The sequence below is a fragment of the Calidris pugnax genome, unplaced genomic scaffold (genome assembly GCF_001431845.1).
Source record: "Calidris pugnax isolate Ruff unplaced genomic scaffold, ASM143184v1 scaffold300, whole genome shotgun sequence".
Classification (NCBI taxonomy): domain Eukaryota; kingdom Metazoa; phylum Chordata; class Aves; order Charadriiformes; family Scolopacidae; genus Calidris; species Calidris pugnax.
The window spans coordinates 47,685-112,609 of NW_015091014.1; the positions used below are offsets into that span (position 1 = coordinate 47,685).

The 64,925-nt window shown below is 50.0% G+C and overlaps 5 protein-coding genes across 5 annotated transcripts in view; all 5 read left to right on the forward strand.

Annotated features, from left to right (window-relative positions):
• The first annotated feature begins 12,443 nt into the window (after positions 1–12,443).
• On the forward strand, positions 12,444–17,693 carry LOC106895986 (keratin, type II cytoskeletal 1-like). Its single transcript, XM_014955676.1, has 8 exons — positions 12,444–13,025; positions 14,354–14,571; positions 15,473–15,533; positions 16,096–16,191; positions 16,551–16,715; positions 16,805–16,930; positions 17,223–17,443; positions 17,639–17,693. Exons 1-8 carry the CDS (start codon positions 12,444–12,446, stop codon positions 17,691–17,693), a joined length of 1,524 nt encoding a protein of 507 aa, XP_014811162.1.
• A 747-nt stretch (positions 17,694–18,440) lies between these two features.
• On the forward strand, positions 18,441–22,076 carry LOC106895987 (neurofilament medium polypeptide-like). The gene is made up of 2 exons (XM_014955677.1): positions 18,441–19,994; positions 21,858–22,076. The coding sequence occupies exons 1-2, from the start codon at positions 18,441–18,443 to the stop codon at positions 22,074–22,076; spliced, it is 1,773 nt and encodes a 590-aa protein (XP_014811163.1).
• Positions 22,077–27,391: 5,315 nt separating this feature from the next.
• On the forward strand, positions 27,392–38,226 carry LOC106895988 (keratin, type II cytoskeletal 1-like). Its single transcript, XM_014955678.1, has 10 exons — positions 27,392–27,450; positions 31,421–31,667; positions 32,177–32,388; positions 32,660–32,720; positions 32,839–32,934; positions 33,229–33,393; positions 33,781–33,906; positions 34,614–34,838; positions 35,111–35,284; positions 38,173–38,226. The coding sequence occupies exons 1-10, from the start codon at positions 27,392–27,394 to the stop codon at positions 38,224–38,226; spliced, it is 1,419 nt and encodes a 472-aa protein (XP_014811164.1).
• A 3,237-nt stretch (positions 38,227–41,463) lies between these two features.
• LOC106895989 (keratin, type II cytoskeletal cochleal-like) lies at positions 41,464–46,920 on the forward strand. Its single transcript, XM_014955679.1, has 10 exons — positions 41,464–41,718; positions 41,776–41,922; positions 42,768–42,982; positions 43,338–43,398; positions 44,043–44,138; positions 44,718–44,882; positions 44,970–45,095; positions 45,373–45,593; positions 46,260–46,321; positions 46,442–46,920. Exons 1-10 carry the CDS (start codon positions 41,464–41,466, stop codon positions 46,918–46,920), a joined length of 1,827 nt encoding a protein of 608 aa, XP_014811165.1.
• A 14,252-nt stretch (positions 46,921–61,172) lies between these two features.
• LOC106895990 (keratin, type II cytoskeletal 3-like) overlaps positions 61,173–64,925 on the forward strand; it is a 6,009-nt gene continuing 2,256 nt past the window's right edge. The window contains exons 1-4 of the mRNA XM_014955680.1: positions 61,173–61,727; positions 63,053–63,267; positions 64,418–64,478; positions 64,791–64,886. Of these exons, the coding sequence (XP_014811166.1) occupies positions 61,173–61,727; positions 63,053–63,267; positions 64,418–64,478; positions 64,791–64,886 (927 nt within the window). The remainder of the gene's footprint in view (positions 61,728–63,052; positions 63,268–64,417; positions 64,479–64,790; positions 64,887–64,925) is intronic.

Sequence of the window (64,925 nt, forward strand, 5' to 3'; positions counted from 1 at the left end):
TTGACCACGGTCATTGGGAGATGGCAGTTTGAACGTGGCCATTGGGACACGGTGGTTTGAACGTGGCCACCAGGACGCAGCAGTTGGACTTGGTGGCAACTTGAACCCAGCCGTTAGAATGGGGTGGTTTGAACATGGCCATTGGGACGTGGCAGTTTGTACATGAGAGTTGGGATGTGGCAGTGCGACTGGGGTGGTTTGGCCACTGCTGTTGGGACGTGGCAGTTTGAACGTGGCCATGGGGATGCGTAGTTTGAATGTGGCCATTGGGATGTGGTGGTTTGACCATCGGAGTTGGGATGTGGCAGTGAGCACCAGTCCTCGGTCATCCCAAGAGGACACGCAGCCCACCCATCACCCTGAGGTACCTCAGTCCTGATGGTGCCTAGAGCTCCCACCCAGGCACCCTGGAGGCCTCGATGGGGGAGGCCACCAGTGACAGGTCTTCACAGATGAAGAGTGGTCATCCTCCATGCCTGGTCGGCACAAGGACAAGCAGCACCATCTACATGGCGAGCAGGGCTCTTACACAGGCACCGGCACCTCAAACGAGAGTGGTGGGAAGCCTGAAGATGTTGCGTGGACACAAATTACTCATGGAAAAAAAGCAGCATGAAAGTATGAGACACAGCCCCAAACCTGCTATTATAACTCCAGGTTGCCCAGCCAGGTTAGTCATTAGCCCTCTCTAAATGACGTCCCCTTGCAACCAAATTAACTTGATTAATACCTGGCTGGATTCTTCTCCAGCAGCGGGAGGAGCGAGAGCCGGACCAGTCGGTGAATCAGCCCTGACTGCTCCACAGCGTGAGCATCACCCAGGTGCAGCCCCCGGCGGTTGTTGGAGGAGAGCAGGGAAATGGAGAAGGTCTGGGTTGCAGAGAACAAAACAAATGAGGAAAAAAAAAAAGATAGTTCTCATCTGAACTAGTGTTACTTTCATGCCCCTTTTCTTATTTTCCCACAAATATGCCTTCAGTCGACACACCTGACTTCATCACCTGATGTTTGTGCCAGGCTATAATATGCCTTCTTCTCTTGTTTGAAGAAATGATGGCATTTCTGACTCTAAAATTTATAAGTTGGGTTGGGAGAGGCCAAGAAGTCATCTCTCCTACTTCCTCCTCCCAGTGCAGAGTCCCAGGACAGGTACGGATGGATACGGGATGAAGGCCCACAGAATTCCTGGGGACTTCTTTTGGGAGAAGGGTCAAGATCTGGGATTGTGTTGAAACCCAGGAAGCCAAAGATGCAGCCTTCGCCCTGCAGAAAGCCACAGGCTTTTTTAGAAGCTCCCTGAGTTTTTCCTGGAGAGGGGCCAGGCTACAACACACGGAGGTGCCAGAGTTTATCTGTCCCATCTGCTGTGCTCGGGAAAGAGGGAGGAATGCTAATTGCTCAAGTGCATCACGCTTGAATGAAAGGTCCCAACACCCCGGTGACCAGACTCCTCTTCCTCCCTTCCATGGGGCACTGTGCTGCCTGTGAGCTCTCTTGTAGAGGTAAATCCATATTTGCTGCAACGGGGGCCTGTTTTGCCTAAAATGAGCAAATTTACTTGTGAAACAGCCTCAGTGTGATCAAGCAGTGACAACTCTTTCATGCTTTTTCACAGAATCATATGGGGTTGGAAGGGACCTCTGGAGATCATCTAGTCCAACCCCCTGCCAGAGCAGGGTCACCCAGAGCAGGTTGCACAGGAACGTGTCCAGGTGGGTTTTGAATGTCTCCAGAGAAGGAGACTCCACCACCTCTCTGGGCAGCCTCTTCCAGGGCTCTGCCACCCTCACAGGAAAGAAGTTCCTCCTCATGTTGAGATGGAACTTCGTATGTTCAAGTTTGTGCCCGTTTCCTCTTGTCCTGTCCCTGGGCACCATTAGAAACAGACTGGCCCCATCCTCCTGACTCCCAAACTTTAAGTATTTATAGGCGTTGATCAGATCCCCCCTCAGCCTTCTCTTCTCCAGACTAAACAGACCCAAGTCCCTCAGCCTTTTGGTAGAGCTGTTGGCATTTGGGACCTAGAGGATAAAAAAATACAGAATAAATATGGGTTTTGTTGGTTTGTAAGGTCTGGTTTTCTGCAGAGAAGGCCACGTGCTGCCTGTGCAGGTACGAAACTTGGCCCCAGGAGCCTCCTGTGGGCTCTGCCAAGGTGCTGCCGAGGACCTGCCTGCACTTTCAGATCATTTCTGGCTTCCAAAGACTGGAGTTCAAAGCGAGATGGCAAATGCCTTACTCCTTGTGTTGTGTTAATACGGAGTCTCTCCATCACTCAGTCCAAGTGACGTGGGGTTGTGAGATACAGTCTAGGTTGCTGGTCTGTCCAGGCACCAACTGGTTTGGTGCAAGACCACCGGTGGGTAAATGCCCTCAGAGGACACTGAGGTCCCAGCTGGTGGGACTCAGAGCACCTTCCTTCCTCCCAGCATTGTTGAGGTGGAAAGAAAGGAGAACTCACCCTCAACAAAGCCAAAAGCTCAGGGGATGAACCCTACAGAGCCCTCAGTGGAGCCAAAGGGGAGCTTGGCCAGGTGCTGGAGGAACATCAGGACTTGTGGGGCGTGAAGATAAGCCTGGACATTGAGGCTGCTGTGCGTAGGAAGCTGCTGGAAGGAGAGGAGAGCAGGTAGACATCTGTCACATAAACCTGGCTCAGGGCGTGAGTCGTGCGACGTTCTTTGCATTAGAACATGGGAAGAAATATAATAGGTACAATATTTTATGAGCTTATTGGGGAATGAATCCAGGTGGCACTATGTTGGCTCTAATTAGAGCTGTAATGAGTTTTTAATTGTTACTAATCAAGTTTATTATGGGAGGGCCTCAGAAGCTGCCACGATTGTTTCCCTTGGGTTGGTCACTGGGTAAATATGGAGGAGACTCACCCACTTTGTGGCCGTGCTGGATATGACTGGGAACAGCTGGTCGGCAGGAAGTATTTGGTTTTATGAGTGGCATCGATTTGCTTAAGGGATGGGAACGTTGTCTCCTGAGGGGTGAGCTGTCTCCATCCTTGATGCTGTTATTTATATGACAGGAGTCTCCTGAGAAGCTGGATCCTGAAGGAGGAGATGTCCAGGGCAGTGGAGCTGGGGTGCAGAGAGGTTACAGGAGGTTAAAGGGGGAAATCAGGCTCCCTTGGTCCCTCATCTACACTTCAACCAGCAACCGCAGCACCTCCAGCTCACTCGTCTCCAACTTGACCTGTCTAAGTTCAAAATGAGCTCAAATACTAGAAAACCCACTGACCTTCTCAAGAGAGACTGAAATCAGCATATCACAAAAGTAGCGATGACCACGAGGTATCTGGGCTTGGAAGGACTTTTAAAACCCAATGGTTTTAAAGACCTAAAAGCTTCTGTAAGCAAACCCATGGACAAACACACCTAAAGCTGTGTAGCTACCAAAGAAACTTAGCAGAGGAGCAAAGCGGAGCTCTTCTGTTGGCATTTTCAAGCCGTGCTCCTGGTCTTTTCTTCCTGGTGCTACAAGACCTCCTTATGTGCCTCTTCAGAAACCTCTTTGGCTGCCCTTGCCTTGGATTCATCCTGAGTGAAACTGGTTCCGTGGTCAGACTCTGGGGATGTTGTCTGCCAGCACAGTGAATCTCGCTGCCTGGCTTGTTGGGATCCAAAGAAGCCCGTGTCCTACAGCATCATCAAGGGCTTGACAGGAGAATCAGGGCCCTTCATCTAAGTTAATGTTCACCTCAACTTTGATTGTAGGGATTGTGCCAACAGCCAAGCGCCTTTCATCCCAGTCTTTTCTTCCCATATGATGTCAGCCCCACTTCCCGGGGAGACCTTTTGATGAACTGCAAGTAAATCACGTGCTGCTCCCGTGTTACATGTCTCTGAACAAAACATCTGCCCCCACATGGCCAGGAGACCTGGGTGATTGCACCTCCAGTTCCCTCCTGGCCCCACTTCATCCCGTGCTCTCTCAGTTAAAGCTGGGATGGGTAGAGCAGGATTTGCAGAACTTCTGGCAACCACATCCTGACAGCAACTCTTCCTCCTCTTCTTCCTCACCCCCAGTCTGGTTTGGATGCTGGTGCTTCTCTGCCCTTTACCTTGGTCCCACACTCACCAGCTCTGCCCTAAGAACGGGCTGATGTTCCTTGAGGTTTAAGCTCACGACGCCACAATACACATTTTCTGACCAGCTCTACTGCTGGTGCCCATCAGGTCTACCTGAAAGTCTACATGACATGTCATGGCATGGCATGGGAAGACATGGCATGGCATGACAGCAACTACTCTTAACTACAAGTATGGGCTGAAGCAAGTCTACATAGTGTGGTGTGTCATGGCATGTCAACAGCCACTCTTCAGAAGTGTGGGTTGAAGCAAGTCTGCATCTCCTGTAGCTTAGGGACCAGAGCTTGCTGGGCAGACCTGGTGAAGATGGGGTAGACAGGGCCATGAAATGCCACTAGAGGGCTTGCAGTCCATGTAAGGGACACTGCCCCATTCTCACACACACCTGAACTTGCTCTTGTCCTCCAGGCCGATGACAAATTGACTTTCCCATAAATTATGGGTCAGGCCGAGATGGGAATTTCAGGTTGTGCAGAAAACCACCACCTAAAGGAAGGACTGGCTCCATTCTCAGTGCAGTCATTGCTTACAGGTGACAGCCTGATGAAAGATGAGAGGACAAAGTGGTGTGTTGCGTTTGCCAACATCCACGTTTGTGGCAGATCTGTCTGAGCTGCAGGTTCTCTGCCTTGCCTGGTCTTTAGTGGGTGTGATGCAGGGCCAGACTCGACTGAAACAGGAACTGGTCCTTATCTGAGACTTGAACAACCACTCCATGCTGGTCCTGGAGGTCCTCAGACCAGCTTCCCTTCCTCCTCCCCTACAAAAGCTTCTACAGAACCCTGGTTCTTCAGACCCAAGACTCTCTGAAGGCCCTAGAATAAGTTTGCTGATTTTTTTTGTACCTCCATAGGTGTTTGAAATCTTCTGAAATGAAGGCTGGGCTGGCAGCCAATGAGCCAAGCCCTTCAGCTGGCTTGCCTTGCTTTCTTTTCACCTCTCTGTCAAAGCCCAGTGCCTCCCAGACATATAAAGAGGAAATACCTTGATCCTCTTTTAGAAGGTCTGGTTTTGGGCTGTGGTCTGGTCTGCTTGAAGTAAAGGAGTTGAATGAGAGTAAGGGGAGCTCTGGTGTTGTCACCCCTGCTAGCAGCACAGCCTGCCTGGAACCTTTTGGGCTGAGAAAGAAATGGTTTCTGTGCTTGGCAGTAGAAATGTCTCCAGAAATGGTGGGAATCAAAGTGTTTCCTACGGGTTGGAAGTTCTCAGCCAGGAGGGTGCTTTGGTGCTGAGTGCTCCGAAGTCGGTGGCAAATCTCTTTGGTGAAAAGAGCTTGTTTATTGGAAAATGATGGTGTTAGTTCCCCTCCATCCCATCAGCTGGAACCCAAAAGTCACTCTGAACCCAGACTTCCTGGCACCCTTCCGTCTGGATGTTGACGCCCAAGGTCCAAAAGGTGCAAGTGCTGGAGAAGGAGCAAACCAAGATCCTCAACAAAGCCGTTGCCTCCTTTCTTTTCAAGGCAGGAGTTGCAATTTTCAGAGTGTGGCACTTGTAAAGGCTTCTGGTGGGATTTGGTACTTGGGGGTAGGTAGTTTGATCTTTTTTTCTGGAATATGAGGGAGGAAAGTTGGGCCTTGGTCAGGGGAGTTTGTCTTGTGCTTGGATGCGATGGCTGAGGTTGCTCACACCAGGCTGCCCAAGCACTGGGAAACTCAATGGGCTACTTCAGGCTCTGGGTACCCTTTGGCCATGCTTGGATGGTGGTTTTTACACCAAGGTCTGCAGAAAACTGCTGCTCTGGATAGTTTTTAAAGCAGGGACTGTGCCAAGCACCACTAGAGGGCCCAGGAAATATTTTTAATGCATAAAAGATCAATCTAAATTCCTCTTTATTGCGAAGAGTTAGCAGTTTATCTCCCTGCAGGGTACAGAGCCAGCATCCCTGGGGCTCCAAGGGGGCTCTGGTGACGATGTGTGACTGTCTTTGCTTGTAGAGCACCTCGCACAGACCATTGATGGCCCTTTCTGAGGTTCCCAGTGACAACAAACAACTGTTTTCAAAACTGTTGTATGTTGTTGACCTCTTCTAGCGCAGGAAGAATTGAAAGCAGCATGATTTGGGAAAGACTTGGTGACTCTGCCCCTCTGCTCTACTCTGGGGACACCCCTCTGCAGTGCTGCCTCTGGCTCTGGGGACATCAGGAGGACATGGAGCTGTTGGAGAGGGGCCGGAGGAGGCCATGGAGATGCTGGGAGGGCGGGAGACCCTCTGCTGGAAGGACAGGCTGAGAGAGTTGGGGGGGTCCAGCCTGGAGAAGAGAAGGCTCCGGGGAGACCTTAGAGCCCCTTCCAGTCCCTAAAGGGGCTCCAGGAAAGCTGAGGGGGACTCCTAATCAGGGAGGGGAGTGATGGGACAAAGGGGAAGGGTTTGGCACTGGAAGAGGGGAGATGGAGCTGAGATGTGGGGAAGAACTTCTTTGGTGTGAGGGTGGTGAGAGCCTGGCCCAGGTTGCCCCGAGAAGCTGTGGCTGCCCCATCCCTGGAGGGGTTCAAGGCCAGGTTGGAGGGGGCTTTGGGCAACCTGGTCTGGTGGGAGGTGTCCCTGCCCAGGGTAGGGGAGTGAAACTAGGGCTGAATCTCTTCACCAGCTCTGCAAAGAGCCTAAATGACAGATGAGTCAGAATGCTCATCTTCAGAGTTGGGCATCACATGATGCCTCCATTGGGTGACTCTTCTTCAAGCCCTTTCCCTGCTGACCAGGAGGTCTACTTTGAAAATAATCAAAGTTCTGGTGCTTTTTGTGCTGCTTTACCTTTTCTCCACCTGTTTTGTTGACCTGTGGATGATGTTATTGATGCTGCAGAGCTAATGATAGCAATTGAGGCTCCAATAGCTCAAAAGAGTGATTTACTCAATTGATCACGAAGCCTGACCTTGATTGGACTAATTATCAGCTCTAAGCCAATTGAGAGGCCACCCCAGGTGATACCTAAGTGTGACTGGGTGTGGTGAACCTCCCAGATGTGATGACACTGCCCAGAGAAGGCAGAACTGGGACCCACTTCTTCTGCAGACCTGTAATCACATTGTTTACCAGATTTTGAACATCTGCCAGAATTATTTCCAGCTGTTTCAACTTCCTGTGGGAAGGGGTGTTATTAAAATTGTTCTCAATCATAAACAGTGTCTTTTGATGCTTGCCGCAGCCCTCTGAGCATGTTCTCAACCTCTGCTCTTGACCAAGGGAGCTACAGGGTCCCTTGTTGCCCTTGGAAAGGCTGATTTGTTGAGCATGGAAGGCTTTTCTTGTGTTTTCTTAAATTTTTTTAAACTGGAAGGAACTACTGGGGTGTTTAATGCCTTTGTCTGCTAAAAGAGACCTTGGAAAGAGGGAGGGGGATGGGCTTCAGGTGAGCCCAGCCTCTCCCTCCCTCCCCACAGCTTCAGTGGGTCCAGAGCAGTGAGATGAACCCCACCATGGGTGGTTGGACCAGATGAACCGCGCCACAGTAGGACCAGATGGGGGTTCATCTGCTTGTCCTGGGCTCCTCCTGGAAGTGGTCCCTGAAGTCCCCAACTCTCAGACCATTCCTGGGAGCTCTGGTTGCTGGTGCCAACTACTGAAGTTTCAGCAGCTCCCTTTGCTTATTCCCACTTAGATCTTGATCATGAAGCTGCCCGAATATAGAATCATAGAATCGTTCAGGTTGGAAAAGACTCTTGGGATCATTGAGTCCAACCATCAACCCCACTCTACAAAGTTCTCCCCTACTCCATATCCCCCAGCACTGCATCTAAATGACTCTGAACACATTCAGGGATGGTGACTTGACCACCTCCCTGGGCAGCCTATTCCAGTGACTGACCACGCTTTCTGTGAAGAATTTTTTCCTGATGTCCAGTCTAAATAAATAATTTTTTCCTCATGTCCAATCCAATAATATTATTCCTCTATTTTTATCACAGGTGCCATGTGCCTTGACTATTTTTCTGCTGGGGAGCGGCTGCACAAAGGGAAAAAAAGTCATGTTTTCTCATGACACCGGGTGCATTTAACCTAAAGTTCAACCCAGTTTCCTCTTCATCCTCATTTTTCTTTTTTTTTTCTTTTATTTTTTTCTGCACGCCGTATTTCTCCTCCTCCTGAAACCCTTTGGAGATTCCATCTCTGCCTTGCTCTAGCTCCACACGCCCCAGCTCCGGGGCATCAGCTGCAGGTTTGCTGCGTGTGGAGGAACCAGGACTTGCTCAGCCTCCAGGAGCTGTCAGGGATCAGAGAGCAGGGTGTTTTGCATTGGGTTAGCCAATAAAGTCAAAAAAAAAAGAATAAGCTTCTACCTCATTTCTACCTCATCCGTTCACTGTAGCTGTGAATAATAACAGCAATAGAGAAATTACTTTACTATTTTTACACGTTATGCTAAATTGATACTTTCACATTCTTGCAGGGGAAATAGGAGATTAACAGATATCATAATTATGATTAGTATTTTCTGAATAGACAATTTAATATTATAGGTGGCTATAAGCAAGTTATTGACTTGTTTACCTTCCTGTTAACCCAGAATAATTATCTATTTATTAAAATAGCCATTGGTCATTTTGTTAACGGGTTTTCAAGGCAGAGTGATGCTGTGTTTTGTATCAGAAGAACAGCTGCTGGTCCAGACCTGAGGCTAAAACCAAGCCTTATCGCAGTCCACCCCTTGCCCCACTCCAAGTGTCCCCAACAGGCAAGACCACGGTGGGAAGGGACCTACCCCTGGAAGAAGGGGACCTGTCCCGCTCCAGGTAGAGTTCATCCTGCCTTACCCTGGCTTTCTCACAGTCAAAGGTCTATTCTAAAGCCACTACGCAGGCTCACAGCCAGGTCGAGGAGAGGTTTGTAGCTCCAGGGTTAGCTCTCCTTGCTCCTCACAGGCTTTCCATCACTTCCCACTCCACTTCTTGGTCTCCACCTTATTCTACTTGTTGTCCTTACTCTACTCAAGAAGAATCCTCTCCTATGCAAGCAGAGATGTGCTGTTGCCTCTTCTCATCTGAAACACCATGGTCCACCAGTTGCTTCCTTGTATTATGGAGCAGCTCCTGATAGAGAAGGCAATGACAGGTCCTGCACCAAGTTCCTCTTCATGGAGCTCACCTTGTTTGGAGTGGCCAGGTCTGCCCCCTCACCTCTCGTCCTTGCCCCCACCCTGATCCTCTGCAATTTGACCACAGCATATCCCCAAAATGCTTCCCTTTACCAAAGGTAAAAGGACATTTCCCCCCCCAAAACCTGTTTCCAACCAGCTGGAGGCAGTACCCACTTGTACCAACCCATCAACAAAGCCCTCCCATCTTTGGTAGAATATCAGCAATTCACTTTTTTTCCCCCCTGCCATTACAAGGTTTTTTGAAAATTCTCTTCCTTTTGTTCTCTCCTCAGCATCTCTTCCTGCATGTTGGGAACTGTTTTGCTCTTTCTTTTGAAGGATCAGGGGCAGCAGAAGTTCCCCCAGTGCATCCAAGAGTGACGCCAGGAAAGAGGAAGGTGTCACAGGAAGCTCCCTCCACCTTCATCCACAGGATGCATGGACATCCCTCTGGATGCACTGCCAGGTCTGGAGCCAGCTCGACAGGTTCAGGTGTGGCTTGGTCTGTTGTGCCAAGGCCGAGCCGGTGCCAGCGGCGATCGCAACAGCAGCCCACACGCTCGGGATTATCGCGGCACGTGGAGGTGGGGTGGCTCCTCATCTCATGGAAGGTTTGCAGGAGGCCTTCTCCAGCGGGACGCGGCCACCTCTGATCGCTGCAGTTGGTTCTGCACGAGTTGCCACCCCCTTTGCTCCATGCAGCGGGTTGATGTATGTATTTAGGGCAGCGATTTTTGGATAGACATTTCTGCTGCACAGAGCCGGATCGTTTGGTCTGTGGGTGTTCCCTCCCCTGGGTCATAACGCTTCCTTCCAATATCCATGTGGATGGTCCTGAGTATTGTCTGGCGCAGCGTGCGTTGGAATGAGCCACTCACAATGGAAAGAGAAGGGATGAAGATGAGTTGCACCCAAAGTAGCTGTTCACAAACTCAACAGGCGGGTGAAAACCAGCAATGCCTTAGAAACTCTTCTGTGTGTTGTCAAGTAATTGTCAGTTCATCTCTTTTAGTTCAGACCTCACATGGAAAATCACGGGTCATGTCCATGGAGTCTCATCTCCTCCTGACGTGAAGTCATGCCTTGTCCTCCTAATCCTTACCTGAGCCTAATAACAGCTCCAAGGTCACATGGAAGTTTCAATCTCGGCATTGATTGGACACGGTTTGTCCTACAGAGGATTTTGCAGGGAGTGGATACAGTTCTGGAAGCATCTTTCAGCTTGACCGAAAATATGGGAGCGAAGGAGGACAAGTTACACTGGTTTCTCTTGAGACGCACCAGCAGCTAGAAGATACTGACCCCAATTAAAACCATACAGGAAAGATATTGTGTAAAATCCTTATCTTTTGGTAAACCTTACCCAGACGTGTCAAAGTGGATCTGTGTCCAGATTTCCCCCACTCACATTGAAATCCTGGACATGACACATTTTTAGTGTTCACCATAATTATTCTTTCCAGTGGGACACACAATTCCCAGTCAAAATCAGTTTTGGGTTTTTTTTATATATGAAGGGGAAAATCAGTTAGGAAATTTGGTTTAAATTCTTAGTAAAATGTAGGTAACTGGCAAAGTTTAATTACAAAAAAAAGTAGCTGGAATGGAAGGTCCGGGCCACCAGTTGGCCGTTCCCAGTGTAAGGCTTCAAGAGACCAAGTTTGGTAGGGAAGAGTAGAACTTCTTTCCTAGCTGTCTGGAAAATCTTGTGTCTACTGCTGGAAAAAGCCTTTCATCTGGTCATTGAGTGCCCAAAATCTCTGCTTCTAGATACATCAGCTGGTCTAATAACAGCTCCTGCCTCTCTCCACAAACCTTTCATTTAAGCGAATTATGAGGCACTTTCTCAATGGAGGTTATGAAGCCCCGACCACAAAACCTCTATACAACTGAAGGGCTCCTGGTGTGGCCTCACCCTGCCCCTTTGGAAGGAAGAACATCCCTTTGGGTGAAACCTGTTGCGTGTAGGGGACAAAGGGAAGCTGTTTGCCATGTGGAAATTGTTCCACCACAGCCTTTGGAGAGCATGCACCAGCTCTCAGTTGTCTTCTGGAGATGGTAGTCAAGGCTGAAGGCTCTTAGTGCCATTGTCAGCAGCAGGAATTGACTCCCAAATGCCTTTTCGTGAGTCCATGGCCATCACATCTTGCGCCAGGGTGTGCTCAGGCTGGAGAGGTGGAGTCCTGCAGGGAGACGAGGAGAGGAAAGAGGGATGGACCAGGCAGATGCTCAGTGGGAGAACCTGGGTAGAAAAGCTTGGAGCCCAACTCTGTATTTGACATCTCAGCGTCTAGTGGCCTTTAAAAATGTGACCCACAAACAGGTAGTTTCAGTTCTAACAACCCCCACTTGGGAGAGGAGGAGCAGTCGTAGTGGAAGGGCCAAGAGTCCTGGTATATGGAAGTGATGGGTCTTCTGTCCCCTAAGATGACCGCACCTTAACCTTTAATACTTAAATGTTTGGTTTAATTTATTAACGTTTATCTCAGACTTTTCTCTGTTCCATTTAAGCCTCTGTGTCCATTTATTTAAAGCTAAAATTCATAGAAGGAGATTCATTTTTTTTTCTGTTTTCTAGACACTATTTCAGCTTTATGAAGCAAAGGCAGATAGATTTAATTTTTTATAATGCCATTAGCAAGAAGAGCAGATCACACCACCTTCCCTCTCCCTGAAGAAGCACCCAGTCATGGGCAGATATACTGGGAATGGGGGAAAATGGAGAATGGGGAGCTAAGGGAGCTTCTTTCTGTAGGAGGTTCTCCTGGTGGCACGGTGAAGCAAGGTGAGCCACCCCCAAGTCAATATGAGGACAATATCGAGGCCTTGTGTCTCACCGAATGACATACCAAAAGAGGTGGGGAATTTTGAGAGCACAAACCATGGTAATGTGCACGGATAACTGTGCGAGCTGTAATTAATGATGGAGGGCAGGCTAATGAGATAAGGAGATCTCATCTGAGCAAAGCTCATGAGTCAGGCAGGATTTGGGGACTTTCACAATTACTCCATTGGTGAGTGGTGTTTACTCTGACCTCTCTTCGGGCGGCCATTAATTGCTGCCTGATGAACCAAACCCAATAACAACATTAAGAGACCTGCTAATTACCACGGAATGGAGACTAACTCCTCCAGAAAGTATAAAGGAGAACTTCCATCACCCCCACCAGAGGAGCAGAGGATCCTTCAAGCTCATTTCTCCTCCCGTGTAACAACCTTCCCCACCTGCTCTCTCATCTTTTAACGCTCTGAAAGGGACACCATGAGCCACCGTTTCTTCAGATTTGGGGATGGGAATTTCAGTTCTTCTTCTGCTCACTGTGGCACGCTGGGTGGTGGGAGAAATTTATCCACCTACTGTGAAGACAACAGAGGAGAAGAAAGATACGGTGGTTATGGGTATGGTTATGGCAGCAGGAGCCTCCACAACCTTGGTGGGTTTAGGAATGTTTTTGCTGGTGGAGGCTACGGAGGAGAAGAAAGAGGATATGGAAGGTGCCTGGGATTTGGTGGAAGGAGGTACCTTGACAGGGGCTTTGGTAGGAGAGGATATTTTGTAGGAGCCTTTCAAGGTGGGGAAGCAGGGCTTGGTACCACGTATGGAGGAAGTTCAGGCAGGGAGGCATTTGGAGGAAGCCTTGGTAGAAGTGCCTTTGGTGAACAAGGGGCTGGCCAGGGCTATGGGCAGGCTGGTGTCAGCAGAGGCATCGAGGAGGTCCACGTCAATACCAGCCTGCTGAGGCCAATCCAAGTGCAAGTTGACCCTGAGTTCCAGAGGGTGCGGTCAGATGAGAAAGAGCAGATTAAGGCTCTCAACAACAAATTTGCATCATTCATCGATAAGGTGAGTCCCTGTTCTCTTTACCACTTGTTATCTGGGAAAGGGGGAAATACAAGGGATGCTGCTCTGTTGGTGTGAGACACGGGGACACCTTCACATTGCATCTTCTCCCCCCCCAAAATCACAGCGTTGGCCGGGTTCCCTTATGCTGGTGTTAAAAGTCTTAATAGCTTGCTATAAACACTGCTGCGTGAGTTGCATTTAGCCCTGGGATAAGTATCTCCGAGTCATCTTTTATGGCAGGACAATAGCAAACTGCTGGGATGTCACTAACACATTGACTCACCTCTCTTTTGAGGAGGAAGGTTTCCGTGTGGTTAGAAATGGTCCGAGGGCTGAGAATTCTTGGTGCCAGCAGGAGAAATGGGTGAGGGACTTGGACATCCTTGATGTGTTTCTGTTTCTCAAGTGAAGGAAAATGTTGCATTTCTCCAAATTACAAAACAAGAAGTCAGTTCTTTGCTTGGAGGTCCCAGCCTCTTTTGCGTGGCTAGTGGCCCCCACGTCTTTCTTCTTGACCTCTTTCTTTGGCTGATGCTACAATGCTTTCACCTCTGCCTGCAGCTTTAGCTTCTCATTCCTTTCTACTCACAGACACAGGAACACAACATCCTCAAAACTGCTTCCACCCACACAGACCTGACATGTGCCTCTGTTTGGGTGGTGACATGTGTCTCTGCGTGGGGTGGAAACTTTTAGTATTTGTTACGTGTGAAGAATTAAGGGCTTCTTGTATCAGCCTACAGAAAAGGTGTTGGTTGCACCCAGAAGTTTTAAGCGTGGCTTAGTCCTGAAAAATTTTTGACTCCTTTTTCCTTAAACCTTCTGGATGTTGGCTGCCAGGTCACAACCAGTTCAGCATCCCAGCTGGAGAGGTGCTCTCCTTCTGGTTTTCCAAAAATACCGTCTCTGCTTGTTACAGGTCTTTCTGACCTTCTCTAAGGCAAGATAAAGCTAGGGAGAGGTCCTGTGTGGTCTTCTGAGAGGGGGTGAACTCTTCTCATGTGTTTGGGTGTCCAAGGTACTTCGGAAACATGTGAAGTCTCCTTCCACCCCAATCACCCCCTTAAATATTGTGAATTCAACAACTGAAAAGCCAGCGAAGATTTAAGCATCAACTTTGAGAAGCAGTAGTAAAAATTATGCAGCAGATTGGGGAAAAAAGAGGTGTCCCCCCATTAGTCTAAGCTCTCTCGTGCGTTGGTCCCACCTGATGAAACCTCTAGATGTTACTGGGCTGGAAATATTGATTGAGATTAGATTTGCTGTAGGGACTGTGTTTCCCTCAGAGCTTTCTAGTGGCTGAGATGTTCTTCTGCTCTGCCTTTCAGGTTCAATGTCTTGAGCGGCAGAACCAGGCCTTGATGGCCAAATGGGAACTTCTGCAGCAACAAAGCACACGACCAGAAGAGAGCAGAAATATCACCTCTTTCTTCCAATCCTACATCAGCAACCTGCAGAGGCAGCTGGAAATGCTCCAGAACCAGAAGGAGCAGCTGGATCCCGAAGCGTATAATATGCTTCATCTGGTTGAAGATTATAAAAAAAGGTGAATAATCACAAGTCATAGAATCACAGAATGGTTTGGGCTGGAAGGGAACTTAAAGCTCATCTCATTCCACCCTCTGCCCTAGGCAGGGCCACTTCCCATCAGCCCAGGTTGCACCAAGCCCTGTCCAACCTGGCCTTGAACCCACCCAGGGATGGGGCAGCCACAGCTTCTCTGGGAAAAGGCATGCTGGAATTTTCCAAGGCGCTGATAATCATGCTCTGGGACAGCTCAGCTTCTCACCTCCAAGAGTTTTGTAGCCATTATAGCACTAATCTGCAGCAGGTTCACTATGGGACTTGACTTTGATGTTGGAAGACTAAAGCAGATTTGGTGAGGGTATAATCCGGAGCAGTGAGAAGAAAATCAAAAACCCCACAGATGTACCCCACTCTCCTTTGCTTTCCCAAGAAATGTTGGGTTTTGCCAAGAAAGGTTGGACCAGGTGATCCTTGAGCTCCCTTCCAACCTGATATTCTATGATTCCCTCCTCCTGTCCTCCTTCATGGCCTTCCTCCCCCAAGCAATGAGTAGCCCAGGACTCCTTACTCCTCCTGGTAGTTGTGGTCAACTACCAGTTGTGTGGGGAGGGGCAGAGCTGAGCAGTGGGGTGAAGTTGAGAAGAGTCATCACTTCTTCTGGCTTAGCTGCACCCAGAAGATAATATATGTCCAGAGCTCTGAAAAATGGGGTTTCATTCAGAATTACGTGTTGGAACTGATCTATTTCTATCCCACTTTGTTCCATAATTTAGCCCATAGTTTTGCAGTTGTCTTTGCAGTTGCCAGAAACGGCAGTTAAATGAAAACTTAGCACATTTTCTTTTGGATGATTCCTTTTGGTTTCTGTTCCACTTGACTAAAAAATAAGAACTGCCTCTCTCTTTTCTCTGCTGCAACAGATTCGAGGATGAGATCAACAAACGCGCATCTACAGAGGAGGAGTTTGTGGAGCTTAAAAAGGTGGAGTAATCCAAGAACAAAGCTAAACCAGAGACTCAGAAATAGAGCAATAAATGGGTGGATGCTGAGGTTTTCAAAAGCAAGGTCTTTGCTTAACTTTGACAGAAATAATTGAAAACCTAAGCTTTTAACTGTAAGACCAGAGAGAAATAATTTCTCTAGAGCCCGAATCAGTCCTTTGTGAGATGAATATCTAAAAAGTGGTCTTTCTCTAGTCACTCAATCACAACCCAGGAGAGACACTGTTATTAGGTGTTAAATAATGTCTACAGGTGGCTTAGGTGGCAGAATAGAAAATTTATTCAACTTTTTATTAGGAGAATTAATGCAATCTATGTTTCCATGTTCTGCCGCAACCATTTTGCTTATTTCCAAACCATTCTTTTCTTCTAAGAGTCAAAAAATTTCTCTTTGTTCCAATTGCTTTTCAAAGGAAATCTGAGATTCGTAGGCCATTGTTTCACCCCAAGAGTGAAGGCTTTAAAGAAATGTACCAAGTCTTGCAAGAATTCCACAAATATGCCTATGGCTTTTTTGTTTTGTTTTGTTTTGTTTTAAACAGGAACTAGACAGTGCCTACATGGGAAAAATGGAGTTTGATGTTCGGGTGGAAATACTGAAGCAGCAGCTTGAGTTCCTCAGGTGCCTACACGAAGCTGTGAGTATCCTTCTCAGGTGAAAAACTTACCCTCAGGTCTTGAAGGACTTGTATCTTTTGAAGGTTCCCAGAAATTTTGCCTGAACAGGATTTTTTTTTGGTGTGGAGAGTGGATCATCCTTGGCCTTTGATCTTCCAAGTTCCTTTTTTATCCATGGGGGAAAAGAGGGTTTGGTGTGTCACAAAGGTTGGAAGAGACACTTGAAAATTAACACTGGTGGTGAACAGTAGGACCTGGGGGATGCAGGAAGGGGAGTTCCAGTGGGTAACTGGCCAGAGGGTGCCATTTCTTCCCTCATAACACGACCCAGACTGCTCACGTGAACTGCTAAAGTCCAAAAATCTTGTTTTCCTTGCAGGAACTGTCCCAGCTGCAAACAGTAGTTGGCAACACCAATGTCATTCTGTCCATGGACAACCACAGAGAACTCAATATGGACGGCATCATTGAAGAAGTCAGGCAGGAATATGAGGCAATTGCTCAGAGAAGCAAAGCTGAAGTAGATGCCATGTATCAGGGCAGGGTGAGTAGACACCAACAAGACAGGGAGGCAAATCTGTCTCCTTGATGGAAAAGAAATCAAAAATATCTCTTCTCTTCTCTGCACATCAGTACCAGGACCTCCAGAACATGTGGGTAAATCAACGCGAGCAACTGCGGGGCAGTTACCAGGAAATCCAGGAACTCACCAGGCAGGTCCAAAGGATACAACAAGAAATTGAAATTGCGAAAAAAAAGGTAAAGCTGATACTTTCCAACATGACTAAATTAGCTAAGTCACTTCCATGTGGTGGAGTACAACGTAGCCTGTCCTTTGGAGGCAAACCTAAAGGTGATGTTTTCTCTTCAAAATGAAGCAGATCTCGATTTTGGCTCCCTATATTGGGGTTTAATTTGGGTTAATTTACCCAGTCTAACGTACCTTCTGTTGTTGAGGCAGGTCTTTTCATTTCCAAGGGCTGCCAGAAGGGTTTGACAATCCTGGTCCCGTAGAAGGGAAGTGGACACATTCTCTTTGTCCCCTCTCCAGAATTCTGGCCTCCAAGAAACCATCAAAGATGCTGAGCAGCGTGGGAACTCTGCCATCAAAGACGGCCAACAAAAGCTTCAGGAGCTGGAAAATGCCCTGCAGGAGGCCAAAGATGATCTGACTCGCCTTCTCCATGATTATCAGGAGCTGCTGAATGTGAAATTGGCCCTGGATATTGAAATTGCCATGTACAGATCGCTCCTCGAGGAGGAGGAGGCCAGGTAAGGATGAACTATTCATCCTGGATAGAAGGACCTGTACAAAGCAGTGTCCCCAGTCCTTTGATCTATCACTTAGACCTCCAGGACGAATTGTTGCCTGGAAGGTGTGATCTCTTTCATTGGTGTACTGGTAGAGCCTCATCTGACTTGTATTTTTATTGGGTTCTTTGTCTCAATGTCACTTTTCCTTCACAGGATACAGGAAGGCTCCCCGGCCACCATCTGTGAGTATCTCAAGGCTTTGCTTTAAGGGCATTGTTACCATTTTGTTTGTCTGTGGTAATTAACACCCACCATCAGAACCACCTCTCTTAGTCCCTGGTCCAGTTTCCTGGGAAAATGAAGCAAATGTTAGTCCCTCGTGAGCGTGTGTGTGTGTGAATTCAAGTGTGTATGGATTCATATGTCACCACTTAGCTACTGACTTCGAAAATCATTGGCTATTTTCAGCCAAATTTGTAGGAAGTGGGGAACACCTCACTTCTTCTCTAGGTCTTTGTGGTACATGTCAGAACTGAAAAAAAAAAAAATCTAATCCTAAAAACTGTGGGAATAGAAGGGCAGCTAAAGGAGAGAGAAACCTCCTGGCCTTACAGGAAGGGCTGCACTGAGTGTTGACCTAAAAGATAAATCTAATAAAGCCAGATCCACATCAGAAAACATTTCATAGGTACGTCTACTAAAATGAAGATCATTGTAGCCCCTTTTCAAAGACATGACTATGACCACAAGAGGAGACTCGATGAGCACAGATGATATAAATACTTATGTATGGTTATAATTTTTGGGGTATAAAGACTAAGGTGGACATCGTTTCCATTTCTTTCAGGTGTCATTGACCACAATGCAAGTGCTACTGGAGTCTTTGGAGTACAGTCTGGAGGCTTGAAAGGTGTAAAGGGAGGGTTGAGCTCTGGAGGTGGCAGAAGCAAAGGGCCGATCTCTGGAGGAGGAAAAGGCAGAAGCACTGGAGGATGGGGAATGGGTTCTGGCGGTCATGGGTCCATCTGTGGTGGAGGCTCTGGGTATGGAGGAGGAAGCTCAGGAGGAAAAGGCTCCATCTCTGGAGGAGGAGGGAGCTCTGGCGGTGGTGGGTCAATCTGTGGTGGAAGCTCTGGGTATGGAGGAGGAAGCTCAGGAGGAAAAGGCTCCATCTCTGGTGGAGGAGGAGGGAGCTCTGGCGGTGGTGGGTCAATCTGTGGTGGAAGCTCTGGGTATGGAGGAGGAAGCTCAGGAGGAAAAGGCTCCATCTCTGGTGGAGGAGGAGGGAGCTCTGGCGGTGGTGGGTCAATCTGTGGTGGAAGCTCTGGGTATGGAGGAGGAAGCTCAGGAGGAAAAGGCTCCATCTCTGGTGGAGGAGGAGGGAGCTCTGGCGGTGGTGGGTCAATCTGTGGTGGAAGCTCTGGGTATGGAGGAGGAAGCTCAGGAGGAAAAGGCTCCATCTCTGGTGGAGGAGGAGGGAGCTCTGGCGGTGGTGGGTCAATCTGTGGTGGAAGCTCTGGGTATGGAGGAGGAAGCTCAGGAGGAAAAGGCTCCATCTCTGGTGGAGGAGGAGGGAGCTCTGGCGGTGGTGGGTCAATCTGTGGTGGAAGCTCTGGGTATGGAGGAGGAAGCTCAGGAGGAAAAGGCTCCATCTCTGGTGGAGGAGGAGGGAGCTCTGGCGGTGGTGGGTCAATCTGTGGTGGAAGCTCTGGGTATGGAGGAGGAAGCTCAGGAGGAAAAGGCTCCATCTCTGGTGGAGGAGGAGGGAGCTCTGGCGGTGGTGGGTCAATCTGTGGTGGAAGCTCTGGGTATGGAGGAGGAAGCTCAGGAGGAAAAGGCTCCATCTCTGGTGGAGGAGGAGGGAGCTCTGGCGGTGGTGGGTCAATCTGTGGTGGAAGCTCTGGGTATGGAGGAGGAAGCTCAGGAGGAAAAGGCTCCATCTCTGGTGGAGGAGGAGGGAGCTCTGGCGGTGGTGGGTCAATCTGTGGTGGAAGCTCTGGGTATGGAGGAGGAAGCTCAGGAGGAAAAGGCTCCATCTCTGGTGGAGGAGGAGGGAGCTCTGGCGGTGGTGGGTCAATCTGTGGTGGAAGCTCTGGGTATGGAGGAGGAAGCTCAGGAGGAAAAGGCTCCATCTCTGGTGGAGGAGGAGGGAGCTCTGGCGGTGGTGGGTCAATCTGTGGTGGAAGCTCTGGGTATGGAGGAGGAAGCTCAGGAGGAAAAGGCTCCATCTCTGGTGGAGGAGGAGGGAGCTCTGGCGGTGGTGGGTCAATCTGTGGTGGAAGCTCTGGGTATGGAGGAGGAAGCTCAGGAGGAAAAGGCTCCATCTCTGGTGGAGGAGGAGGGAGCTCTGGCGGTGGTGGGTCAATCTGTGGTGGAAGCTCTGGGTATGGAGGAGGAAGCTCAGGAGGAAAAGGCTCCATCTCTGGTGGAGGAGGAGGGAGCTCTGGCGGTGGTGGGTCAATCTGTGGTGGAAGCTCTGGGTATGGAGGAGGAAGCTCAGGAGGAAAAGGCTCCATCTCTGGTGGAGGAGGAGGGAGCTCAGGCAGTGGACACTCCATCTCTGGAGGTGGCAAGAGCTATGGAGGAGGCTCCAGCTCTGGCAGGAGAGGCTCCATCTCTGGAGATGGCCAGAGCTATGGAGGAGGCTCCAGCTCTGGCAGGAGAGGCTCCATCTCTGGAGATGGCCAGAGCTATGGAGGAGGCTCCAGCTCTGGCAGGAGAGGCTCCATCTCTGGAGATGGCCAGAGCTATGGAGGAGGCTCCAGCTCTGGCAGGAGAGGCTCCATCTCTGGAGATGGCCAGAGCTATGGAGGAGGCTCCAGCTCTGGCAGGAGAGGCTCCATCTCTGGAGATGGCCAGAGCTATGGAGGAGGCTCCAGCTCTGGCAGGAGAGGCTCCATCTCTGGAGATGGCCAGAGCTATGGAGGAGGCTCCAGCTCTGGCAGGAGAGGCTCCATCTCTGGAGATGGCCAGAGCTATGGAGGAGGCTCCAGCTCTGGCAGGAGAGGCTCCATCTCTGGAGATGGCCAGAGCTATGGAGGAGGCTCCAGCTCTGGCAGGAGAGGCTCCATCTCTGGAGATGGCCAGAGCTATGGAGGAGGCTCCAGCTCTGGCAGGAGAGGCTCCATCTCTGGAGATGGCCAGAGCTATGGAGGAGGCTCCAGCTCTGGCAGGAGAGGCTCCATCTCTGGAGATGGCCAGAGCTATGGAGGAGGCTCCAGCTCTGGCAGGAGAGGCTCCATCTCTGGAGATGGCCAGAGCTATGGAGGAGGCTCCAGCTCTGGCAGGAGAGGCTCCATCTCTGGAGATGGCCAGAGCTATGGAGGAGGCTCCAGCTCTGGCAGGAGAGGCTCCATCTCTGGAGATGGCCAGAGCTATGGAGGAGGCTCCAGCTCTGGCAGGAGAGGCTCCATCTCTGGAGATGGCCAGAGCTATGGAGGAGGCTCCAGCTCTGGCAGGAGAGGCTCCATCTCTGGAGATGGCCAGAGCTATGGAGGAGGCTCCAGCTCTGGCAGGAGAGGCTCCATCTCTGGAGATGGCCAGAGCTATGGAGGAGGCTCCAGCTCTGGCAGGAGAGGCTCCATCTCTGGAGATGGCCAGAGCTATGGAGGAGGCTCCAGCTCTGGCAGGAGAGGCTCCATCTCTGGAGATGGCCAGAGCTATGGAGGAGGCTCCAGCTCTGGCAGGAGAGGCTCCATCTCTGGAGATGGCCAGAGCTATGGAGGAGGCTCCAGCTCTGGCAGGAGAGGCTCCATCTCTGGAGATGGCCAGAGCTATGGAGGAGGCTCCAGCTCTGGCAGGAGAGGCTCCATCTCTGGAGATGGCCAGAGCTATGGAGGAGGCTCCAGCTCTGGCAGGAGAGGCTCCATCTCTGGAGATGGCCAGAGCTATGGAGGAGGCTCCAGCTCTGGCAGGAGAGGCTCCATCTCTGGAGATGGCCAGAGCTATGGAGGAGGCTCCAGCTCTGGCAGGAGAGGCTCCATCTCTGGAGATGGCCAGAGCTATGGAGGAGGCTCCAGCTCTGGCAGGAGAGGCTCCATCTCTGGAGATGGCCAGAGCTATGGAGGAGGCTCCAGCTCTGGCAGGAGAGGCTCCATCTCTGGAGATGGCCAGAGCTATGGAGGAGGCTCCAGCTCTGGCAGGAGAGGCTCCATCTCTGGAGATGGCCAGAGCTATGGAGGAGGCTCCAGCTCTGGCAGGAGAGGCTCCATCTCTGGAGATGGCCAGAGCTATGGAGGAGGCTCCAGCTCTGGCAGGAGAGGCTCCATCTCTGGAGATGGCCAGAGCTATGGAGGAGGCTCCAGCTCTGGCAGGAGAGGCTCCATCTCTGGAGGAGGATCAAGCTATGGCAGTGGTGGGTCCATCTGTGGAGAAGGAGGTTCAGGGTATGGAGGAGGCTCCAGCTCTGGCAGGAGAGGCTCCATCTCTGAAGGAGGAGGGAGCTATGGCAGTGGCGGGTCCATCTCTGGAGGTGGCCACAGCTATGGAGGAGGATCCAGCTATGGCAGTGGTGGGTCCATCTGTGGTGGAGGAGGCTCAGGGTATGGAGGAGGAGAAAGCTCAGGCAGGAGAGGTTCCATATCTGGAGGTGGCCACAGTTATGGAGGAGGCTCCAGCTCTGGCAGATGCAGTCCCCACAGCGGTGGGATGAACTCTGGTGGTGGCAGCAGCTCAGGCAGGAGAGGCTCCATCTCCGGAAGTGGCCAGAGCTATGGAGGAGGCTCCAGCTCTGGCAGATGCAGTCCCCCGAGTGGTGGGATGAGCTCTGGTGGTGGCAGCAGCTCAGGCAGAAGAGGCTCCATCTCCGGAGGTGGCCAGAGCTATGGAGGAGGCTCCAGCTCTGGCAGATGCAGTCCCCCGAGTGGTGGGATGAGCTCTGGTGGTGGCAGCAGCTCAGGCAGAAGAGGCTCCATCTCCGGAGGTGGCCAGAGCTATGGAGGAGGCTCCAGCTCTGGCAGATGCAGTCCCCCGAGTGGTGGGATGAGCTCTGGTGGTGGCAGCAGCTCAGGCAGAAGAGGCTCCATCTCCGGAGGTGGCCAGAGCTATGGAGGAGGCTCCAGCTCTGGCAGATGCAGTCCCCCGAGTGGTGGGATGAGCTCTGGTGGTGGCAGCAGCTCAGGCAGAAGAGGCTCCATCTCCGGAGGTGGCCAGAGCTATGGAGGAGGCTCCAGCTCTGGCAGATGCAGTCCCCCGAGTGGTGGGATGAGCTCTGGTGGTGGCAGCAGCTCAGGCAGGAGAGGTTCCATCTCTGGAGGAGGATCGAGCTATGGCAGTGGTGGGTCCATCTGTGGAGGAGGAGGCTCAGGCAGTGGAGGTTCCATCTCGGGAGGTGACCACAGTTATGGAGGAGGCTCCAGCTCTGGCAGATGCTGTCCCCACAGTGGAGGGATGAGCTCTGGTGGTGGCAGCAGCTCAGGCAGGAGAGGTTCCATCTCTGGAGGAGGAGGGAGCTATGGCAGTGGTGGGGCCATCTGTGGAGGAGGAGGCTCAGGCAGTGGAGGTTCCATCTCGGGAGGTGACCACAGTTATGGAGGAGGCTCCAGCTCTGGCAGATGCTGTCCCCACAGTGGAGGGATGAGCTCTGGTGGTGGCAGCAGCTCAGGCAGGAGAGGTTCCATCTCTGGAGGAGGAGGGAGCTATGGCAGTGGTGGGGCCATCTGTGGAGGAGGAGGCTCAGGCAGTGGAGGTTCCATCTCGGGAGGTGACCACAGTTATGGAGGAGGCTCCAGCTCTGGCAGGAGAGGCTCCATCTCTGGAGGGGGAGGATCAAGCTACGGCAGTGGTGGGTCCATCTCTGGAGGTGGCCACAGCTATGGAGGAGGATCAAGCTATGGCAGTGGAGGTTCCATCTCTGGAGGTGACCACAGTTATGGAGGAGGCTCCAGCTCTGGCAGGAGAGGCTCCATCTCCGGAAGTGGCCAGAGCTATGGAGGAGGCTCCAGCGCTGGAGGAGGAAGATGCAGCTCTGGTGGTATCTGTAGGTCTGGCAGTGGTGGGTCTACCTGTGGAGAAGGAGGCTCAGGGGATGGAGGAGGCTCCAGCGCTGGAGGAGGAAGATGCAGCTCTGGTGGTATCTGTAGGTCTGGCAGTGGTGGGTCTACCTGTGGAGAAGGAGGCTCAGGGGATGGAGGAGGCTCCAGCGCTGGAGGAGGAAGATGCAGCTCTGGTGGTATCTGTAGGTCTGGCAGTGGTGGGTCTACCTGTGGAGAAGGAGGCTCAGGGTATGGAGGAGGCTCCAGCTCTGGAGGAGGAAGATGCAGCTCTGGTGGTATCTGTAGGTCTGGCAGTGGTGGGTATAGCTCTGGAGGGGAAGGGGTTTATAGCATAGGGAGCTGTGAATCTGGGAGATGCAGCCCCACATATGGGACTGGGGAATGCAGCTCTGAAGGGGGGTGCTCTCCTGGGAGGTGGGATTACAGGTCTGTCTATGGAGGTAGCTCTGGTTCTTCTGGAGAAGCTTCCCACAAATAATATTTGCATGGAAATATCTGCCAGCGGAATGGGAAAAGGAGGGCATTTCCCTCGCTATGGGAGGTGAGGGTGGCTTTCCTGCCCACCACGGAGTCACTGCTAGTGGGTCGCCCATAATTCTGAGCTCTCTTCTCCCTGCACAGCCACCTCCTGAGTTGTCCAACCACGTGCCTCTGGTTTATGACAATATCGTGATGGTGACTCTTCCCTTAGGCTTTCTCTTCACTCTGCAACTCATGGGGGAACTCTGTTTGGAACCTTTGTCTTTGGTAACTAAAAGCTTGAAACCCTCTCTGTTGTGTGTGTGTTGGTCTGTGGGAGGTCGTGACTATTATGGGCATCATGAGGTTTTTTGAAAGAGCTCTTTAAATATCTAAATCAGTTTACGGACGTCTCATGCAACCCCAAGAAAAAGTGGAAGATGGTGTTTACCAAAGAATGTCTGTTGGGGAGGGGGAGCATACACCGAACATTTGTTGTGAAATTGGGCTTCAGGGGCCAAGGCCTGTTGGCCTGATCCAGCCAGTCAACCAGGACATGGGGCTCCATCCCAGTTCCATCGTTCCCTCCAGGAGTCACTCTTTAAATAACCAAGGGACAGAATTGTCCACGTAGATTTTCTTAGTCTTGCAGCTGCAGATAAAGAAAGGAGCAAGAGTTTACAAACAACAATGTCTCCTTGTCTCACTTCTAGTACCGTTTTTCCCCTCGGGGTCCCAAATGAAAGCTGGATGGTCCAATCAAAAGTTCTAATGAAGAGCAGAGCAGCTCAGCTGAGATTACTGGGACAGTTTGCTCAAGATGCTCGACGTAACTGTGTCACCTCAATTGAGCAACACTCCCCTTAGATAACTGGAATGTCCTGATCCCATCGGGAATATTTCATGTCTTCTCCCCGGTCGGAGGGAAGGAAGGATTCTCTTAACTGTTTTTCAAAGAAATCCAAGCGTGGAGAGTCCTGGGGGTGGCAGCTTGTGGGGAGCGAGATACTCAGCGTGGTGGAAAATCCACCCTGGAGACCCATTTGCAAACGGCCATAGAGGCGTGAAAACAACCAGAGATGTTTGATGGGGAGCCACAAAGGGCCAAATCAGACCTTCATGGCAGAGTCTGGAAGCAGTTATGAGAACTCCACATGTGGGGAGGTCTAGACGCTATTTCAGTCAAAACTAGGCTATCACTGCCCTCATCAAACGCAGAAAGCCCCACGCAAGCTGTGAAGCACTCAGCTGTGGCAGCAGAACCTGGAGGTTGTGTTAGCAAACGCTGCTGAGATAATGCGGCGTTTTCATCTGCGCTGGCTGGCGTCCCACGGGCTCAGCGTGTGGGTGGTGTGAGTCTACCTTGGCTTGCAAAATGCCACGTAGAGCTGCCCTCCAACAGCTGAGACAGTTTATTCACCCAAGCACAAACCCAGGCTGGGTGGAGAATGGCTGGAGAGCAGCCCTGAGGAGAAGGACTTGGGGGTGTTGGTGGAGGAGAAGCTCAACGTGAGTTGCCAACGTGCTCTCGTAGCCCAGAAAGCCCCCTGCATCCTGGGCTGCATCCCCAGAAGCATGGCCAGCAGGGTTGGGGGGGATTCTGCCCCTCTGCTCCATTCTGGGGACACCCCCCCTCTGCCCAGTGCTGTCTCCAGCTCTGGGGCCACCAACATCAGAAGGACACGGAGCTGGTGGAGCAGGACCAGAGGAGGCTCCGGAGATGCTGGGAGGGCTGGAGCCCCTCTGCTGGGAGGGGGGGCTGAGAGAGTTGGGGGGGGTTCAGCCTGGAGAAGAGAAGGCTCCAGGGAGACCTTGGAGCCCCTTCCAGTCCCTCAAAGGGCTCCAGGAAAGCTGGGGAGGGACCCTTGATGAGGGAGGGGAGCCATAGGAGGAGGGGGAAGGGTTTGACACTGAAAGAGAGGAGATGGAGCTGAGATGTGGGGAAGAACTTGTTTGGTGTGAGGGTGGTGAGAGCCTGGCCCAGGTTGGCCAGAGAAGCTGTGGCTGCCCCATCCCTGGAGGGGTTCAAGGCCAGGTTGGGGGGGGTTGGAGCAACCTGGGCTGGTGGGAGGTGTCCCTGCCCAGGGCTGAGAGTGGCACTGAATGGGCTTTAAGGTCCCTTCCAACCCAAAGTCTTCTATGGTTACTGGTTGCTTCTACATCACTCACTGAAACAGTTCAGTTCTTCACGATCCAAATGATAAACAAGCTGCATCGTAACAACCCCACTTTTTATCTACGAGATCAGGTAAGAATTTTCAATCAAAGACAAAGCCTCTCTCTGTGCATTAAAAAGTGGAAGCTGAGAGAGGTAATTCCACAATCTGCCGAGTATTGTTGGGCTTCAGTTTCACTGTGAAATTAATTATGCAGACAGGGTGCCTAGAGCTTCTCATCTCCCATCAGAAGAAATAAAGAATTAATATGAACACTGTGGTGAGGTCTGTGGGTTTTCTACCGATCGGTTTCGTAGAGCGAAAGGTTGAAAAGGAAGAAGGGAGAGTCAATGGAGAGAAACAGGCACTTCTGGAGGCAATTCAAAAGGCCTAATTTGTGCCTCTGCCTTAATAGGGGATGAATCACCCGCCGGAGATCAGACAAACCCTCTTTTCGGTTGACTGTACCAGGAGCCGGGGAGACCAGCCTGGAGAAGAGATTGCGAACCCCCAGCTCCTGCGAGGGGCTTGATCAGCATTTCCACTAAGTTCTTTTAAGTACTGTTTACACCCGGGTAGCACATAGCCTGAAGTGCTGGGCTAATTTGGTGCAGGAAGAGTTTGGAAGGGTATATCAAAACCTGTTCTGCTTGTCAGCTAAGCTGTAATCATATCTCCAGTTTCTGGAGACGGGTGTTCTGGCACCTCCTTCCATATAAAACTATCCCTTTTTAAGTAGGAGTGAAAAATCCAGCCCAGGAGCTCAGCTGTCTAAAAATACAGCATTTTTAAAATGCTAAATTATTGTGTGAGTCGTGTGGTCCCAACTCCTGCTGGTACCTGTAAGAAGCAATGTGTATTTGGCTCTGTTAAGACCAAGGCTGAGTTTCAGCTCTTTGAACCATACAGATTTGAGCTGGGACCATCAAGCAGAAGATTTTTGTTTCTTTTCGCCACCACAACACGTGGGAAGTGTGGAAAGTGGCTAAAAGAGGTGTAATGTCAACATGGGGAGCGTGGGGACGGGTCCACTGCTGATTTCTTGTTGACTCAACGCTAAGTTCCTTATGTCAGTTAGATATTGGCCCATGTATTTTGGATGGAAAGTGCCACAAGACAGACTGCTGAAGGCTGTGCCCAGAGATGTTTTGATTTTTGAGGTTCAGGGGCTGAGTCGAAGTCATGAGAAGAAGAAGATCATAAGATGGGGCCTTCAGATTGATGCCAGTTAATGTCTCGGGGCACGTACCATCAGTCATCGCAGCACTGTAGGCACGCTCAGGATGTGACATTGAAAGAAGGTGTCTACTGACACCCTGTGCCCAAGTACAGCTCGAGCCTCCAAGAGTATTGACGCAATGAACAGGGTTTCAGGTATGAGGGGAGGACACCGGCGTGGTGAAGAAGACGATGGTAGGTCAGTTGTCATTAAAGGTGGTGGTAACTCTCTAAGTGGTGTTTTCTGCCAAGAGGTGCATTACTGGGTTCACACGTGTTTCACAAAACACCCAGGCTCATAGTCAACCTCTGAGTACAAATCCACATGAAACATCACCACCTCTCAAGGACTGAGGACCTTGTTGGTCCTGTGCTGTCCTGGCTTCTAAATATTGTCCTCTACAGCTGTGAGCCAGCTCTTGCTAGTGGTGTCCTGAGAGATTTCTGAGTGTTGTGAGGTGTGGACAGGCTCGTGTCACCACCAAGATCCCAACCAAGAACCCATGTGGAGGAGGCTGAAGATGCATTAGATACCACCACCTAGTGGGAGAAAATAGTCGTACCTCAGTGTGTGCTGCCTCTCCCACTCCCTCTCTGACTGATGGAGTTCTGGGCTTCAGCCCTCTTTGCTGAAGGATGTGGCCAAGAACAAGAAGTTGTCTCCTGATTTACTTCGGCAAAACCCTCTGAAATTAGTCATAGCTCCATTGTAGTACCATGAAAATTGTGGGCTTCCTCTCTTCATTGCTGGGCCTCTTTCCAAAATTCCTGGTGATTAGAAGTAAATTAATGAGCTGTGATTAGCCTGGGAGCTATTCCCCTGGTGCCCACATACACATAGATCCCTCCTCCTCCTGAAAGGGAGCTGCAAGAACACAATTGCTCTGACATAAATACACCCAGTTCCATCAAGTAGATGGAAACAAATGGAGAAGATCTGGTGGATTTGAAACCTGGAGACTCTGCTGTCAAATGACATACAAAGACTTTGTCTCCTGCAGCAACTTGGGTGGGATGAGATGAAGTCAGGAGAGGAAGGCAGAGCTGATCTTGTGATCTTCTGAACTACAGCCTGAGCTGGGCAGATGAGAACAGCCCAAGGGTGACATCAGGTGGCATCATCTGCCTTTTGGGGACTCAGGGTCATCACAGGACATCTAGAGCCAGATGGATGAACCTTTCGCCATGGTCTGGGGGTGTGAAAACCCAAGTTTGGGAGTTTCACTTATCAAAGTGTGTCTACGGGAAGAAACTTTTGAAACCGCCCATGACCCTGTAGGCTCCAACCACAGCAAGGAACCACAAGCTCTGAGCTAATTCTTCCTTTCTTGAAAGGAATAAAACTCTTATTGGTAGCAGCAGGGCCAGGGAGATCATCCTGAGATCACCCACCCCTGCCCAGAAGGTGCAGGAGGACCTTGACCTTCAAGCATCGTGGCACCTTGTCACTGAGGCCATGAGACCCAGCAAAGGGGATTCAGTAGAAGACCAAGGAGAGACAAATTGGAAGCACAAAATGAAGACCCAGTCAGAGCAGCTCCAGGCCAAGTGCCTCCTCCTGGGCTCCAACCCTGCTCTTCCAGCTGGGATTGCCACTGTCTCTGCCCGTATTTAAGCAGCCAAGTGAGACACCCAGGACTTCAATCATTCCTGCTCCTCTCTGTGTAGGTGTAATTGATAGCGCTGTCAAGAACCTGCAATTAAGCTGGTTGTCTTTCCAGCTGCTTCATACCCTCAATTATCCCTCTTGCTGGGCTCAGGGCAAGCTGTTCCAGCAGGGAACATTTGCAAATAATGAGGTGCAAGAAAACCTTTGGCATCTGCCGCTCCTGGAGACAGAATGCCAGCAAGGTTTCTTGTAACCAGTTCTGTTTGTCATCAGCCCTCTTGCGAAAGGTGGTGAAAGAGCCCTCCAAAGAGCCCAGGGAGCAGAAAAAAAAATTTAAAAAATCCCTGCAAAACCAAGGAAATAAATGAACACGTGAAATGCTATCCCACTTCTTGGGCCCCTCACTACCAGAAACACATTGAAGTGCTGGAGCATGTCCGGAGGAGAGCCACCAAGCTGGGGAGGGGTCTGGAGAACAAGTCACACGAGGAGAGGCTGAGGGAACTCTTTGGAGGAGAGGAGGCTGAGGGGAGACCTCATTGCCCTCTCAACTACCTGGAAGGAGGGTGTAGAGAGGTGGGGTTGGCCTCTTCTCCCAAGGGAATAATGACAGGAGCAAAAGAAATGATCTGAAGTTGGGGCAGGTTTAGATTAGATATTGGGAAGAATGACTTTACTGAGAGGGCGGTCAGGAACTGGAAGAGGCTGCCCAGGGAGGTGGTGGAGTCACCATCCCTGAAGGGACTTAGGAAGCGTGTAGATGGGGCACTTCAGGGCATGTTCTAGGGGCCAAGATTATGGGGGACTTTTGTGTGTGTGTATGGTTGGACTTGGTGATCTCAAAGGTCCCTTCCAACCATGAAGATTCTGTGATGATTCTTGGGAATTTGAAGGCCTTAAATGTTGAATTGCCCAAAACACACCAACCAAGGTCGGAGCCTACTGAAAAAAGGGAAGGATTAGTGTGAGATAACAGCAGGGGAAGCCCGTTTCTCTCATATCGCCTGCAATGAAACCCTTCGCCTTTCTGTTTTGAAAGAGACTTTGGCCAGAAGCCACAAGGGCCGAGAGGCGATGGTGGCTCCACCCCTGAGGTGTTGCGAAGCTCTCAGCAGATATATTAAACTTTTCAGCCTTTTCTTCCCCGTCTGTCAAACAACTCTCATAAATCTTTTCTGCTTGCCTTGAGGTATCCCAAGGGTTTTAATTACAACCTCCAACATAAAGGCTTGTTAACAGAGAGCAGCCACACAGCAGCTGCATTAAGAAGGTATTTTTTTTGCAGGATCCTGACTGTTGGTACGTTCATAGTCTGCCCACCACAGCCGAGCCTACCCCTCTTCCTAATTAAACGATTAGCAAGCACCCAGTCAACAGCCTTGTGGCTGAGCTCCCTATTTCCTAAGTAATTTATTGTCTTTTCCACGCGAGTCTTTTTGTTCGATGTGTTCTGCATGATCAAAATCAAAAACTTAATGAGAGGATAGAGCTACACTCATTTATTCCTCTAAAAGTTGAGCATCCAAGCCTGAACTGGTCTGAAGGCTGGAGCCCCTCTGCTGGGAGGGGGGGCTGAGAGAGTTGGGGGGGGTTCAGCCTGGAGAAGAGAAGGCTCCAGGGAGACCTTAGAGTGCCTTCCAGTCCCTAAATGGGCGCCAGGAAAGCTGGGGGGGGGACTCTTGATGAGGGAGGGGAGCGATGGGATGAGGGGGAAGGGTTTGACACTGAAAGAGGGGAGATGGAGCTGAGATGTGGGGAAGAACTTGTTTGGTGTGAGGGTGGTGAGAGCCTGGCCCAGGTTGGCCAGAGAAGCTGTGGCTGCCCCATCCCTGGAGGGGTTCAAGGCCAGGTTGGAGGGGGCCTGGAGCAACCTGGTCTGGTGGGAGGTGTCCCTGCCCAGGACAGGGGGGTTGGAACAGGATAATCTTTAAGGTCTCTTCCAACACGAACCATTCTGTGATTCCTTGACAGAGGGAGATACTCTTAAGGCCATTTGTTAAACTGTAATTAATGTAAGGAAGGAGGACAAACTCAAACAACAGAAGAATCCTCACAAAAACCCAGCCCATGGAATCCTTTAAGCTAAGTATGCAAACGAAGCAATTTAAAACCAGTAAAATTCCATAAGATTTCACAAATGTTCACTGTTATGCATTGTTTTGCATATTTAAACCTACGAATTGCTGCCAGGCAAGGCAAACCCCAAGAAAACCCCAAATTATTCATCTGCAGCAACCAAGCCCCACTTCTGGGCTGTGTATAAAGGAGATGCTCAGGGGTGTCGGAGCAGAGAGGCCCCTTTTGAGCTGCATCCTCTGCTGTCTTCCAGCATCCTCCCCTCCATCACCTCTGCCAGCATGAGCCAGCAGCTCTCAGCTGGGAGGTCTTTTCATGGAAGGAGGTTCTTCTCATCATCTTCTGCTGCGAGCAGCATGAGCCGCTGCCGGAGCAGCGCCTTCCCCTCTGCTGGGCTATTTGGAAGAGGTTATGGAGCCTGGAGCCACAGCAGCCAAAGCCCCTCAAACCCAGAGGGGTGTAAATGGGTTTCTTCTGCCCATAGCCTCGCTCAAGGGGCCGGGGGAGGCTGGGGGTGCAGGGGCGTCCATGGCAGCGGTGAAGGTGGGGGTCATGGGTTTGGCTTCCACGGCAGGAGCTGCAGGGGTGGAGGTATTCGTGCCGTGCTCGTCAACGAGAGCCTGCTGCAGCCTCTCGAGGTGAAGATCGACCCCGAAATCCAGCACATCCGAAAGCAGGAGAGAGAGCAGATGAAGAGCCTCAATAACCAGTTTGCCTCTTTGATTGACAAGGTGAGAGCTGAGACGAGACTTAAAGGAATGATGAGATGAAGTGTGAAGGACACCTTTTTGTGCTCATGTCTTTGATTCCCCTCCTTCTCTCACCCTATTGCATGAATCTTGTGCTTGTTTTAGCATGTGTGACTCCAGTACCCTGGGCTGCAAGTGCAGGTCTAGCTGATAATGTTATTTTAATCTGCCTTGTGTGCTTTGATCATAGAATCACAGAATGGTTGGGGTTGGAAGGGACCTTAAACATCATCCACTTCCACCCTGCCCAGTTCCATTTCTGGAGCTGTCTAGGGCTTCCTTGGAGAATGAGAAAGCAGCATCCCCAGTTTGCTGCAGGATTACAGGATGATGAAGATGACAATATCCCCCTTTTGTCCTCTCATCCCCTTCAAATCACAACGAGCCCCTGGAGCATTGACTCAGAAGAGCAGACGCCTTGTTGACCCCACTTTCCTCTGGTCCCCATATGATGCATGTGTGAAGAAGGTGGTTTTGTTTTCTGAGTGCAGGTCCAGCGTCTGGAGCAGCAGAACAGGGTGTTGGCCACCAAATGGGACCTACTCCAAAAGCAGGTCCTGCCATGCCGTAAGAACATCAAGCACATCTTCGACAATGTCATCTGCAGCCTGCAGAGGCAGCTGGACTCCTTGTTGCATGAGAAGGGGCAGATGGAGCCCGAGCTGAACGACATGGAGAAGCTTGTTGAAGAGCTCAGGTGCAAGTGAGTGAGCAGAAACCATGCCCAGGGCAGTGAGCTCAAACAGCTTGTCTAATCAGACTTTTATTTTTGTCCATATAAATAGACTTATCTCTAAAAAAAGGCTGAGATCCAAACCCTGACCCCTAAATACAACAAACAAGGTCTCCAGCCTCAGAACGACCCCTCTCCTCTCCTCTCCTCTCAGAGGCCCCACCCCCAGGCCGGGTCCAAATAAGAAAATAACAGGCCCCTCCTCTCCTCTCCTCTCCTCTCCTCTCCTCTTCCCCAGCAGATACCAGCAGGAAGGGAACAGACACACAGCTGCCGAGAACGAGTTTGTGCTCCTGAAGAAGGTGAGGAATTTGTCTGAACAGAAGGGTCAAAATTTCTCACTCTAAAAGTATAATGGAATTGCCTTAGGTCTCTGTGTAGGCACCATTTTGACTTCTAAATGCCTGGAAACTCTTTTAGGATGCGGACTGCGTCTATCTGGCCAAGGTAGAGCTGGAAGCAAAGGTGGAAACCCTAAAGCAGGAGACAGAGTTCCTGAAATGTGTTTCTGCTCAGGTATGGATGCCCCTGTCCCAACCTTGGTTGACGGCAGCTATTCCTACCACCTGCTCCTCATCTGTGGTGATTTAGGCCTGATTAAACCAATCCATTGGGGTCCCCTTGGGAGGCAATGGGGATCCGAGATAGGGAAAACCTCAAACTGCACCTGTGACCAAATGTAATCTCAACTCCCGGGCTGTGGCTCGGGTTGGACTCTCAGTGGTGGTGTTACTGCCACTGGAGTGTGAGATCAGACCTCTGGGGACAGAGACACCCCAAGAGTTTACTGCCATTTCATGTGGCTTCTAGGAAATTGCGGAGCTGGAGAGAAATCCCTGTGACACCTCTGTCGTCGTGAAGATGGACAACAGCCGAGGCCTGGAGATGGAGGGGGTCCTCAGGAATGTCGCCGGCTGGTATGAGGACATGGCTCAGAAAAGCAAAGTGGAGTTGGATGCCTTGTACAGGACCAGGGTAAGTTGCAGCATCCAGCGATGGATCCTTGATTCCGTATCAAGAGTAGAAGTGCAAAGGTGGGGATTTTTTCCTTCTGTCTTCACTATGTAGCTTCTGGACCTAATTTTCCACTCTGCAAAACATTTTGAGTCTCAAAGTCAGGAGGACATCCCCAGTACAGGACTGGGACAGGACTTGGTCCCGTGGGGAATGGGGAGGTTGTAGGTGAGTTGAGCAGTGAAAGCTACAGGAGGAAAGCTCCGTTCGCTGCCATAAGTCTCAGGAGCTGCCAAGTCATGAGGACCTTCCTAAACCTCATTTAATTCTCTCTGGAAACGGAAGCAGGCTCCTATATCACATTAACGACCAGTATTAATTGTCGGCTCTCTCTTTCCTTACTATCAGTTCCAAGAACTTGAAGAGGCAAAGGGGAGACGTTCCAATGAACTGAAGTCCCACCAGCAAGAGATTGAAGAGCTGGGTTTTGTGATCCAGAGAAGGCAGTGTGACCTTGAAAATGTGAAGAAGCAGGTATGATGGACTATATTTACTCACTGAGTCCTAGACGTGAGGTCCCAGGTCGTGTTTTCCACATCTCCATGGCATTTCTTTCATCTTTATCAAAGGGCATTGCCTCACACTGGCTCCATTGGTCCAGAGAAGATCCTACCAGTGCTGAGCAGGGAAGAAGGGTTATCTACTGGCCTATTTTCTGTTGGACCATTTTGATTATTGCAAGGAACTAATTGCACCAAATTAGATCATTGGATTAGCTACAGCCACTCGGAAAATTGCTAGAATTGCTCCAGCGAGAATTCTGGCAGGAGACAACGCTTCTGACACAGGTTCAAAGCATCCAATAAATAGGGTAGAATTATGACTCACCAGTAATTCAGCACCCATAGAAACTGGGATAATTTTCAGACCATCTAATTCATTATATAGTTTATAACGGGAAGTAATGGAAAACCTTAATTATTAGTTCCAATTAGAACAAAGTATTGGTATCCTCGAAACAAGACTTAGACACCGTCTGGCCGTACAGGGACGTGTCCAGCTTTTCTGTAGCATTTCAGAATGGGAATCTGATTTTTGGGAAGATTTGGCCTTCCTCCAAACCGACCTCAATGCTTCCCACTTTGGGACTCTCAAAAGAAGCGAGGAGTGCTCTTTTCAAAGGTCAGTGTCGCAAGAAAGGGGTCAGGGAAAGAGAGGACTTCTTGTGTCTCCCCTGGCAGGTCTCCTCTCTGCAAACATTGGTGTGTGATGCTGAGCAACATGGGGACTGTGCCCTGAAAGATGCCCGGGAGAAGCACATTGAGCTGCAGAACGCCCTCCAGAAGGCCAAGGACGAGCTGGCTTGCATGCTGAGGGACTACCAGGAGCTGCTGAACGTCAAGCTGGCCCTGGATATCGAGATTGCGACCTATAAGACTCTACTGGAGGGTGAAGAGAGCAGGTGGGTACCACCACCACCATGTGTGGGCACTGCTCAGTCCTTGGGACTTTCCAGCAGAGACAAAGAGGCTGGGAAATGCTAGAAATGCCAGTTACGTGATGGATAATCTTGCAACCTTCTTCTCCTTCAGGATATGCCTTGGGAGCCCTGTGAGAGTGTGTAAGTAAGCTCAAATTTTTCCATTTTCCTTACGACATTACACAATCCAGTTTGGAGGGGGAGGAGGAAGGCTGCGTCCTCCCCATGAGTGCTCCAGCTTGTGTTTCCCGATGACAGCGATCACCACCTCTTCCAACACCATCGCCAGCCGCGCAGCCGAGCTGGCACGCGGAGCTGGAAGACAGTCCAGAAGGTGCAAGTCCTCCTGTAGTGCTGGTGGAGCATCCCTACCTGAAGATGCTGGTGCCTGCCACAGAGGATTCACCTCCAGAAGCGTTTCCAGCTCTGCAGGTGGGCACCACATCCCAGGTGCTCCCAGATGTATCCCCAGGAGCAAAGAATTTAAAGCTGGAGATGGTGGCCCTTCGTGCCAGAGCTCAGCCCCCCTGGGCACTGGTGGCCTCTGCAGCAGGAGCGCAGGGAGCTGCAGAGGGACCTGCAGTGCCACCAAGAGCACGGGGAACTCTGTTCCCCCACGAGGGATGTGTTCGCCAGGAGTGAGGATTTCCACTGGACCTCCATGCCCCAAGAACACCCAGATCTAAACTTCTGCTTGTGAGAGTCGGGACAACCAGGAGGTAAGACCTAAAGTAGAGAAATGGAAGCCCTTGCTCCACTTCTCAGCGGTGAAAATGTCCTCAGCTCCACCTCACACACAAGGAAGAGCCACACTGGGCACAAGCAGGTTGTAGCATCATGAAACCACATCTGAGAAACTCCACCGGCATCACATCAAAAAAGGGACACTTAAAACACATTCCTTTTGATTTCTGCTGTTTCTTTAAAGGGCTGGTGGTTGTGTTGGGGCACTTACCTTGTTATCACTCGGTTCCTCCTTCCCACCAGCCTTCTTTTTTTTTTCCCCCCAGATTAAACCTTTGCTATCTATGAAACAAGTCCTGATATTTAATTGAGAAGCCTTTCCCGGGAGTGCTCTGGGAAGTGTTTCTGGAAACAAGCTCTCTAGGACTCACTGTTCCACAGAACTCTATCTGATGTAATTTTGGGCAAGCCAGTGGAGCCGCAGTGGTGAGACACATGGGGTGACGGAGAGGAGGGACAGGGCTGCAGCGACGGCCTTTGTTTGCTGTCTTGGAGCAGTTGGGTCATCCCTGTGCAGGCAGAAAGTCATAAAGGAAATCTCAATTAAAAAAAAAAACAAAAACCACCACATTTCACCTTCTGTAGCCAGCAAAGGGTAATTACGTCGCTTGTATTCCTATTATCTTCCCTGCTTAGTGTCCTGACAGATGCAGAAATCACAGCATCCTCACTTCTATCTTGATGACTCAAGAGCTTCACACTTTTTGCTCTTTCCCCATCAATTGCATGAAGAAAAAAAACCTGTTGCCACTTGGTTTTTTAGAGGTTGCCCAGAAATGCCCTGTTCCCAAATTGGACAAGACATACCTGCTGACTAGAAGTCTTACCAATTAATCAGACACGGCCAGGCTGCCCAGAGAGTCTTGGGCTGGCTTAAATTCTGGAAGACTTTTAAATTCATCTTATTTATGCTGATTTGCCCAAAATTTGGCTCCCACCCAAGGCTATTCAATGGGTGTTTGAAGATGCATGGAGAAGTCATCCCAGTCTCTTTGCAGCAGTTTTTACAGCATCTCTACCAGGGAGGTGTGACAACAAAACACATTTTATTTCGCTTCAAAATCTGCTGCAATAGGGTCATTATAGGGAAAAAAAAGGACTCAGGAATGTGCTTGCTTGCTTTTTTTCGCCATCAGTTTAGAAATCTTACAGCTAGGGATTTCAAAACACATCAAAGGGAGATATTTTATTGTACATTTGAGCGGATTAAAAAAAAAAAAAAAAAAAACCAAAAAATTAGAAAAAAAATACACCCCATGCCTGTGTCTGAAGTGTATTCAGGAGAACTCTTCAGTGGTCATGACATAAAAGCTTATATAGCAGTATTTGAAAGGATTAAAAAAAAAAAAAAAAGAAGCCAACAAATTAGTAACATAAATCAACCGTAAAGGAATAAAGTGTTTTGCGATTCAACTGATGAAAGCACGAGCAGAACAAAGAAATGAGCCTTATAGAGGCATGTTGGACCCGTATCTGTGTTATAAAAGGGGGAATCCAGAGGGAAGGTCTTTCCCACCCGGAGCAATTATTGCGATTCAGAACTGGGAGAGTTTTCTCTCCCCCTGGAATTCTCACACGATAGGAAGCTGTTTCCCAATCAAATATGAAGAGCACAAAAAAACCCCAACAAAACCCTAGGCCCAATCTCTAATGAAGGAAAACCACAAGAAAGATTCGACAAGAAAAAGAACAATCGAGCACCCATAAATATTCATTGAGAGGGGTTTAAGTATCTCATAAAGGTCATGGTGTCCCCGTTGAAAACAGACAATCCTCTCGCTTTTTATGCAAGAGAAGAGTAAACCAGGGAAATGACACAGAATTCTCACCTCCAAACTCCCCCCAACCCCGTCACCATTTCAAGATCTGATAAGTTAATTTAGGAAGTGCTTCACTGTAAACCTGTGACCAGCCCCTCTCAACGTCAGGACTTCAGGCCGAGGCGTTCCATCAGAAATTCCGCACTACATCACAAAGCTACACAAATCAAATTAAATCAAATTAAATCAAATCAACCAAACCAAACGTGGGCTTGGGCAGCCTTTTGCATAGCAAAAGGATGAGCTTATCTCCTGCCGCCTGAATGTGCTCCCCAGGAGGACCCAACCTTCCATGAGCAATTCCTTCCTTCTATGGCTCAGAGAGTCCCTCCTGCCCAAGAAAACGTCTTCAACTGGAAGGGATAAGGGCTCCTGTAGATTTATAGGGAAAGTTGTTCTTTCCTAATAACAGGTGCAATATTCTTTTTTCCCTTTTAGAAAAGGCTTTCCTGGGCAGTGTGATGCCATCCCACTGCGGGGCCCGGGTTGCCATCCATCCCGTGCTCATTTTCCCTGCCTGATTCTGTGGGAGGAAGGGCATCGACAGGAGAAAGACCAAAACCCAACCCTTGGCTTCATTGCCAGCCTTGGCTTTAGGGGCGCTGATCACTGCGTGGAGATACGCCGAGCGCTCACACCGGGGACCGGGCGAAGCTGCAGAGCGTGTGATGTTGTGTGCTCTCATTAAGACTTCAAAGGCGCCCAAGAAATTTGGCGCCCAAAGGGTGGGACTAATTCCACCTCACTCTTAAGCAGCCAGAAGTGGGGCGCCTGGTCTCCTTGTCTGGTTGTCTAGACTGCCTGCGGTAGTCAAGGAGAAGCAAGGTGAGTCCCTCCAGAGGTGGATTCCTCCCACCTTGCCTGAGCTGCCTATTTTCGGATGCGGTGAGTCACCGTCTGGAGATGCCTATCTCTTTCCATCAGCCATAGAGGGAGCCTCAAAGGTGAAATTAGAATCCATGGGTAGCTTGATGGCTGAAGCAGGGAGGAAGGTGCACCCAGGCCCAGCGTTTGATGCATTTTATGAGGAACATCCTTTGAAAATCCCAACCTCGACTTCTAACGTAGAGCAGATCTAGGCTAATGAGAGGAAAAAATACATTACCAGGTTGAATTCCCTTGGACTTTAGGATACAAGGGACACAGGCTGGACTCATCAAATCAATTCTTTAGCATCTCATGAATGGCATGGACCAGAGTTGACACAGTCCAAGAAACCGTGGGTATAAAAATACGTGTTACGACCCAAAATTACATCTATCAAATGGTGTCAGTGCAGAGAGGTTATTGCCATTGTCCTACCTGAATGCAATGAGTTTTCTACGGCTGCAGATAATTACAGAGACGGAGCACGGCTCTTTGAGACTATCGCATAAAATGCAGTTTGAGAGCTAGTTCAGATTCATCCCTGGAGGCAACAAACGAATTAGGGAACTTCACATGTTCTCCTGATGAATTCCATTTTCAGCAGCACATTGAGGGAGAAGAATGCTGACAAAGGGAGAGATTGCAAGTTGTCAAAATGACTCATCAAACCCCTCATCAAAATATTTTCCTTTTTTGCTTCCTCAGTCCTTCCCTTCCTTTTTTTTTTTTTTTTTTTTTGAGTCAAAAAGATGCAACTTCTGTTTCAGAGTATTCTCCCACTTCCCATGGCCACACTCACAATAAATAATTCCCAATTCTTGAGGATTTGTGCACCAACAGGCGAAGCACTTGTTGTGCCTTGGAAAGACCTGAAAGACACTAAATGAACGTTCTACATAGATGCCTTCTCCCTGGGATTCAGGAGAAACAATAAGGATTTGGCCAACACAGAAATTTTACCCAATACCAGCTAATTTATGCCCAAAATCTCTTACCTCTCAGGAAGGCAGTAGCTCTGGTGAGGTGTTTTGGAACTGGGGCTGCTGCATCAGAGCTGGTTCACAGACATTTAATTGCTGATTCCACCACGTCCCAGGTGTCTCCCACACCTCCGATGCGTATTATGGGGTGCAGAAAGGCAGCGGTGGCAACACCAGCCTTCAGCCTGGCTTCTGGGATGCCATTTTCCTCGTATAGAGCTCATAATAATTGCCTTTTGTGCTCGTCTTTGGGTTCAAATATGCATTTCGCTTCTCATAATTCTTTGTTTAGAACCCAAAGGGAATTTACAAGCTTTAGCTTGAAGTCTCTAATATTTTTTTCAGCTGGAACTGCCAACTGTGCTGGCAACCCAGTATGAACTGTGGGCCCAAAATACTACAAGCAAAGGTGTAATCTGAAAGTCATGCTGTAAATAGGTTGAATTATCCCATTTGTACAGGGCAAAAGTATCAGTTTACGCAACTAATTTATACCACCAGCCCCTCAAACTCACAATTACACCTTCAATTAATGGCCTCGTGAATCTCAGTGCTGCAGTCACGTCCTATGTTTTCGGTTTGCGTGTCTTCTTTTTAAGAACTTAATACTAGAAGGTTTAATGTTTTACTGAGGTTTAGCATTGTTTTCACGATTTGCACTGCCCAATCCCAACTCTTGGAAAACGTTTTGGGAGGGAGTTAATGAGGATGAGGGAACCGAGCTACTGGTTGTCTCCAGATTCCACCATGTTGCGTGTAGAAGATGCAGAGTCTTCCAAAAGCTGCTCCTCTTCAGTTAGGAAGGGCTGAGGGCATTTAGTCGTTGGTGCTATAATGTCTATTTTTCTCCCAAACAATTTACTCTCAAAGAGCTGAAAGAGCCCTATTGTTTTGACTTTCCAAATGTCGGTTTGGAGAAGGCCCCGAGATGGTTGGAGATATGTTGACTGTCTCACCTCCTCGGGCTGGTGATTAGGGGAGAGAGAGAGAGAGAGATTCATCTTGCCAATGTGAGTCAAAACCATCCCTGGTGTCCAGTCTAATCTACTCATTAAGACTTCCTCTGTTGATGGAGAAAGACCAGCGCCTGCGGAGGGTGAATCACGCCAGCTCCCCCGAGCATGGACCCAGGGGCTGTTTCTCTTGGAGGTGCCTCTCCATTGAGTGTCAAGGACGTGTCTGGCAGAGCCACCGACTTTCAGCTGTCGCTTCATAAATGAGGTGGATCTCACCAGGCTGAAATGTGCTACTGTTCCTTTTTTTGTTCCCTGTAGAGTCTACCCGAAGGTGAATCAAAAGGGTCTCCAACACCCAGAAGCTCCAACACAGCGAGGGCCAAAGATTTCACTGTGTCCAAAGGATGTCAAGTTAGGAATTTGCAGCATTATTTAAGTGAAAATGTCGCTGACAGCACAAAGCATGAACTGAGTAAGAAAACTGAAATTTGCCTCAGTTCCTGGGTGCAACCTGCTCTGTTTTGGTGGTGTTTCCTGTGGTAAGAGAAGGTCAGTGTGGAATGTTGCACGGGGATATTTTTTCAGTAGCATTTTGAATCCTCGCACATGAATCCAGACCCATAACTCGGTGAATTTTCTGGTGTTTCAGGCACAGAAATGATCTAATCATCATGACACAACTTCCACGGTGTTTTTTCCATTGTTGACTTTCTTTTCTTCTTTTTTTTTTCTTTTGGTTACTTTTCCGCACCCAAAACAAGCCTGGTGAGAGAAAAAAAAAAGAGAGATTGTGAAATTACCCCCGCAAAGTGCAAGTCTGCAAAACATGCCATCACACACAAAAACCCATGAGACACAAAACCCCAAACGACACGCTGCAAACAAATCACAAAGAGTTTCTTCAAAAATGTTTGCTAAACTATAATTAGCGTAAGTTAGGGGAGCACTTCAAACCGTAATATATTCTAAGCCAACTTGCACACAGAGCACTTTTAGATTCCTTTTTATTTCCTCAGTAGTTAGTATTTGCCGGGCTGTTTTGCATTTTGAGGAGCATTTATTGCTGCCAGGCAAACCAAACCCTTAAGCGCTTTAAATTAAGGTCCTGATCCTATCAAGGGCCGGCTTCCCAAATGTATATAAGGGGTAGCATCCCTGTGGCACTTCAGCGGGATCTCTGCTCCTCTCCTGCGGAAGAGCTTTCCCCCTTTCAACTCCCACATCCCACCTTCCACTCGGCCGCGATGAGCAGGCAGGCGCCCACGGTGAGGTCTGTCCTGGGACGAAGAGGCTTCAGTTCAGCTTCGGAGATTTGTGGGCGAAGCTACGCCGCCTCCGCCTGCCCGCCCGGCCGATGCGGAGCTGGTGCCTACAGCAGCAGGAGCGTCTGCAATTTGGGTGGAAACAGGCGGATTTCCTACGTCAACGGGGTCTGCGGTACCGGATGTTTTGGGGAATTCGGTTTTGGCGGCGTAGGCTATGGTAGCGTTGGAGGAAGGGTTGGCCTTTGTGGCCCCCGGGGATATAGCATCGTGAGGGGTTACCCCGACCGCAAGGCGGATGGCATCCAAGGGATCTGCATCGACGAGCGGCTGCTGAAGCCCCTCTGCGTTGGGGTGGACCCGCTGGAACACGAGATACGCTGCCAGGAGAAGGAACAGATCAAGACCCTCAACACCCAGTTTGCCTGCTTCATCGACAAGGTGAGTGCGGACCTGCCCCGTTCTTGCACTTCTTGCAGAAAAATTAAAACACAACCAAACCCCTCCCAAACCCCAGTCCATGAATCCCTGACCTGGGTCCGCGCAAGGGTCCAGGTCCCCACAGAGCCAGGTTGGTCCAGACTGGGGTCTTCGTTACTGGGGAAGGACCACATACCCCTCCTAGTATTTGCCAGTGTTTGTATCGTGGCAACCAGAGCTCTGGACTTTCTTGCGGGTGTTTCCACCTTGGACGGCTTCAGGTCAAGGCTGGATTTCTCCTTGCAGCCTTGTTCTAGCCCAGTTAGAAGTTAGAGCCCTGACAGGCTTATCTTTCTGCCTTGTATTAGACCATTTCCCCCCCATTTGACTTTAAATATAGTGACTGTTCCAAAAACATTCCTGAAGGCAAAAGAGGTCAGTCTTGATTCAGGATAAGTCTGAGCTGTTACCCTCTGGAGATAAAAGTGAGACAAACAGGTTCCACCCTCTGGGGACTCAATCTCATCCTAAAAAGCATCAGCTGGACCATCCAGAGGAGCTTTGTTTCTATTCATTGGTGAGAAAGGCAGATTTAGACGTGTGACTTTCAGATTTCCAAATAATCTAGATGTGTGACTTTCAGATTTTCAAATAATTGTGACCCATGACTTCCAGATTTCCAAATAATTTAGACCCATGAATTTTAGATTTCTAGATAAGGGCAGATAATTTTACGATCATAGTGGCATACCGCCTGTCACTTCCCGAAAGTCCTATTCTTAGGTGAGAGCAGACAGTCAACCCAGGTGTCAACTCACCACGTTCATCTCTTTTTATTGGAAGAATTGCTATTTTTTGGCCTGCAGGTGCGATTTCTGGAGCAGCAGAACAAAGTGCTGGAGACCAAGTGGGGCCTCCTGCAGCAGTACGTCCTCCCAAAGAAAGGGAAGAACCTTGAACTCTACTTCGAAAACTACATCTGTGACCTGCGGAAGCGCCTGGACTGCTTGCTCTGCGAGAAGCAGAAGCTGGGCAGCGAGGAATGTGCCACCAGCCAACTGGTGGAGGAATTCAAGTGCAAGTAAGGACCTTCAGGTCTCCTCTAGCTGTTGGCGTGCCACTTCTCCTCCAGTTCAGTTCAGTTCAGGTGACGTCTCTCCCAGACATGGGGCACAACCCCGTTGGGGATGTCACATTCTTCTGTCTCCCTTGCAAGCTCTTTGCATTGTTAATGCTGTCGCTCATGAAGAAGCTTCTGATCTTGGGATGGGCTAATGCCTGGTCTCCAGACGCTGATCTTAGAGTGCCCGATGGCAGTCTCTGGGCCAGGGAAGGGTGTCATTTATACCTGATGGTTAATGGCTCTCTGTCTGGTGGCATTGCTTGCCTCAGCCTTTTTTCCTTTTTTTTTTCTTTTTTTTCTCCTTTTCCAACAGATATGAAGAGGAAATCAACAGGCGTACAACTGTGGAGAATGAGTTTGTGGCCCTCAAAAAGGTGAGCAGCTCAAAATACACGAATCATTATACCTATAATAGGTTTATTTACTCAGCTTGGCTGAAATCGTGCATTATTAGCGAATGCCCGGCAAAAAGTGATATTATGAGCAGAAGGAGGGAGGCCTGTAAAGAGGCACAGGGTCAGAAAAAAGAGAAAAATGCAAGTAGAAAGTAAAAATAGTGTATCCTCAAAGCTTACATCACCAGCACTACAGCAATAGTTTTCTTACCCCAAGCACATTCTGGAAGTGTAATGGGAAGGGTGTATTTGTGGAAGGGAGACAGAGTGGGAGAGGTCACCTGGTGTCTAAGACGCTGGTTATTTTCACATCCTTTATTCTTGGACATCAGAAAAGCAGAAATCATTTGAACAATATTAAAAAAACTACTCATTGAATACTCATTAGTCAATTCTGAGTTTGCAGCTAGGTCCTAAGTAATAAATAAACTAATCCCTGTAAGTCAGGTTGGCACGGTTTTATTTTCCTTCGGGAGACACCAGGGCATCTTGACTCACCCTCTCACACCTTTTCTGCTCTGGAGATCTTGTTGAAACACGTTTCTGTTTTATTGGCTCTGTCTTGTGCGAGTTTCTCCAGTGTTTCGGTGGGATGGGGCTGGAGCGTGTCTCCTCTCTTTCAGGACGCAGACTGCATCTTTTTGAACAAGGAAGAGCTGGAGGTGAAGGTGGATCTGTTAAGAAGGCAGCTGGAGTTGTTGAAATGCGTGTTTGAGGAGGTGAGTGTCTCTGGTCTGTCCCGGGAGTCTGGGAGTGCTGTCTCATCCTTCAGGTGCTTGAAATCCCTCTTGGACATCTCTCATCCCAAGCCCTGAACACTTGAAAGCAGGGAACTACAAGGTTGATAGAATATTAGCATGATTATGCTGGAAATAGGGTGGTTCCCCCTTTCTAAATGCAGCTCCAGGTATGAATTGGCTGTGTCCTAACTCTACCCCTGAGAAAAGAGATGCGTCTGGCTCGTTACTCCGGATTGCAGTTGCCTGATTAGAGCTAAAGAAACTCCTAGCTTAACCCTGTCATTAACATCAGCAAAGCAGCTGAAGATGACAGGATACCAAGGGTTAAGTCACCCCAATTCCTTGCCCTTGATGTGGACAGAATTGCTGCAGGTCAGCATGTAGGTCAGCAGTCGACATGCGGCAACTCATCCAGCAGGGAGGATTTTCTGCTGAGCCAACCCCAGGGGCATCTCTTGACTTGTTAGAGCCACCAGCTGAGCCGTGCTGGCTCTTTGTCCCGGTCCTCCAAAGCCTGAGAGTTGCTGAGAGCTGACTCAACCATTCCCCAACCTGCAGGAACGAGCTCAGGTAGATCGCCAGCTATGCGACACCTCCGTCATCGTGAAAATGGACAACAACCGAGACCTGGACATGGAAAGCATCATCAAGAATGTTGAGTGCTGGTACCAAGAAATAGCTCAGAAGAGCAAAGAAGAAGTCGATGCTTTCTACCAAACCAGGGTGAGTAAGAAGCCACCTGGGGGTCTGCCTGGCACCTTAGCAGGCTGCAGGTCAAAAAATGACGATTCTCCTCTCTCTTGGTTCCAGTTTCAGGAGCTTCAGGACAAGAGGGGCAAGTACTGTGATGACCTGCAAAGCAACAAGTGCGAGATCTCAGAGCTAACCCGGATGATACAGAAGCTGCAGTGTGAACTGGAGAACGTGAAGAAGCAGGTAGGAGAGGCCCAGAGGCGATGTTTCCAGAAAGGGCAATGTCTTGGAGGACAGCTCAGATATGGGAGAAGATGACGCATGGGCTTTTAGCAGACTTAAACCTGCTCTAGGCTGTAGTTGGAAAGTGTGTAGTTGAAAAGTGGATAGAGAGAAGGGAAGCTGGTGGTTTTTTCCTTTGTTTACAATTGGAAGAGCGGATTAACCCCAAACCAGAATGCCCAGGAATTAGGAAACGAAGCCTTGAAGACACCTGCACTGTTCTCCTCCCTTCTGACAGGTCTCCTGCCTGCAAACCTCCATTTGCGATGTCGAGCAGCGCGGGGATTGTGCCCTGAAAGATGCCCGGGAGAAGCACATTGAGCTGCAGAACGCCCTCCAGAAGGCCAAGGATGAGCTGGCTTGCATGCTGAGGGACTACCAGGAGCTGCTGAACGTCAAGCTGGCTCTGGATATCGAGATTGCGACCTATAAGACTCTACTGGAGGGTGAAGAGAGCAGGTGGGTGACAGAGACCTTCTCCCTTTTCTCCTGTCTATCAGAGGCCAGAACAATTCCAGCCCCCAAGTGAATTTTTCCACTCCAGGATCCTCCCAGGCTCACAGAAACTGGGGTTGGAGAGATGGCTGGGGGCCACCCAGACCACCCTTGGACCAGCAAAAACAGTTCCTGTCCTGGGGACAGTCAGACATGTCACAAAAGGGAATAAGAGGGCTGGGTGAACGGCTGGAAGTTATGAGTAATTTCAGGTTTCTAGATGTGCCTGCCACTGGTTATTAGGATAACGTGCATTTCTCTTCTCTCCCCAAACAGGATATGTGTGGGGAACCCTGTGAGCGTGTGTAAGTAACCTCAAGATTTTCAGCCATGAGGGTTTTTCATTTTAGGAAAGGCAGTTTATGGAGAATCCCTCTACCCAAGCTCCCTCTGCCTCCCTTTTCTACTTCAGTCCAGGCTGATGTTGAAATGTTTAGTCCCAGACATCTCAAATATCTCTGAATTTCAAAAAGATCAGCTTTTGGATGGAGGGGGTTGAAGGTCAAATTCCCTTTACTCTTGGAGGCAACATCGAGCCATCCTGGTGAACCCACCAAGCAATGCCCCCATGTAGACTGACCCTGGGGAAGAATTTGCCACCAGCCAGATGAGCAACATGGGAACTGGGAGGGTCTGTGAGGGGATGTGCTGGGACACGGGGGAGGAGTTGGAAGGAGCAGGGGCTCCAATACGTTGGACAAACCTGGAGGAAATCAGGTTGGGTCGGTTCTGCCACGCGTGAAACAACTTGCCTGCTGAGAGTCCTCCAGTTTTCCCTCTCTCAATAATTAATCCCGTGGGTTCTTTTGCAGCTGTGGTCAGCAGCGGCTACAACATCCCCGACGACTGCGGGATGCTGGCAGCAAATGGGGCTGCCTGTGGCTACGGCTCCCTGGGGAGAAGGTCCGGACGACACAGCTCCCAGAACGGAGGATTCAGCTCCCGGAGCGCTGGGATCCACCCCAAGAGGGTCATTAGCTCAGTGGCCAAGCAGTGTGTCCCAGAGGTGTTTTGCCAAGCTGGTGGGGTCAACTGCAAAAATGGGGGGTTCAGCTCCCGGAGTGGGGGGTACCCAGCCCGCACCGTCATCAGCACGGGAAACGGGGGCTTGAACGCTAGGATGGGGGCTTGCCAAGCTGGAGGGGTGGTCAGCTTTGGAAACCAAGGGTGTGTCATCAGGCAGCTGGGGGGCAACCCCGTCGTGGTTGCCAACAGCCCTGAAGTGGTGGGGTGCAACAATGGCGTGGTGGGGAACTTCGGCGTTGTCAGAGACCCCTGTGTTGTCCCATAGGGCCACCAAAGGTGGAGAGCAAGGCTTAGACCCACAGGTCCTTCCACCAAGACAACGCAGGATAGTTTCCCTGCCCACCAGCAGCAACATTTGGCACCCAGCTCATTCCCACATTTATTAGCATCCGATATAGACCCCACCAAGTGATGTTTTGAGCGTCCCCAACCCTAAAGACGCATCCAACAAGCTTCTCCAGCAGGTGCTCACCAGTGTTACTCCCCTGAGTTTATATTTTCTAGATTATTGCAGCTTCAAGGGTTTTCTGGTTGCGCTGCCTTCTCTCTCCCTGGCTTTTCCCATAACGAGCAGATCCATTAACCATGTTCTTCCTCACAAGACACCTCTTTCCGCCCCCCCCCCCGCCCCCCCCCCCCCCCCGCCACTGCCGCGGCCCCGGGGAGGGCTCTCCATGTACATCCCCAGCCACGAGGGATCCATCCCCTCCCAATCCAGCCCGTGGGTGTTGGGAGAGCAGGACTGAAGAAACCCTGAGCTGCAAACTGGAGCTTAAATTTTAAGCGAGGCAATTTCATCTTCTAAGGTACCTGCTCGTTACACCGCAGCCATGGGCTTTCTGTGAAATTTGCTTACAGATGAAACACGTAGTTACTTCCATTTGCTTCTGCATGTTAGGGGTGGCTAGTTCAGAGCGCGCTGATTTTTAGAAGAGCTCACCCCCCTCCACTCCCATCCCCACCCCCAAAATACCGAGGGAAGATACTGGTGCATAAACCTGAGTTGACACCTTGTGCTCACAAGACCGGAGCTTCCTTCATCAACTGCTCCCACTTCCCAGCTTTTCACTGCGCCTTCAATAAACTGCATTGAAAGTATGTGGTTCATCTCTGATTTTTTTTTCCACGGATGTTATTGAAAGAAATCACAATATGGGTGAAAAAGGGCTCTTTCACAGACTAGGGGTGGGGGGAAGAAAGGACCAAATGGAATTTCTGATTCTCTTTGGGCAGTTTGGAGCATGGTGGGACCCACATGCCAGGGGACTCCAATGGTGTTTATTCTGCTTTATTTATCTCCCATCGTTGATATTTTATAGCCCAAGTAACAACTGATGTCAAAGATTGCCCGAAACCCCCCCAAATAGTTCTGAGCACTGTAAGATGTCCTCTACGACAAGTTTGCCCACCTGTAGCTTCGCTCAGTGCTGCAACTTCAGAAGACCTTTGTTTGATCCTTCCATCTCACAGCAGTTGAATGTAAGATTCCAGCGTTGACCTCCTGGGTTCAACAGGCTTGTGAGCAGGGCTGTGCTCTGCCAGAGTCATATCATGTTCATATATTCTATTTCAGACATAAAAACCTTCACTTCAGTGGCATTAGGGCTGACAAAACGTGACATTTACCCTCTATGACTTAAAAGGCAATGGGATAAGTTATGAGGTTCCTTGGCTATAACAGGGTGGAATCAGCTTCGTCTCAGTGTTGAAGTCTCCCAGGTAGAGCTGGGGACTCCTTTTATGGAAAAAACCCAACATTTCCATGGGGTGATGCATCGGACCAAACACAGGCACCCAATTTAGCCTAAAATGCATCAAGCTCTAGACTCCGCTGGCTCCATCAATTAGATCACTCCTGGCTCAGGGGCATTAGTGCATAAGGAGACATCCCTGCGCGAGACGCCGGCGTGCTCCCAGAGGAGTACGCCCTGCCCATCATCCCCTGCCTTTGCAGACACTATTATCACAGTGAAGTCCTCCCTGTCTCCAGCGCATGAAGAATTACAGGTCACACAGCACCTCTCATCTCCCTGCTCTCACAGGGTGAAATTCTAATTGCAACCTTAAAAAAAATAAAATTGAATATTAAAGACTGATGCAAGGAAGAAGAAGATAAGCACCTTTGGGGAAGGGCATGGGATGTTATTTCCATGCTAAGAGTAGAAACTGTCTCATCTACCTCTGACCATCTGCGTGTCAGGCTCCAGTTAGGCAAGGGAGAGAGTCCTCCACCCGAGCCCCTCTCTCAAAGGAGGAAACCCAGTTTATCTGCCTTTTAAGTGGCTCCAATTAGATGTGATGGAGCCCACCTTGGCGGATAATTTTGCATCTGAGCTTAATGCATTTGCCACTTGCAAATGGGATTCGGGAAGAAGACAAGCCCAGTGCTTAGTGTCCCTGCTGGGTCATTAGGAAGCTCCAGCTAATTGCCTGAAAGTCACCAATTCCCCAGACGTCACTGTGGGCCACAGCCACATGGTGTGCACAGGATGACTGTCCAGGAACCGCGGTGGCTCCAAGTTTGGGTCATCCTCGTGGCTATGAGGAGGCATGGCCATGTCTTCACAATCCATAGCCAGAACGACTCGGCTTGGCTTTGTTTCAGAGGCCACCTTTTGTTGGGTTTTGCTGCTCCTAAAAAAGACAGTTGCTTGAGAAAGAGGAGGTGGAAAAAGCCACAGCGTTGGGACCTGAGGTTAGTCCTCACCAGCTGCTGCTGGTTGACTTGACCAACTGGTCTTGCCCTTCCTTGCTCTCCCTCTGTGGCCCAGCCAAACAAGAACTGGTTTTGCATGATGTTCCCAGCCTCGAAGGGCTGAAAGCCCAGCAGGCCCCGGGTTTTCCAGAGCTTTCCCCTCCCGACCATTAAAGTCGGGACACCAAGGTGTCCCCAGATAAGAGAGGACACTGGCCTGGGCTGTCGCCTGCAAAGCCTCATTCTCTTGCTTCAGGGGTGAACTACAGACAGGAGGTAGAAGAACCCTCCTACCATTACCAAGGGTGACTTCTCCTATCCTAACCGAGGAAGCAGGAGGCGACTGCCTAATTTCAGCGGGAGAATAATTATCTTTTAGTGGACTGAATAGTAGTGAGAAGAAAGGAAGATGGTATTACCTCTTCCAAAAGAAGGGCAGCTCCTTTCCTCCTCATATTTGAGCCAACACCCAAATATTCTTAGCTGTAATTTTAGCAAACCAAAGGGGAAAATGAAGGCTGCATTTATTTTTTTCTCTATGGGTTCAGCTGAACGGGCTCTTCAGATTTTGTCACAGTAGTAAAAGGAAAAGCTTCATCTCCATTGATTTTCAAACTATTCATTAGCGCTTCTATTACAAGCTCAGGAACTTTTCCTGGTAAATGATTGCTATTTTTCCTTCTCACTTTTTTTTTTTTTTTAAATAAAAAATCTTGAGGATTGTTTTGAGTAATTTTTTTGCTCTTCTTTCTAATAGCAATTATCTTAAACACGCAGTCATTTTAAATCGGGGAATTGGATTTTCTGTCAGTTAAAAAAAAACAGAGAAAACCTTTTGATAACTGAGAAATGTTTCCATTTGGTTCTTTTTGTAAAGAATACAAATAATTTAAAAATACTTCTCCAGTAATTTTGTTCTATGAAATATTTTGGTTCTGGTGTTTTGGTTGACCCATATGAGCACTCCAAGCTAAGGCTACCATGTTCAAGGAGATGAAGAAGAAAGGGGGAGGAAGCAAATCCATCTAGGCCAAGAGCATGGTCCAGGTCTCCTCCATCATGTGTGGGGACAGGTGGGGAACTGGGAGGGTCCCCCCACAACTCAAGGATGTTTTGGGTGCATTGCAAAAAGAGCAGTATGAAGACAGGGGTGACTCTGCTCCTGTGTTGGGTGACTTCCTTCAAAGATGTCACCACCCTTTATAACCAGCACTTTCCATTTCCTCCTGTCCAGGGTGCAATGCTTCTGCCATAAATTAATCTTCAAAAAAGAGAGCCATATCACAGTGACCCACTCACCCTGAGCTTAATTTATAGACTGGAAAAGGTGACTCACCTTCCCCTAAAGCATCTCCTCTGCGCTAAATACACCAAGAGAAGAACGCGGGAAGAGGAGGAAGAGGCGGGACTCTTGCAGGAACAAAGAGAAAGTCATCTCCAAAAGAGTCATCTCCAAAAGAGTCATCTCCAAGAAAGCCATCTCCACAGCGCGTCCCTGCAGTGCAAGGCAGAAGAGAGGGCACAACCATGGCAATCAGCTGAAAAGACACCACACTTGGCAGTAAATATTTGAACTGCTAATTAATCCGAGTGGAATACATTAAACAAGGAAATGTTCTCCGAGCCAAGGTAGTCATTTAAGCTTTTTCACTTGCTCATTATTCTCTGTGTGCATGAGAGCTACTATCATGGTTTTTTCATGTCAAAAGCAGATATCATTTATCACAAGCCAAACAAACCCACACGGGCTCGAAGGAGATTTATCTCATTCAACTGTTCCCAGCACAAGGGATAGTCTCAAAGTCTGCCACTAGACGGGCTCCTTCCCTTCCTCCTCTGTCCCTTTCTTCTCTCCCTGCCTGGAATGAGCTAAAGATGCCAGACTTCGATGGTCTAGCATTGGATGATGGGTCTTTGAAGCCTTTTTAGCTCAGAAGTAGCAGAAAAGGCAAGTACCAAACTCATCCAGTCTTTGAATCAGCAGCAACAGTGAGAAGTTTGAATGGCTTTGCTGGAACAAGAACCCTCTCTGGTCTCTGGGCCCAGTGGGGACCTTGGTGGTTGACTGGTAGACCACACACAGGCTGTGGTGTGAGGGTGGCAGTAGGTGTGGAAATACTTACCTTAGTTTTGGCGTTAAAAATCTGGGAGGTCGGAGGGACCCAGGCAGAAGGTTTGGAGTTTAGAGCAGCAGAGGAGCTTGCGGGATGGATCGTAGTGGTGGTGACCCCGGTCCCACTCATCCTACAAGAGTGAAAACAGCATCAGCAGACACGAAAGCTCTGGCTCCAGGGCTGAATCATCTAGGACTATGAAACACAGAGATAAACAGATTGCAGGAGCAAATCTACCTCCTTTGCTGATAAGGCAGGAGCAGGAAATTCACTTTCTTCTGCAGTGAATTCCTTAGGGAGGCAAACTATGAAGTCCCCAGCCACATCAGAAAGATACGGTTTGGAATACGCCACATAAAAAATAAAATAAAATCAACTCGTGTCACTACAGCTTTTTACCCTAGATGTTAAAAAACAACAAAGAAGAAGTTTAAAATAGCTCAGAATTTCCTGAAGGACAGAAGTTGCATTTTTGTGGTCTGACAAAGCAGATGTAGATTTATTGCAATTTTTCCCATTACTCGGGGAATCATTATCAGGGATCATTTGCTGTTTTTTTTTTCAATTTGCAAGCTATATATCCCCCTCCCAGAAAACACAGTGGGTTTATTACCCCTTTCTGTGCCCTGGACCAAATGAGATGGTCTAGCTCTCCTCCTGATATGTCGCCTTCTATTCTTTAATGAAGACATCACTTCCTGTAATTATTCCTCTATTATTATTACCCCTATCACACGGGGGCGGCCGCCAAGTGGGGTGTCCTGTGGCTGTATTTTCAGCCCCAGGAAGCGGATTGACACTTTTTAGGGCAGGTGGGAACCAGCGATACCCCAGGAGCCTGCCCACAAAGCAGATTGTGGATAAATACAGGTTAGAAATTAGCCCGTAATTAGTTCCTGCTGTGAACTTGCTCGTTCCTTGCAGCCAGACGGCTCCACAATCCACACCATATTCAAAAGCAAGTTGTTCCTTGTGCTGTGGTTGATATTAGTAACGGGAGGGAGGGGGCAGGTTTTAGTCAGAGATCTCATTTGAAAAGGGATGGACCAAGAGTAGGAGCAAGATATTCCGGGCTTGTGGTCCTGGCTCAGCATGTGGGTGGAAGATTCTCCACCTCCCTGGGTACAAGCAATATAGGTTCATGCTGGATCTTTCTCGCCTCTGCTTAACACAACTTGTTTCCTTTTAAGCCGATTTTAATGGAAAATCGAATTTTCTTTGGGTGCTTCAACTTACCTGCGCTAGAACATGGTCAATGGTGGACCTTTCTGTTTGGTGGCCAAACCGAACATCTGGGTAAATTCTGACCCCAAAGTATTTTGTGGAGGTGCTCAAGGTTTCTCTTCTACATCAACAAAACCATTTCAGGAGCTCTGCTCTCCTCAGAACTTAACTTTCCTTTTCCACTTTTTCTAGGCTTGTGTCATTGAGGTGGCTCAAGGGAGCTCCTGACCACAGCCAAGAGGACCAGCAAGTCTGCTCGGAAAAAATGACAGGAGCCCAACCTCAGAGCAGCCCCACAAACCGACTGGCCGGCTGGGTGTCAACTGGCTGGTGGCTCATCCTCCTGCGTCGGTGGCCGCCGTGTCACCATGGAGCCACAGGGCAGGGAGGGTTTGTGGAGGCAGGAGCTGGAATTGCTGAGATGTGTGTTTGAAGAGGTAGCAATTCCTCCCTTTCTGTCCGCAGGGCAATGCAGGTTGTGGGGTGATTTTTTCTTTTTTTTCCTGGAAACACCCTCATCCTTCATAGAGTCCAGTTTAGTGTAGACAGAGTTGGGTTTCAGAGCTGGACCTTCTCCTTTTCCACCATATTCACCAACAAGGCTTATGTTCCAGTTTCATGTGGCAACTACAATCCCACTGATATTCTTCAGGGTTCAGGTGTGACCTACACGGGAAATCCTCTGTCTATACCCAACGCTCGTTGGCCACGGTCCAGCTCAGTAGGTGGATTTACCCTTTTTTCAGGATGAAAGGAGGTTTGGCATATTCCTCAGCGATGAATCACTCGGGGGCAGATTGTAGCTGCAGGATGAAGACTCACATTACACAATTAGTTCTGCATTTCCCCAAGAAGTGATGCAAATGAGGGGGAATCGCGCCGGACTGCATCTTTTTTGCAACCTTTAGGTACAAGCTTTGCAATGCTTCCCTCACTGTGAAAATGGACAAGAGATGGGAGATCACAGAATCATAGAATGGTTTGGGTTGGAAGGAACATTAAAGATTATCTCACTCAATACCCCTGCCCTGGGCAGGGACACCTCCCACCAGCCCAGGTTGCCCAAAGCCCCCTCCAACCTGGCCTTGAACCCCTCCAGGGATGGGGCAGCCACAGCTTCTCTGGCCAACCGGGGCCAGGCTCTAACCACCCTCACACCAAAGAAGTTCTTCCCCACATCTCAGTTCCATCTCCCCTCTTTCAGTGTCAAACCCCCTCATCCCATGGCTACCCTCCCTGACCAGGAGTCTCCCCCCCCTCCCAGCTTTTTTTCCCTGTAGGGACTGGAAGGGGCTCCAAGGTCTCCCCGGAGCCTTCTCTTCTCCAGGCTGAACCCTCCAACTCTCTCTGCCTGATGGGCACCATCAGAAACCCCATCACTGAGCAGAGCTCAGAGCAGAGCAGACATGAAGGCTTTGTACCATAAATGAAGGACCCATCAGCTCCTGAACACTGTTGACAAGAGCAAGTACCAGCTCTGGAGGAGCCCAGATGTTGACCCAGGATGGTCTATTAAACAGGACCTCTTCCAGCTTTCCTGAAATGGGCTACTTTTGTACAACAGAAATCAAATTAACAACGTCATCTCCTGAAGAAAGCAGGCAGGTGGATGAGTAAAGCATAAAAACCTTGAGGACTTTAAGGTGCTCTTTCAATTCCGGGGTGAAGGAGAGAGGATTCAGTGTCACTGAGAAACAGGGTCTGAACACTCCGCACCCGAGACCTTGGAGATGGGTCCGGGAGCTTGCCCCGCAGCTCTGGTGTGACGGTGATGAAGGGTTTGGGTTGGAAGGAGGTGCTAAACCCCTGCCGAGCAACAGGCAATTATGGCCAAGCCCAGTAGCAATCTCACAACCAACTGGTTCCCTTTATCATACGCTCTTGGAGCGACTTGAAAGAAGCCACTCAAAAGGGGGAATGACGCTTTGGGGACAGTGCGCCTGGGGTGGCTGTCAGTCCTTAATGGAAACCGGGACAACGAAGCCACAGTTGTCACGCTCAGTAATTAAAGGGAAAGTAAATCCACCCCTCGGTCCTTTGACAGGTCGCCTGTCTGCAGACGGGTATTTGCCATGCTGAGCAGCACGGTGACGGCGCTAGCAAAAAAACCCCAAAAACGCCCGGGAGAAAAAAAAACACACACAAAATGCTCCCCACGTTAAGGCAAGGAGGAGCTGGAAGGCCAGGTGTGCAATTATTAGGCTGTCTTGAACACCAAGCTGGCTTTTGGTCATTGAGATTTCCACATGCAAGCCTTTTTTCTGGATGGAGAACAAGAGAGGCAGGTGCTGAGCACTCCCTGGTATCACACGCCAGCGCCCGGCAGGTGGATTACCCCATAGGATGCTCAGGGAGAAAAAGCAACCACAGAATAACAAGAACAAAGAGAATAACAAGGCAAAACACCCCTGCGTGGATGACGCTTCAAGAAATGACACTGGAGTTCCCCAGATGAATCTCCTCAGCTCAGCAGGGGAGGACACGGGTGCCCGATTCACTCGGGATCCCCTGAGTGCAGAGTGAAGAGCAGCTCTTAAAATCATGGATTTCCAACATCCCGCTCGGTGCAGTTTCTTCTGAAAGCTGCAGATTTGCCTAACAACATTTTCCCTTTCATCCTCCAGCAGAGCACGGCCAGGGAGTCCTGTTGGCACAGCGATGAAAAGCCCATGATTCACAGGAAAATTTCCTCTTTTCCATTCTCTCTGCCCTATTTCTGGCTTTCTTCTCCAGCCGCTGGGTTTTCTTGCAGCTCAGGTTCCCACGCCCGGCGCGACGGACGGTGGCCCAGTCAGGATTTCAAGCTCAGGATGGGCACATCTCCGGCCATGGAAGAAAGAGCTTCCTAAACCAGGAGATTTAGGTCAAGAAGTGAAATCAGTGAAACCAAAGCGTGACTTTGCCTCCCTGAAAGCCCTGCGATGTCGCACGCTGGGGGACACCGCAGCATTTGGCCATGGGAGGAGGGATTAAACCCTACCATTGCTTGCCTTTATCTCCCTAAACAGATGGTTTCTTGGCAATTCTGGGAGTTGAGCTCTGGAAAGAGAGGTTACAACCCCATGGGCTTGTTGAGCTGGGGAAATAATGGCAATAACCACCGTGGTGCCCCCAGGGCACAGAGAACCAGGGCTTCAGGGAGCTTCTGAGCAGGACTTTCTGAGCATTAGGGCTCTGATGAGTAGAATTCAATTGCAAATTCCTCCAGGATAAACACAGTCTCTGGTTAACCCCATCTTGACAACCATAATCCAGAGCTGATGCACCAAGCTGCCACCTCTGGAGTGACACATCGCCCATTTTTCGCGTGTTGGTGGCAAAATGAATCACAAAAGTGACTCCAACCATTCATTGGAGTAATAGCTACATCCTCCAGAAGCTATACCTTCTGTAATCTCCTTAATCTGGGTGTCCATCTGAAAGCTTAATGAATAGCTGCTCATAAGCGCAGCATTGTTATTTCTCCTGCTTCATATTTGACCTTTTATTTTGCTGGGGAGAGGTGTTTTCTTTAGCTGCATGGAGATACCACCTCCGCTCTTGGATCATGCCCCTGCGAAGCATGACTCCTTGCCTCCAGGTTCTCCTGCGCTGGTGGCTTTCGAAAACAACCTGGGTGACACCAAGCTCTCCCAGTGACTATTCATGGAGCCCAACTTGGTGACTAGTTTTTGGGGAGCTGAGCCCAGGTAAGAGGACTCCCATGCCAGAAGTGATATCATCTCCCCTGCCAAGTCATTTTTACAAGGCCAGTGGTAGGGTTTGCCCTCTGCTGAACCTCTCTCCCTTGTCCCTCTCCGCAGAGCCATGATTTCGACTCAACGCAGCACCCAGAGATCGTACAGGTGATAAAAGCTCCGTGTTCTCTGCTCTGCTGCCAACAAACTGCACGCAATGTTTGTGCATCCTCTCTAATTCCCCTTCTTTTTTTTCCTTTTCTTTCTTTAAGAACCCTCTTTATAAGTTTGCAAAATTAACTCCATTACACTAACCACACACCAAGCAGCTACTTCCCATGGTCATTATGAGATATACTCATGTGCCCCCACAGACACGGAGGTACAGAGCGATCGATGGGAACTAGTTGAAATTCAGTGGCTGGATTTCCCTCCTCCCACACTCTCCCCGTTGGCTCGGCTGCTGGAAGGCATCACTGCAGTCCCCGCTTGGCTCCGTGCATGAAGGAACAGGTTTCCTGGGAAAAAAAATAAATAAAAGCCTGTAGCACACAAGAGACAACTGTCCTGTGACAGGGTACAGCAGAACTTCCAACCCCAAAATCCGACGTGGGTTCCCACGGCTGGCTTTCACAAGGATTTCCCACCTTTCCCCAGAAAGACACGTCCAGAGCAAACCTCGTGGCCAGTGGTTGCCCTCCCTCGGCCGTGGCAATCCCCAACGCTGTTGTGCTTTCATCACACGGATTCCACCCCATTACTCAGAGCCCTAATAGTCCATCGGGCCCTGAGTGTTCGCACCAAGCTGGTCAGATGACGCAAAAATGGCCTTGCAAAGCCCTATGCAAAAGAGGAACCTTACGAAGGAAGGGGGTGGACACCCCATCTCTTGCAAAAGAAGGTGGTAAATAAGAACTATGAGAGCTCCTCGGCTGAGATCAGCTGGTAACGCCACCAAAATTGAGGTTTTTATAAACCCAAAGAGGCTTTTGCTGCTGCTGGCACCCGCCTGCTGCATTCAACATCCAGGAGTCACAGAAGCTCTGTCTGAAAGTCACCTGCAGCTCTGCATCCAATGCCCAGGTTTTCCACCACACCAATGAAGAACTGCCCAGAATATGACAAAGTTGCCCTGAACGAAGCACCTGGACCTGCTGTCAGGGCACCAAGCATGGCCAGAGTGTCCCAGTGGACACAGGCAGGGAGGACACCCAGCTCCAGTTGGTTGGTGGCTCTTCATGTTCCTTGCATGAGACAGGGCCTTTGGGGGCAATTCTCTCTTCTGCTTGGCTTACTGCCACGATATCCCCATGTCTTCTCACCAGTACTGGTGTTGTGACTGGCACTGGTCACCCACATTTTACTATTGTCCAGAAGAAAGACTGCAGAAGGAAGGAAAAGGTTTGAGCAAGGTCTTGTCTGGCCCCACTGCAGATGGTGTGTATTGGCGGTGACCACCAATTCTCCATGACCAGCCTGGAAGGAACCTTCTGGAAATATCTTGTCCATCTTATTTGCCCCAAATCAGCATAAGTGGCCAGGGACAAGCCAGGCCAAGGGTGAACAGCTGCTGTAGAGCAAGGTCACTGGGAGGAAAGCAAGGTGCCCAGTGGCGATGGAAGGAGCCCAGATCACCTCTACCCCGGTCCCCACAACTCCACCGTCCCCTTTGATGTGGCAGAAGAATCGAGCTGCAGTTAAAGAGGCTGGGAACAGCCACCTTTGGAGGGCTGGACCCACGAAACCAGAGGGAGATGTCCCAAGGGGCCTTGTTAGCCAGTTTAATGGGGACTTGGTGGTCCCTTTCGCAAGGAGCCACAGCCTGCGGGGAGGGAGGGAGAGCACCAGCACTGCCCATCCCTGCCCACCCCCTTTTCTCACAAGAGGGTCTTAAAAAAGTGGTTTTTCACTGGGATAAAGCAGGCTTGGATGCCAGAATCATATCAGGAGGCTGGAATCCCCCCCAGGCTCTCCCTCTCCGCACGGATGGTTTAACAGGTCCCAATTTAGTAAGGTGTTTAAGCAGAATTAATTTATCCTAATGCATCTGGGTACATGTAAATCTCAAAGGCGTAAGTCCCGTGGAAGCCACCATGGCATATTTAGAGTCAAGGGCCTCAGGGGTTTCCCCGCTCAATCTGGGTGGAAGCTGCTGCTTTAAAGCCTTGCTGGATCCTGTCAGACTGAAAACAGTAGTTTTATCTCTTCCTTTCAAAGAGGAAGGTCCTTTTCTACAGCTCTTCAAACACTATCTCACCTGCCATCAGCCAGGATATAGCACGGAGACATGAAGGTCTCCATGGAGAAGGCATTCGTGTCTGACTTGAGCTTGAGCTCAATAAAAGCCATGGCAATGCTTCTCTCCAGGAGACCGGATCACATCAGAGTGCTTCCTCCTTTGAAGATGCTGTAACCAGCTCTCAGGGCTTCCACCACGTGACGGGGAACCGGCTTTGTGAGAGCTCAGCAGATGGAAACCACAAGCGTTGCCCTGAACTGTCTCCCTCTGAAGTACGAGGCTGGGCACCCAAGAGAAGCCACTTCTTAGGGCTGCGAGGAGGAGCTGGAGGTTGAAGTGCAGGTTTGGTGCTTTCCATCCAGGCGGAAACAGCCCAGCAACACGTTGTACAGAGGAAGGGATGTCAGGGCTCACAGCCAGTGGAGGAATGTGGATGGTTGTCCCACCAGCAACATTTTCCCTGCTTTTCAACAGGACCGGGGGCTTGGAGGGTTTACAGCATTTCAATGGTGCGTGTATCACCCACGTGGCACAAGGCACTCCGCGGTGGGTGGCTGAGCAGAGATACGGATAACAGCAGGGACCGATCCCAAGCAGATCCAGAGCTCTTACAGCTGGAAAAACCGGCAAGCCACCACCCTCGAGGATGAAGGGACACGTCTTTCTTGCCATAGAAAGGAGCTGGAGTCTCTCTCTGTGCTCCTGTTGGGTAGCAGAGCTCGGAGAGTGGCTGCTCCTTGCCTGTGGTTATGCCCACCCAAAAGAACTCATGAAAGTCACCTCGTATGGACCCACCTAAAGGCTAAATGACTTCTCAGCCCATCCATCAATGTCCTATTCCCAGGTGGTGCTCCAGGCTTTCTGCAGACCACAAACCCAGCTGTCTCCTCAACACTTGCACCAACGCCCCAGCACAAATAAAAGAAATTTCCAAAATATTTCCCCCTTTCGCTTACTAGCAAGAGGTCCCAGTGCTTGTTTGACCTCGGGCAGAGAGACACCAAGGGCTCAGTGCCCAAAAGCTCCTCTCCTTTTCCAACGATCTCAATCTCACACGTGAAATTACCTCTCATTGCAAGTCGTGCATCCTAATGTGCTCCGACCAAGGCAGCCACAAGGGAACTCCTGCACCATTATAATCACATCATAGAGCATTTTCTAGATCATTTTGACCCATCAGGAGACCTGTAGGAAAAAAAAAAAAAAAAGGAAAATCTTTACCTGGAGAGACTCCACAAATATTCTAAAACATCCTAATTCCTTTGCATTATTTTTAATTCAAGGCAACCTATTTCAATTTTACAATAGCATTGACTAGGAATCCTCCCAGAACCAGTTAATTTTGCCCCAGCAAAGACGCAGAGACTTCTTAGGGCAAGCTATGAAACTACTTGTGATTCTGTGATTAGACCCCTTTGTTAAGGCAGAAAAGGAACTTTATTTGTTTCCAAGCAAATTCAAAAAAAAAAAATCTTTTAAAGAATTTTAATTAAGACGGTGCGGTACCTTCTCATTAGCAGATATTACTAGAAGAATAATTTCATGGCAAACAGGTGTGTCACAGGAATAGGAGGAAAAAAGTTCACTCTGGCTAACATTTCCCAACCTGTTTGTAACACGTCGCTTCACTCCTTTGTTGCGTCTCCAGCTATCGCTCGCGCAAACCCGCCGCTCGCATCACACCCAGGCACTACACACACAATTAGCACCTTCCCCCGGCGCAAAATTCGCCAATAAATCGCTTTATCGCCCTAATAAAACTGGCTAAAAGCTTCCCAGAAATGCCCCATCTTCCATCCCACACATCCTAAGGGGGGCAGCTGGACCAACGCCTTGACTCCGTGTGTCCATTCCAAATTTGCCCCTGGGACCAAATCCATCCTCGGCACCGTTGCGCCCCGTTGATGCTCCATCCATAGGGAACCCCCCACCCCGTCCCCCATCCTGCCCCTTCCCAACCAGATCTCCTGAGCCATACCCAGGAGAGGAGGGAATGGGAAGGCTCCCGAGGACACCAGCTCTTCCACGGCTGCGCCGTCCCTCCCGTCCCCCGTGGCCACCGGCCATTGCTCCAGAGCCAGCCCTGGGGCCGGCCGGGGACCCTGGAAGAGGCGGCATCTCCACGACGTTCAGCAGGAGGTCCTGAGACATAATTAAACGCTGTGGTGAAACCGAACCGTAAACAAGCCATGAATAAAAACCCCTTGAATTATTTCGCTAAACTATAATTACACAATAAGGAAGCAGATTAATTAAGTAAAATATAAGTCCTGAAACTGAAGCTTGCAAGCAAAGCAGTTTATTTTAATTTCCACATTATTTCGTATGAGATAGAAGTGTTTGCTGTGGGTTTGAAATGTTGGAAGCCATTCCTTGCTGCCAGGCAGACCAAACCCAGTGGATAAATTAAATTTTTTTGCATCTCAGGCACCTCCTGGAATGTATATAAGGAGAAGGGCTCTGCCTGTGAGAAGCTAAAGGAGATCTCCTTCTTCCACTCCCTGCTCCTCTCGCTCGCCTGCTTTGCCGGTGCTTCTCCCCCCCACCACGTTGCCCCCCTTGGCCACCATGAGTCGACAGTGCTACACCTCCAGCTCCATCCTGGGGAGACGGGGCTTCTCCTCGGCATCGGCCGTCTGCGGGCTGGGCAGGGGCAACAGCAGCTCGGCCTCCGTCTGCCCGCCGGTGGGACGGAGATGCGGCATGGGGGGCTTCAGCAGCCGGAGCGTCTGCGACCTGGGGCGAGGGCAGAGGATTTCCTTCGGCGGGAGCTGCCGCGGCGGGGTCTACGGTGGCGCCGGCGGCGTGGGACGCTGCGGCGTGGCCTACGGCGGCGGCCGCTTTGGCATGGGCACGGTGGTGGGGTTCGGTAACTGCGGAAGCTACGGGGGCCTGGGCAGCTACAGAGGTCTTGGGGACGGCATGGCCATGGGAGGCTACGGCGGCGGCATGGGCATCGGCCTGGGAGGAGGGAGATCCGAAGGGATTCGGGGCGTCAGCATCCACCCGGAGCTCCTCAAGCCCCTCTGCGTGGGGGTGGACCCCGAGGAGTGCCAAGTGAGGACCCACGAGAAGGAGCAGATCAAGAACCTCAACAACCAGTTCGCCTGCTTCATCGACAAGGTGAGACCCCCCCGCTTCCCCCCGGCACGAGCTGTCACCCCATGGCTCTGGGGGACGGAGAGTCTCCAAAGAGACGCCACCAGTAGCTTCTTCTCCTGGCACCCTGATATTCTAAACATTTCTGATAGACCACAGTGGTCTTGACCTGGAGACCCTTTGGATTGAAGCCTTGCAGCGAGGCAACCGCATTTTACCTTTCGGTGGTCACCAATCTGCTAAATAGCTAAATCGGGATATATCGCCAAATAACAAATATCAGGCCAAATATCCTGTGTTTGGCTTCAGGGAACCAGGAAACCAAAACCAGTGAGAGAAGGGATGGAGACATGGAAATGGAAAAAGGCAAAATAGGAAGTTTTATAACGAATGTCTAATCGGACATCACTCTCTCACCCCTGTAAACTCTGAAGGACTTCTGCATTTTGAGAACAGTTTGGGTGCTTTGTCAAGGAGATGTAGGAAGAGAGATTTTAGCTAAAAATGAGATGAATAATTTAAACCTGGTCTGGCGGTGGTGGGGGGGGTCCCTGCCCATGGCAGGGGGGTTGGAACAAGATGATCTTTAAGGTTGCTTCCAACCCAAACCATTCTATGGTTCTATGAACCTCTCTGTCCCTTCACCATGAAATGATTCTTCAGAATGAAATGATTCGGTGATTTCCTAAACAGATATCATTTATCCTTGTTTCCTGAGCTAAGCCCGAGGGTTTTCATTGCTGGTTAGAGATGTGTTATAGGAAATGATTTTTTTTCAAATGGCAGCGAAACCTTTGCTCTGTCTGGTCTTGATTTTCCTTGTGACTTGTTCCCCAGCTGGAAAAACCAAGCCCACGCAAGAGGAGGCTCGGCTTCCTCTCATTTGGAAAATGACTTATTCATGACCCATAAAGGTTCTCAAGTACCAGAGAGCTCTTTAATCTAGAAGTGAAAGGCCTGATAACTAAATTAGACACATGCAAACAAGATCCTGGATGGAGCTTTGAGTGCCACGAAAGACTCATTATCGTAATTAGCCCATCAGGGGAGGCAGTGACTCCTCCACCAGGCAGTTGTGGTGGGGGCAGAGCTGGTGTTGGGTTGAGCTGTTCTTTGGTCAAACCCATGCTTGGTCTGAACACAGAGCAAACACCTCCATTTCAGCCCAAAATACGAGTCCTGGGTGGGCGGGGATTAGCTCAGAGAAGATGCTGGTCTCCCTGAGAAATCAGCACTTCACCACTTACATTTCTGACCTTATTTTTATTTTTCCCTTTTGGAAGTGGAGGAACCCAAAGCCTGGGACAACAGGGGGGGTTGCATGACTCTTGCACCTCTTCCTTCCCCAGGTCCGGCTGCTGGAGCAGCAGAATAAGGTGTTGACCACCAAGTGGGAGCTGCTGCAGCAGTATGTCCTGCCAGCTTCCCGGAGAAACCTGGAGCCCGTGTTCGAGAACTTCATCTGCAACCTGAGGAAGCAGCTGGAGTGTGTGCTGGGGGAGCGGGAGAGGCTGGAAAACGAGGAGCGGTGCCTCCGGGACCTGGTTCAAGAGTACAAGTGCAAGTAAGTAGGATGTGGGGAGAAGGTGCAGACCAGGGGACCAGGGTTCTTGATGGCCTGGAGTGACTTTTCTGAGCATGAAGCACTGGATGGGTCCAAAAACTGGGGTACGGGGAGAGGAGCAGGGCAGATCACCAGTACCAGGCTGGTTTCCTGTGCTGGGGTCCTCCTGCTGCACCTCAGATGCTGGTGATGGACTGGGAGAACCCTTCAACCACAACATTTCCTTTGGGAGAGGGACAGGGAACCACTTTTCCTCTCTCTAACGCTCCTGCACACCACCGTGGTTTGCCCTATCACATCTCCCACACCATCTGTGCCTGTGGCTCCCCCCAAATCTCCTGTCCCCGGCATCACCCGTTCCCACAAAACCTTCAGCCTATTTGTTTTCACCCCATGCTTTATCCCCAGCGTCTCCCTTGGGGTTCATTCTCTCTTCCCAGAGGGAATTGTGTTTTTTTTAATCTAAACGGTAGATATTCCTTAATAGCTCCCCGTGTGCTCTGCTAAGCCACGAACCAGGACACTTGGTGGCTAGTGGCACAGAGCACAGGAGAAAAGAGCAGTCCTTTCTCCAGAGGTCTTACAGTCAAACATCTCAGCTGGTTGTTCTTTTCTCACGGAGCCATCAGGAAGAAGTTCAGACTCATCTTGGGAAAGTTCTCCTGGGCCCCAATTACTTGGTCATTACACGTGGGCTTTCATTCCCTTTGCACCTGGGAGTTTCAAAGGTTGCTCAAGCTCCTGACCTCCCCTTGAGGCGTTTTGGCCACACTCTCCTCATAAAGACTCCGGGCAGAGTCCTGGATGCTTCAGCAAAAAAAAACCCTCCCATGAAGCAGCAGGGCCAGAAGAAGCAGCCCAAGACTTTGGCTGAGCGACACGGTTTTGCATTTCTAGTGGTTTGGCCCGATTTACTGCCATCTCACTCCAGCCACCGATACTGCTGGCGTGGACTATTTAAACCTGCTGAACAAAGCCCAGCGGGGAGGAAAGAAATAGCAACAAAGCAAAAATCGCACAGGAGGTACAAAGGCAACAGGGAGAGGCTCTGGTTTTACTCACGCTCCCCCACTCTCTGCATTGGCCCCATGGGTGGTGGGGACAGGACCCCCGGGGCTCAGCATCCCACCCCTCTCCTTTCCTCCCGCAGGTATGAAGATGAGATCAACAAGCGCACGGCTGCGGAGAACGAGTTTGTGGTCCTCAAGAAGGTGAGTCAGGATGAGATGGGCTGAGAGTGGGGGGTTTTGCCTGGGCAAACCCCAGGTGTGGGGCCAGGGAGAGAAACTGGGGGGTCCTGGCACCACGATGCTGCCTGAGCCCTCATCGGGTAGCCCCAAAATAGAGGTGACCCAATGAGTTTGGAGAACCCCCATCAGGCTGTAAGATCATACAACACAAACCCAAGTAGTCATAAGGGTTGGAAATGGTGGGGTTTCCTCCAAATCCAACATCAAACATGGGCTTTGCCGCACTCCTTGTTTTTTCACCTTTTTTCACCCAAATACATTGTGTCTCTCCAGGATGTGGACTGTCTCTACCTGACAAAGGAGGAGCTGGAGGTGAGAGTGGGTCTCCTGCGGCAGCAGCTGGAGTTCCTCAAGTGCATCTACGCCGAGGTAAGAGCCCCCAGCCCCCTGTCTGCTGCCCCCCCCCCG

Bases quoted from the DNA above. Each gene is read 5' to 3' on its own strand.
- LOC106895989 (XM_014955679.1), top strand. From the start codon at position 41,464: ATGAGCAGGCAGGCGCCCACGGTGAGGTCTGTCCTGGGACGAAGAGGC. The intron at 43,399-44,042 runs GTGAGCAGCTCA...CCTCTCTTTCAG, and splicing joins AGTTTGTGGCCCTCAAAAAG to GACGCAGACTGCATCTTTTT. The intron at 44,139-44,717 runs GTGAGTGTCTCT...CCCAACCTGCAG, and splicing joins TGAAATGCGTGTTTGAGGAG to GAACGAGCTCAGGTAGATCG.
- LOC106895988 (XM_014955678.1), top strand. From the start codon at position 27,392: ATGAACAGGGTTTCAGGTATGAGGGGAGGACACCGGCGTGGTGAAGAA. The intron at 31,668-32,176 runs GTGAGAGCTGAG...TTCTGAGTGCAG, and splicing joins TTGCCTCTTTGATTGACAAG to GTCCAGCGTCTGGAGCAGCA. The intron at 32,389-32,659 runs GTGAGTGAGCAG...CTTCCCCAGCAG, and splicing joins GTTGAAGAGCTCAGGTGCAA to ATACCAGCAGGAAGGGAACA.
- LOC106895986 (XM_014955676.1), top strand. From the start codon at position 12,444: ATGAGCCACCGTTTCTTCAGATTTGGGGATGGGAATTTCAGTTCTTCT. The intron at 14,572-15,472 runs GTGAATAATCAC...CTGCTGCAACAG, and splicing joins GTTGAAGATTATAAAAAAAG to ATTCGAGGATGAGATCAACA. The intron at 16,192-16,550 runs GTGAGTATCCTT...TTTTCCTTGCAG, and splicing joins TCAGGTGCCTACACGAAGCT to GAACTGTCCCAGCTGCAAAC.
- LOC106895987 (XM_014955677.1), top strand. From the start codon at position 18,441: ATGGGTCCATCTGTGGTGGAGGCTCTGGGTATGGAGGAGGAAGCTCAG. The intron at 19,995-21,857 runs GCAAGAGCTATG...CCATCTCTGAAG, and splicing joins ACACTCCATCTCTGGAGGTG to GAGGAGGGAGCTATGGCAGT.